Genomic DNA, 72,089 nt, shown 5'->3' on the forward strand with positions numbered 1-72,089 from the left:
GTACAGTTGGTTAGGTAGTGGAGGTTGTAGTTAAGTACAGGTGGTTAGGTAGTGGAGGTTGTAGTGTTATTGTTGATTTGCGTGATAGATAATTGATTTATTTGAGATTTTCTGTAAATAGCAGAATATTTATTTCAGGTTAGCTGTGATGGCGACCAAAGACAAGGAAGACAGTTTGGATCTTCATGCAATGATGGAGGATATAAACTGTATCATGTCAACTAGATACACACTAGTTGAGATATTGTATGCAGTTGTTGTCATGTCCCTGTTAGTTGATGATGATGATGAAGCCGATGCAACTATGGTTGTGGGGTGTATAGGTGAAGGAACTGACGGCTTCATGTATACTGAAGCATGTAGTGCTCTCGACATTATTATATCTTGTTCGAGAGATTTTGTAGCGTATGAGCATCATATGCCGAACATTTCCGCAAAAGTTTGGTTGTGTCAGATGCAATCGTGCACAACAGATTCTGGGTATGTTCACCTCCTAGTAAAACATCATGGAAAGGCATTCTTTCCATCTTGCCTAGGTGATGATATCTCAATACTGGATTATGATGAAACATCAGAGTGTTATTATTTCACTAATGCAGTGAATGCAAAAATGCTACGCAATTTCGGTTCATATGGTTTGTCCTCTGGTGTCGACATTTTGGGACCGTGCCTGGCCCTCTCAGAAGTGAATGAAGATATGAACTTGAACATGGTTGTAGGAATGAAGTGTTCCGAATGGCCGTCAGTGGCTGCCGAATGGATATCGCGAGAAAGATCGAACGGATGGCCACCAAGAGGGTTTATAGATCAACAAATTATGCGTGGTTGTCACGTAGTTCCTGTTGGTTGCAAGGGATGCGAACAAACACATCGAGACTGGAGAATTTCGTTTGCACATGTGGAACAAGAAATAGTCCACAACATGACCGCAAACCAAATGAAATGCTTCATATTGCTGAGACAGTTGAAGAAATTCTTTTTCAAAGTCAAAATACCAGACGTTATAACTTCCTACATCATCAAGACAACACTGTTCTGGACTATAGAGCAATCATCTCCAGAACTTTGGCAACCGCACAAACTCTCTACAGCAGTTAAAGTTTGCCTGAACAAGTTAATCTTGTTCGTACAGAATGACTTCTGTCCACATTACTTCATCAGAACATGTAACCTGCTTTTTGGAAGATATTCTCTAGAGAATAAGAGTAATGTCTTGCAAACTTGTTTGGAAGCCAGACGTAATCAAATGAAAATTTTGTGCGAAACTCCCCCGTTCGCAAAAGCCTTATCTCTCCGACACCGGGGCGAGCAGCTTTCCAAACAAAGGGCTGGTCAGTTGAAATCAGACGCAGATGAATGGTCTGAGGCAAAATTTCATTCCACTGATGTAAAACGCATCTTAGAAGACCTACTGCAAGACGAGTTGCGACAGATATTATCAACAAAAGACACCACACTTAAGTTAGAGGAATATTGTATACGTGTTAGACAGCAAATTGACGACTCCTGTTTTAAAAGCAGACAAAGATGTAAACAAGAAATGAGGAAATGCCGAAAGCTCATACATGACGTCACAGAACGGTTACTCCACATATGTTGGCTGGGACCGGCAAACCGGGAGGAATTACTTGACGTCTCTGCATTTCTTAACGATGAAGAGGACGTGAACAACATCTCCAACACCTGTCACGTGCTCATGTTGACTGAAGACTATTCCAGGTGTCATGATATACTTGGGAAGTTCATCACAGCTCAAAAACGAAAAGATTATAGAAGACTGCTGAAATTAGAATACTATCCAAAAGAACTCCAAGTGAAAAGAGAAGACATCAACCGGCATATCATTGGCGCCGGCGAAGAACTACTTAACATCTCAGATTTAATATTTCTACAAATAGAAGAGAACACTCTTCCTACTCCACTTCAAACTGAATTCTGTCAGATTGTGATAGGCCATCCGGAAGTTGATGCAGTGCCCGAAGATAGACCAACCGTCGTTGTAGATCCACTCGTTTACATCTGTTTCTTGAGGTTCTGGTGCAGCATGAAGATGGACCAAAATATTGAGAAGCTGAAGGCCCGGGATGATATGGCGTGGTGCTGTGGTGTTTGTACCATATCACAGAAATCAGTGGCCCTGAATCTACTGGCGTTTTGTCATTGTCAGCTCGAAGAGTACGAAGGGGCCTTTGAAGCGCTTTGTCGAGCATTCAGAGAGAAACCTGCAAAGTGTTCCACACTTGTGCATATCGCATGTTTGATAAATAATAGACTATTATAGCCATTTGACAAATATAACGACGATAATGCGTAAATGAAGATATTGACATTTGCACGGCAGGTTCACAATATGACGTAGGAAGAAACATCATGATGACGATTGCTGGTGATGATGATGGTGACAGTGAAGTTTACTTTTTATAACCTATGTTTCTCTGGTAACAGAGATTTTTATATCTTGTGAACAGCGTTCATATGGTACCGTGGATTTTATGTTGTATACTTTCTATTCACAGTGTTTTATGTTTAGTCCACCAAGTTCATTGTAACAGTCAGTTTATGCTGACACATAAAGTAACTCTTTGTCACGGGAATACATTACTGACATCAAAAATGCTTGAATCCGGGAATTTGAAAATTTATGTTTTTGTTATGTATGTTATAGTGAAAAGTGAATTCAATAACATTTTTTTTTATGTTAAACAGATTTTTCCAATAAAAAAGTAATCTTTTTGTACTTTTTTGCTGTTTTTTTTTCTTTTGTGAATATTCAATTAGACTCAAATTAACTTACTTTACTGCTTGGACTCTGTGAGGAACGGAAGAAACTATAGAGTTATATGGTAAAATGTACACTGAGACACGATAGATGTTGCTACGCCCTATAATGAAGGTAGGGTTAACTTTATAATATCAGCTATATATAGGATCTTAAGTGAGTTTTCATTGGAATCGAGATTTCATGAAACCAGCTTTGGAAGTATTTCATTAAAAATTTTGCAAGCCTTGGTGAGCATACCTTAAAACTTTGAAACAAGTTACATAATATATCATATTAAATGAAAACAATTTAATCTATGTTTTACTACATAAGTCCGACAGATCACTATCTGACAGGTTTAAAAGTAAAAATGTGGACAACATGAAACGGAAGCTGTCATTTGTTGTGTCATGTTGAATTAGTGATGTAAGGTGATTATCAATATTATGACAACATAATAGATTTCTGATTTGCATAGCCATTAAAAAAACGCACAATGGTATATAACACAAGTGACAAAGGCAGGAAAATATTACACGGGGAAATTCACCGGATAGCAGGCCAATTATGTGACCAAATGAAAATTATTTATCGAAATTGGGAACATGGACACAGCTGTGAAAAAGTTATGATCGTTGTGCTGATAGATTGTAGGTTGGTATAAACCTGATGATAGAGTTTTAATGGATTCGGTAGATAGTGATTTATGATGAAATATTTCTTATTTTGTTTTAAATTAAGTTGATATATATTTGATAAAGTCCTTATATCAATGCAATAATTACGAGTAATACGTAAGATAAACAGGTGTTCCATACATATAATGATAACATGGGGTTCCCAAACATTTAACAAATAAAAATCCAGGAAACAATGGACATATAATTATGGGATACTTCTCCCCAGTATAGTGAGTCAGTGATACCTCTCCCCGGTATAGTGTGTCAGTGATACCTCTCCCCAGTATAGTGAGTCAGTGATACTTCTCCCCAGTATAGTGAGTCAGTGATACCTCTCCCCGGTATAGTGAGTCAGTGATACTTCTCCCCAGTATAGTGAGTCACTGATACTTCTCCCCAGTATAGTGAGTCAGTGATGCCTCTCCCCGGTATAGTGAGTCATTGATGCCTCTCCCCGGTATAGTGAGTCAGTGATGCCTCTCCCCGGTATAGTGAGTCAGTGATGCCTCTCCCCGGTATAGTGAGTCAGTGATACTTCTCCCCAGTATAGTGAGTCAGTGATACTTCTCCCCGGTATAGTGAGTCAGTGATACTTCTCCCCGGTATAGTGAGTCAGTGATACTTCTCCCCGGTATAGTGAGTCAGTGATACTTCTCCCCGGTATAGTGAGTCAGTGATACTTTTCCCCTAGTGTATGAGTCAGTGATACTTCTCCCCTAGTGTAGTGAGTCAGTGATACTTCTCCCCTAGTGTATGAGTCAGTGATACTTCTCCCAAGTGTAGTGAGTCAGTGATACTTTTCCCCTAGTGTATGAGTCAGTGATACTTTTCCCCTAGTGTATGAGTCAATGATACTTTTCCCCTAGTGTATGAGTCAGTGATACTTCTCCCCAGTGTAGTGAGTCAGTGATACTTCTCCCCAGTATAGTGAGTCAGTGATACTTCTCCCCGGTATAGTGAGTCAGTGATACTTTTCCCCTAGTGTATGAGTCAGTGATACTTCTCCCCAGTATAGTGAGTCAGTGATACTTTTCCCCTAGTGTATGAGACAGTGATACTTCTCCCCAGTGTAGTGAGTCAGTGATACTTCTCCCCAGTGTAGTGAGTCAGTGATACTTTTCCCCTAGTGTATGAGTCAGTGATACTTCTCCCCAGTGTAGTGAGTCAGTGATACTTCTCCCCAGTGTAGTGAGTCAGTGATACTTTTCCCAATTGTAGTGAGTCAGTGATACTTTTCCCAAGTATAGTGAGTCAGTGATACTTTCACCCAGTGTAGTGAGTAAGTGATACTTATCACCCAGTGTAGTGAGTCAGTGATACTTTCCCCTAGTGTATGAGTCAGTGATACTTCTCCCCTAGTGTAGTGAGTCAGTGATACTTTTCGCCAGTGTATTGAGTCAGTGATACTTTTCGCCAGTGTAATGAGTCAGTGATACTTTTCGCCAGTGTATTGAGTCAGTGATACTTTTCGCCAGTGTAGTGAGTCAGTGATACTTCTCCCCAGTGTAGTGAGTCAGTGATACTTCTCCCCAGTGTAGTGAGTCAGTGATACTTTTCCCAAGTGTAGTGAGTCAGTGATACTTTTCCCAAGTATAGTGAGTCAGTGATACTTTCACCCAGTGTAGTGAGTAAGTGATAATATCACCCAGTGTAGTGAGTCAGTGATACTTTCCCCTAGTGTATGAGTCAGTGATACTTCTCCCCTAGTGTAGTGAGTCAGTGATACTTTTCGCCAGTGTATTGAGTCAGTGATACTTTTCGCCAGTGTAATGAGTCAGTGATACTTTTCACCAGTGTATTGAGTCAGTGATACTTTTCGCCAGTGTAGTGAGTCAGTGATACTTTTCCCAAGTGTAGTGAGTCAGTGATACTTTCACCCAGAGTAAAGAGTTAGTGAATTTTTCCCTGACGTGACTCAGTGGTTTATGTCCCCTGCAATGAGTCCGTGTTTAATTTTCCCTGTAATGAGTCAGTGGTTTATTTCTCCTCTAATGAGTCAGTGATTTATTTCCCCTGAATGAGTCAGTGTTTTTTTCCTCTTAAAGGAGTCAGTGATTTACTCTGTAATGACTCATTGGTTTATGTCCCCTGAAATGTGTCAGTGATTTCCCCCTTTATAGAGTGAGTGGTTTATGTCTCCTATAATGAGTCAATCATTTATTTCTCTGTGATGAGTCAGTGGTTTATTTCTCATGGAATGAGTCAGTGGTTAATTTCCCTTGTAATGACTCAGTGATTAATTTCTAATGTAATGACTCAGTGGTTAATTTCTCCTGGAATGAGTCAGTTATTTTATTTCCCTTGTAATGAGTCAGTGTTTTATCTCCCCTGTAATGAGTCAGTGGTTTATCTCCCCTGTAATGAGTCAGTGGTTTATCTCCCTTGTAATGAGTCAATGGTTTATCTCCCCTGTAATGAGTCAGTGGCTTATCTCCCCTGTAATGAGTCAGTGGTTTATTTCCCCTGTAATGAGTCAGTGTTTTATCTCCCCTGTAATGAGTCAGTGTTTTATCTCCCCTGTAATGAGTCAGTGTTTTATCTCCCCTGTAATGAGTCAGTGGTTTATCTCCACTGTAATGAGTCAGTGTTTTATCTCCCCTGTAATGTGTTAGTGTTTTATCTCCCCTGTAATGAGTCAGTGGTTTATCTCCCCTGTAATGAGTCAGTGTTTTATCTCCCTTGTAATGAGTTAGTGGTTTATCTCCCCTGTAATGAGTCAGTGGTTTATCTCCCCTGTAATGAGTTAGTGGTTTATCTCCCCTGTAATGAGATAAGGCACATGCTGCCATTGTTAGTACAGATTTTAAATTGAGAGATAAAATATTTCAAAATGCATCCAAAACAGTTATTTTTATAATATTAAGAATACAAAGCCCCTGAATGCAGCAATACTTATAAAATACAAAATCTGAAGCACACAATGTGTATGAGCTATTCTTAATGAAATATGTTTGATATACAACATTGATGTACAGTTTAAACAGTCGTTATATTTTGGGATAGAATGGCGGTTTACACTTTGCATAAAGCAAAATTATCAAGGCAGTTTCAAACTAACAGATTAAAGAAAGGATAAAAACCAGGGGAAAATTAACTTATTTGCCAACATTAAATAGGTTTTGAATTAATTATATATACAATTTCACAAGATTGGGCATGGGATAGAAGTTATTTCCAGATCAGCGACTTAGTCTGTCGTTGTTACTGCATTACCGTCCAGAACCGAACCGTAACAGAGTATGTCCCTCATGCTGTGTCTGTAGGCCCTGAACAACATAGAGTTGATTGTAGTCTATTGCATGTAAAACGTATTGCTTTAAAATTTCTTTCTCGTTTACATTTCCTTAGAACACTAAATTAGAAAATATATTAGAAATAAGATGAAAACAAAAATCCGGTGAATTATTCAAACGTATGCTAGTGTTCTTTTTATCATGTATATATACAAATACATCATTAACGTTAAAATAAGTACCTTGTTGAGAATGTGGCAGCATTTCAAGGACCCAATGCCTCAGTTAATATTGAAAAAAATGAATAAAACAAGAGGCCAAATGGGCCCCTTTCGGTCACCTGGTATTTAATGTTCATCAAGCATACGATCAATGTTCATAACAAATACATTATCACGTGCACCATTGGCATTTAAAGTGGTCACATTCAATCAGTATTAGCAAATCATTTTTAGCCGATTTAGAATCAGTATTAGCCAATTTAGATCAGTATTAACCAATTTAGAATCAGTATTAGCCAATTTAGATCAGTATTAACCAATTTAGAATCAGTATTAGTCAACTTAGATCAGTATTAGCCGATTTAGAATCAGTATTAGCCAACTTAGATCAGTATTAGCCGATTTAGATCAGTATTAGCCAATTTAGATCAGTATTAGCCAATTTAGATCAGTATTAACCACTTTAGATCAGTATTAACCAATTTAGAATCAGTATTAGTCAACTTAGATCAGTATTAGCCGATTTAGAATCAGTATTAGCCAACTTAGATCAGTATTAGCCGATTAAGATCAGTATTAGCCAATTTAGATCAGTATTAGCCAATTTAGATCAGTATTAGCCGATTTAAATAAGTATTAGCCAATTTAGATCAGTATTAGCCAATTAAGAATCAGTATTAGCCAATTTAGAATCAGTATTAGCCAATTAAGAATCAGTATTAGCCAATTTAGATCAGTATTAGCCAATTAAGAATCAGTATTAGCCAATTAAGAATCAGTATTAGCCAATTTAGATCAGTATTAGCCAACTTAGATCAGTATTAACCAATTTAGAATCAGTATTAGCCAACTTAGATCAGTATTAGCCAATTTAGATCAGTATTAACCAACTTAGATCAGTATCAGCCAATTTAGATCAGTATTAACCAATTTAGAATTAGTATTAGCCAACTTAGATCAGTATTAACCAATTTAGAATCAGTATTAGCCAACTTAGATCAGTATTAACCAATTTAGATCAGTATTAACCAATTTAGAATCAGTATTAGCCAACTTAGATCAGTATTAGCCAATTTAGATCAGTATTAACCAACTTAGATCAGTATTAGCCAATTTAGAATCAGTATTAGCCAATTTAGATCAGTATTAGCCAATTTAGATCAGTATTAGCCAATTTAGATCAGTATTAGCCAATTTAGATCAGTATTAGCCAATTTAGATCAGTATTAGCCAATTTAGATCAGTATTAGCCAATTTAGATCAGTATTAGCCAATTTAGAATCAGTATTAGCCAATTAAGAATCAGTATTAGCCAATTTAGAATCAGTATTTGCTAATTTAGATCAGTATTAGCCAATTTAGAATCAGTATTAGCCAATTTAGAATCAGTATTAGCCAATTAAGAATCAGTATTAGCCAACTTAGATCAGTATTAACCAATTTAGAATCAGTATTAGCCAACTTAGATCAGTATTAGCCAATTTAGATCAGTATTAACCAACTTAGATCAGTATCAGCCAATTTAGATCAGTATTAACCAATTTAGAATTAGTATTAGCCAACTTAGATCAGTATTAACCAATTTAGAATCAGTATTAGCCAACTTAGATCAGTATTAACCAATTTAGATCAGTATTAACCAATTTAGAATCAGTATTAGCCAACTTAGATCAGTATTAGCCAATTTAGATCAGTATTAACCAACTTAGATCAGTATTAGCCAATTTAGAATCAGTATTAGCCAATTTAGATCAGTATTAGCCAATTTAGATCAGTATTAGCCAATTTAGATCAGTATTAGCCAATTTAGATAAGTATTAGCCAATTTAGATCAGTATTAGCCAATTTAGATCAGTATTAGCCAATTTAGATCAGTATTAGCCGATTTAGATCAGTATTAGCCAATTTAGATCAGTATTAGCCAATTTAGATCAGTATTAACCAACTTAGATCAGTATCAGCCAATTTAGATCAGTATTAACCAATTTAGAATTAGTATTAGCCAACTTAGATCAGTATTAACCAATTTAGAATCAGTATTAGCCAACTTATATCAGTATTAACCAATTTAGATCAGTATTAACCAATTTAGAATCAGTATTAGCCAACTTAGATCAGTATTAGCCAATTTAGATCAGTATTAACCAACTTAGATCAGTATTAGCCAATTTAGAATCAGTATTAGCCAATTTAGATCAGTATTAGCCAATTTAGATCAGTATTAGCCAATTTAGATCAGTATTAGCCAATTTAGATCAGTATTAGCCAATTTAGATCAGTATTAACCAATTTAGATCAGTATTAGCCAATTTAGATCAGTATTAGCCAATTTAGATCAGTATTAGCCAATTTAGATCAGTATTAGCCAATTTAGATCAGTATTAACCAACTTAGATCAGTATTAGCCAATTTAGAATCAGTATTAGCCAATTTAGATCAGTATTAGCCAATTTAGATCAGTATTAGCCAATTTAGATCAGTATTAGCCAATTTAGATCAGTATTAGCCAATTTAGATCAGTATTAGCCGATTTAGATCAGTATTAGCCAATTTAGATCAGTATTAGCCGATTTAGATCAGTATTAGCCAATTTAGATCAGTATTAGCCAATTTAGATCAGTATTAGCCAATTTAGATCAGTATTAGCCAATTAAGAATCAGTATTTGCTAATTTAGATCAGTATTAGCCAATTTAGATCAGTATTAGCCAATTTAGATCAGTATTAGCCAATTTAGATCAGTATTAGCCAATTTAGATCAGTATTAGCCAATTAAGAATCAGTATTTGCTAATTTAGATCAGTATTAGCCAATTTAGCATATTTTGTCAGGCTTCATCTTAGGAACTCATCAGTCAAACACAATGCTTCTTCACTTTTCGTTAATTAGAAGAAATCGTTTTGACATTTCAACAAATTTGACCCCTGTGACTTTTTCCAAAAATATCTGGCTTTTATTACAGCAAACTAACAGCCAAATACAGTGACGTTTCGTTAGTGGTAATGAAAAGAAGTCGTTCAAAAAGAAAAGTTGATGGTGGACAGACGGACGGGCAGACGGACGGACGACAGACAAACGATGGACGCCGAACCATGACAAAAGCTCATTAGGCCTTCGGGCCAGGTGAGCTTAAATGATAAAGAAACAGGCACAAATACGAAATTTCAACATTGTTGTTGTTCAGGATAAGTTACGTTCTGCATTCCATTCATCAATAAAACCCTTCTAAAACGACGCTGTGTATGGATACTGCAGATAATGTTTGTCATAGATAGATCAAAGGTGAATTCAATTAACTACTAGAATCAGAGAATTAAGGGTATAACTCGTTTGTGATGGAGAGCACTTTTGGACCCTAACAAACGCTTCAACACCACTCAGTGTCTAAAGAATCGGTAAGAAGGATTAAACAGGTTTAGAAAAGGTACACATGTTCTGAAAAAAACTATTATTTTGGAGGAGTTGCATTTTAGATAATAATATACTCTAAAGACGATGATAATTTTGGAAAGTTTGTATTGTTTTATGATTATATACTCTGATGATAATCATTTTGGAGAGACTGTATTTTCTAGAAATGATACACTTGTGCTATGAAGGTAATTATTTTAGAGAGACTGTATTTTCTAGAAGTGATACACCTGTGCTATGAAGGTAATTATTTTGGAGAGACTGTATTTTCTAGAAATGATACACTTGTGCTATGAAGGTAATTATTTTGGAGAGACTGTATTTTCTAGAAATGATACACTTGTGCTATGAAGGTAATTATTTTGGAGAGACTGTATTTTCTAGAAGTGATACACTTGTGCTATGAAGGTAATTATTTTAGAGAGACTGTATTTTCTAGAAGTGATACACCTGTGCTATGAAGGTAATTATTTTGGAGAGACTGTATTTTCTAGAAATGATACACTTGTGCTATGAAGGTAATTATTTTTGAGAGACTGTATTTTCTAGAAATGATACACTTGTGCTATGAAGGTAATTATTTTGGAGAGACTGTATTTTCTAGAAATGATACACCTGTGCTATGAAGGTAATTATTATGGAGAGACTTATTTTCTAGAAATGATACACTTGTGCTATGAAGGTAATTATTATGGAGAGACTGTATTTTCTAGAAATGATACACCTGTGCTATGAAGGTAATTATTTTGGAGAGACTGTATTTTCTAGAAATGATACACCTGTGCTATGAAGGTAATTATTTTGGAGAGACTGTATTTTCTAGAAATGATACACCTGTGCTATGAAGGTAATTATTTTGGAGAGACTGTATTTTCTAGATATGATACACCTGTGCTATGAAGGTAATTATTTTGGAAAGACTGTATTTTCTAGAAGTGATACACCTGTGCTATGAAGGTTATTATTTTGGAGAGACTGTATTTTCTAGAAATGATACACTTGTGCTATGAAGGTAATTATTTTGGAGAGACTGTATTTTCTAGATATGATACACCTGTGCTATGAAGGTAATTATTTTGGAGAGACTGTATTTTCTAGAAATGATACACTTGCGCTATGAAGGTAATTATTTTGGAGAGACTGTATTTTCTAGAAATGATACACCTGTGCTATGAAGGTAATTATTTTGGAGAGACTGTATTTTCTAGAAATGATACACTTGTGCTATGAAGGTAATTATTTTCAAGTTGGTGTATTTGTTAAGATATTTATATGTTTGTAGGTTTAGCGAAAATTTTCGAGACTGGGATGGAGAAGAAACATGATAAATTAAATCTTGGAATTAACATAGATAGAAAATCACACTTGTTGATGACTTTGAAGAAAAGTTCGCCGAATTTAATTAAGATGTCAGTTAAAACTAAAACAATAAATAAAAACTATGAGAGACCTTTCAATCATTCTTACCTGCCTCCTCACATTCCTGCCCTGTGTATCCTGCTGCACAAATGCAGCTGGAGCCAAAGCGTTCTGTTTGACATGTTCCTCCGTTCTTACAAGGCGAAGTGTTACTGGAAGCTGATAATCAGTAGACAAAATGTGAGGAAAGCCAGCCCCAAAATAGCATAAAGCATCTACATGCCAACTGTAATATTAAACCCAACTGAAACATAGGTCTCAAATCATATCACAGTTTTATTTTCGTGAGTGAATTAAATGTCTTAGGAAGCTACAAAGAAGTTGATATGGGTTCAAAGTAGTTTGATACAATTTTTGATGAAATGGTTGAAAAGGCGTGTCGTAAGTGGAAAAGTAGATCTCTTCAATAGTAGGGAATAAGTATAAGATATTTAACAGAGTTATCCCCCTTTGCATAGGTGTTACCAGATTTTTACCAGACAATCGGAAGCAGTTCTCCAGTGGAGAAATGGAATTACGGCCCTGAACTAAACAGATACTACTTGATATCCTAATGAATGAATTATAGTTTTTTTTCCAATTGCATTTAATTGTAGTGTAGATTCAATAAATTTCAAATCAAGAGGTAGGATTGTGTGCCTTGCCTTATTCGGAGGAGGGTGCGCAAACAGTGTTTCAAGATGTGGGATTTTTCACTAGTCGGGACTGTGGTCTGGAATGTACATCAATGATTTTCAAAATCCTGTTTTACATTTATAATATTGACAGCGGAACTTGAATAATATTAAACATTCTAAAAGTGTAGTTTAGTTTCATCTATACAGTAAATATTGAAATATTGGTTTAACCTGAAAAGAATGATTTGAAACGGAGTGGATATTTACACATGACCTCATTATAGCACAAACAATCGTATTAATATTAAAACAAAATAAAAGTAGTTTAAACACACAAGACTGCGTGCGCAACTTAATTTATCATATATGTGTATGTATAAGACATATGTTGAACTTCCGTGAGTGAGAATCATCGGATTTTATTTTCAGCTTAGTTAAGTGTTTGTGTTAATTAAACCTCATAATAAAAGCGCGTGCAGCGATTCTGTAAACAGGTTTCCAAAACAGATGACTGCATAGAAACCCATTTTAAAGATACTAAAGCTGTTTAAACGACGACATCTTAACATTTCAACTCCGGACCGCGCCCGATGATAGGAATTTTGTATATATTGTTCTCATCTGTAAATGTGACCTTACTCTCTTGAACTGAACAAGCTTTACATGGCGGGTGTCGTTCATGAAGCAGAAGACGCTTAGTCTTTCGGAACTTCCAGTCTAATTCTCCTTGTATTTTTTACAGGAGTTTCCTTGTATATCTTTCGTTCATTATTATTTTCCCCTTGTTTTATTGAATATGAGTTTAGATATTCGATATAAGGGACATAACTCTAACAAAAATACACCATTCTTACTTCTTATGTGATCTTTGTTCAACAAGCACCAATATTTTATCATAACTGGTGATACGGGTTTACAAATTTAAGATTTCCAGTAGAGTTATTTGGAACTTCAAAGTCCATCACATATACAGTTCTGAATAAATATCATATTAATCGTTCTGACGGTTAAAACAGAGAATAACTTGTATAATGACGGATACAACAGGGTATAATCTGTATGGTGACGGGAACAACAGGTTATAATCTGTATGGTGACGGGTACAACAGGGTATAATCTGTGTGATGACGGGTACAACAGGGGGTAATCTGTATGGTGACGGATACAACAGGGAGTAATATGTATGGTGACGGGTACAACAGGGTATAATCTGTATGTTGACGGGTACAACAGGGTATAATCTGTATGGGACGGGTACAACAGGATATAATCTGTATGGTGACGGATACAACAGGGAGTAATATGTATGGTGACGGGTACAACAGGGTATAATCTGTATGTTGACGGGTACAACAGGGTATAATCTGTATGGGACGGGTACAACAGGGTATAATCTGTATGGTGACGGATACAACAGGGGGTAATCTGTATGGTGACGGATACAACAGGGAGTAATCTGTATGGTGACGGGTACAACAGAGTATAATCTGTATGTTGACGGGTACAACAGGGTATAATCTGTATGGCGACGGGTACAACAGAGTATAATCTGTATGGTGATGGATACAACAGGGGGTAATCTGTATGGTGACGGATACAACAGGGGGTAATCTGTATGTTGACGGGTACAACAGGATATAATCTGTATGTTGACGGGTACAACAGGGTATAATCTGTATGGTGATGGATACAACAGGGTATAATCTGTATGGTGACGGGTACAACTGAGTATAATCTGTATGGTGACGGATACAACAGGGGGTAATCTGTATGGTGACGGGTGCAACAGGGTATAATCTGTATGGTGACGGGTGCAACAGGGTATAATCTGTATGGTGACGGGTACAACAGGGTATAATCTGTATGGTGACGGGTACAACAGGGTATAATCTGTATGGTGACGGGTACAACAGGGTATAATCTGTATGGTGACGGATACAACAGGGTGTAATCTGTATGGTGACGGGTACACCAGATTTTGTTTACACCAGATAACATTCTCCTAACTTTACATGTCAGCTGGGTGTTTGTTTACATCAGATAACATTCTCCTAACTTTACATGTCAGCTGGGTGTTTGGTTACACCAGATAACATTCTCCTAACTTTACATGTCAGCTGGGTGTTTGTTTACACCAGATAACATTCTCCTAACTTTACATGTCAGCTGGGTGTTTGTTTACACCACATAACATTCTCCTAACTTTACATGTCAGCTGGGTGTTTGTTTACACCAGATAACATTCTCCTAACTTTACATGTCAGCTGGGTGTTTGTTTACACCACATAACATTCTCCTAACTTTACATGTCAGCTGGGTGTTTGTTTACACCAGATAACATTCTCCTAACTTTACATGTCAGCTGGGTGTTTGTTTTACATCAGATAACATTCTCCTACCTTTACATGTCAGCTGGGTGTTTGTTTACACCAGATAACATTCTCCTAACTTTACATGTCAGCTGGGTGTTTGTTTACACCAGATAACATTCTCCTAACTTTACATGTCAGCTGGGTGTTTGTTTACACCAGATAACATTCTCCTAACTTTACATGTCAGCTGGGTGTTTGCTTACACCAGATAACATTCTCCTAACTTTACATTTCGTATTCCATACTGATTTACACATAGAGTCGCAGGAGTGCCAATGTCATGTGTCACGACACACCAGTATGACACTTGCCTGTGTAATTCATTTCTAAAAATTAGTCGTTATGTTGTAATATGCAGAGATCAGTAAGTACGGATACATATACGATAAGGCATAATGGTGATTGCACAAAATGTACAAGGGAAAAACACCTTTCAACAGAAATTTAGAAAATGATAGAGCCAGATAAAAAAATTAAACTACAACGTACAGCTGTTTCGTCCTTATAGGACTCGTCAGTGATACTACATCATACAGCTGTTTCGTCCTTATAGGACTCGTCAGTGATACTACATCATACAGCTGTTTCGTCCTTATAGGACTCGTCAGTGATACTACATCATACAGCTGTTTCGTCTTTATAGGACTCGTCAGTGATGTTATATGATACAGCTGTTTCGTCTTTATAGGACTCGTCAGTGATGTTATATGATACAGCTGTTTCGTCCTTATAGGATGTTGACGAGTTGTTAGCTGGGAGTAAACACAGACGAACATGCTGCTGCCATGCTGTTTATTAGAATGAAAAACGAGGCTACCTCGGTTACATAATCTTGCAGATTGAATACAGATTATTTAGGCGAAACGTAATAGTGTATCAACATAGGACTCGTCAATGATGTTATATGATACAGCTGTTTCGTCCTTATAGGACTCCTCAGTGATGCTACATCATACAGTTGTTCCGTTGTGACGCTAAAAGCCTATATTTCAAAACTTAGGAGGTGACTGAAGAAATTTAGTTAATTTTTGATAATTTCAAAAGAACGTCAAGTATGTTTGTAAGTCTGAATAGTGCACTATTCGAACGACAAACATTATTGTTAGAGACAGACATTGTACATAATTGACACATAACGTAATATTATTCACTACCTGAAGCTTCATGGTTATTACAGATACCTAATCCATATTTTGTTTCCACTATATAAGTAATACGATATGTTATGTTCACCGTAGATGAAGCGGAAGACGCTTTCCCTTCCAGACATCCTGTCTTTTCTCCATGCATGGTATGATTGGTCTTTACATCTTTCTGCTGGAAACAATTCTTCTACTTATTTTATTTACATGCCGGTATTTTGTTTCATCGATCGACGGGGCTCTGACCGCCTTTATCGTTTGAATTCATTTCTTTTAGAAATACCATCAAAACAGCCAGACAGTATATGTCTTTCTATATATCACAAAAGAAAATTAATAGACACACGATATTTAAGAGTCTATCGACTAAATTTGTTTTTATTTTGTATGACAAACATTAATCTAGTTACTAAATTAAGAGGTATATACAGTATGGAAAAAGAATTGTACTAAAACAAAATGAAAATAAATATTGTAACCAACTACAAAATTAATAAGGAAACATATCTTCTTTAAAGTGTTTGCTAAACACAAGATCCCCATCACACTTAAAAAAAAATCCACAAAAAAACAAAAGAACGTGTCATCCAACACTGTATCAGTGTGTTGTTTGGCCTTAATATCTATGTATATGGTTTCATACTCAGAAAAGAAAAATGTACGAACTTGATATAAGAATGATTTTTAAAAAACCCGCTAATTTACGAATAACGTCAAATGTTGCCGATCTCGAAATTAGCTTTTTCTGTCTTGCTGCAGAGCGTTTTTAGAACTTGTCCATGTTGTCGGATCCACTTGTTGGCGACTGTCGAGAAGAAGGGAAAACACACATTAATGTTATCAAAGAATCACACAATGTACAACATTTCACTGTGGCATGTAGGAAATACTTTAAACATAGAGTTTCATTAAATCCAACAGTTTACCAAAGCCAAACGAGCAGCCTATTTACTGTTTGAAAAACAACATAAAATTAACTTTCCTGTTAATTTATTAGGGAGGTATCAATTTTCGAGAATTTATTACATTTTCTAAAATGAAAGCTAGAACCCCCTCCAAAATACCTCAAATCATCGTATTGTTCAAAATGATTTATGTATATCAGGGCCAGTAAATGTTTTCCCACATGTCTGTATTATGATAAATCCATGTAGTTCATTTATGACTGTGATAGTATCGTCACATGAAGTCTGTCTTACTTGTTATACCAACTATTCATTCCACCCCGTAAAACTTGCAACAATAGTTAGAATACATGAATGTTTTTGTACCAACACAAAGCTATAATAATTTCACTTGTCAATTTCAACAATCTGTCTTCCTTTTAAGTATATAGAAACATTATTATACTGAACAATACTGTAGAGTTGTCCTTTTCCTTTGATGATGATTATTCTTTAACAGAAAAAAAAAAATTTAAAAAAAAGTTACTTACTCTATCGATCCTATTTTTTCCCGATTTTATTCAGTCCCCGAAAAAATTCGAAAAGCAGGACCAAGGGCAAAAATATTTACAGTATGTTTTGTTTATTGTAAATACAAATCTACAATTATTCAGAAAAATATTTCAGAAATAAAAGTAAATTTGAGGTAAATACATCAAAAATTTATAACACAAACAAGCTCATCAACACAAAACTAGATAGGTAATCCCTTGTTCAACCATTTCAATAATTTATGATAAGATAAATCGAGGTCATTGTCTTTTAACATGCCATAATACTGAGGTGATTATAAATAGCACAAAAACAGCAGTTCAAAGGTTATGCAAAAAATAAGCGTTCTTTACCACACCAATCACGAAGAGGATTTCAAACCGTCAAAACAAATAATTTTCTGTAATGACTTAAGAACATGTGTAATTGTTGACTATGCAAACAGTAATTTGATAGTACAATGTCTATTAGGAAACCTACAGGTCATTTACAGGTAAATACCTTACCCCATTTGGATCCTAAAAGTACCGGGCAGCCTGCATGCATCATTTTCCTATTTGCAGATCCGTTTGGCAGAGTGTTATACCAAAATACGGCAGATCCCTAGTGACATATTATATATACAACATATCAATAAAATACAGTCATGATAAGATATGTATTTAAGTTACCTTAAACGAAATGTCAAGTCAAATATTGCAATCGCCTTTTGTCCATCAAAACAATTGAAATTGAAACCCCAAAGCCAACATTGATTTTCGGAAATCTTCCACGAGAGAAGTTCAACGAAAATTACAAATGAAGCTGTGTCAAGAAGGACACCAAGAGTGAAAGATCAAGGGAGGTAAGAAGGGGAACCACAGTAAAGAAAGGTATATATAAATAGGTGTTGTGTTGGGAACAGACGATATATTGTGGCCTCTAGGTAAATTTAGTAGAAGTAAGATGTTAGACAGCAAAAAACCATACCAACTCGCCTCACATAAACCCGAAAGGCCGTCCTTAAATCACCCTAGCTGTTGATAGGTAAACAATACAAAACCAGGCCAAATCACCTCGCATATACCGGGAGGCCGTCCTTATATACCCCTAACTGTTGATTGGACTATAAACAATACAAAATAGACCAAATCACCTCACACAAGGAGGCCGTCCTTATATACCCCTAACTGTTGATTGGACTATAAACAATACAAAAACAGACCAAATCACCTCACACAAGGAGGCCGTCCTTATATACCCCTAACTGTTGATAGGTAAACAATACAAAACCAGGCCAAATCACCTCACACAAGGAGGCCGTCCTTATATACCCCTAACTGTTGATTGGACTATAAACAATACAAAAACAGACCAAATCACCTCACACAAGGAGGCCGTCCTTATATACCCCTAACTGTTGATTGGACTATAAACAATACAAAAACAGACCAAATCACCTCACACAAGGAGGCCGTCCTTATATACCCCTAACTATTGATAGGTAAACAATACAAAACCAGGTCCAATCACCTCACACACACAAGGAGGCCGTCCTTATATACCCCTAACTGTTGATAGGTAAACAATACAAAACCAGGCCCAATCACCTCACACACACAAGGAGGCCGTCCTTATATACCCCTAACTGTTGATGGGTAAACAATACAAAACCAGGCCCAATCACCTCACACAAACAAGGAGGCCTCCTTATATACCCCTAACTGTTGATGGGTAAACAATACAAACCAGATCAAATCACCTCACGCACACAAGGAGGCCGTCCTTATATACCCCTAACTGTTGATAGGTAAACAATACAAAACCAGGCCCAATCACCTCACACACACAAGGAGGCCGTCCTTATATACCCCTAACTGTTGATGGGTAAACAATACAAAACCAGGCCCAATCACCTCACACACACAAGGAGGCCGTCCTTATATACCCCTAGCTGTTGATAGGTAAACAATACAAAACCAGGCCCAATCACCTCACACACACAAGGAGGCCGTCCTTATATACCCCTAACTGTTGATAGGTAAACAATACAAAACCAGGCCCAATCACCTCACACACTCAAGGAGGCCGTCCTTATATACCTCTAACTGTTGATGGGTAAACAATACAAAACCAGGCCCAATCACCTCACACAAACAAGGAGGCCGTCCTTATATACCTCTAACTGTTGATGGGTAAACAATACAAACCAGATCAAATCACCTCACGCACACAAGGCCGCCGTCCTTATATACCCCTAACTGTTGATAGGTAAACAATACAAAACCAGGCCCAATCACCTCACACACACAAGGAGGCCGCCGTCCTTATATACCCCTAACTGTTGATGGGTAAACAATACAAAACCAGACCCAATCACCTCACACAAACAAGGAGGCCTCCTTATATACCCCTAACTGTTGATGGGTAAACAATGCAAACCAGATCAAATCACCTCACACACACAAGGAGGCCGTCCTTATATACCCCTAACTGTTGATAGGTAAACAATACAAAACCAGGCCCAATCACCTCACATACACAAGGAGGCCGTCCTTATATACCCCTAACTGTTGATTGGTAAACAATACAAACCAGATCAAATCACCTCACACACACAAGGAGGCCGTCATTATATACCCCTAACTGTTGATAGGTAAACAATACAAAACCAGGCCCAATCACCTCACACACACAAGGAGGCCGTCCTTATATACCCCTAACTGTTGATGGGTAAACAATACAAACCAGATCAAATCACCTCACACACACAAGGAGGCCGTCATTATATACCCCTAACTGTTGATAGGTAAACAATACAAAACCAGGCCCAATCACCTCACACACACAAGGAGGCCGCCGTCCTTATATACCCCTAACTGTTGATGGGTAAACAATACAAAACCAGACCCAATCACCTCACACAAACAAGGAGGCCTCCTTATATACCCCTAACTGTTATGGGTAAACAATGCAAACCAGATCAAATCACCTCACACACACAAGGAGGCCGTCCTTATATACCCCTAACTGTTGATAGGTAAACAATACAAAACCAAGCCCAATCACCTCACACACACAAGGAGGCCGTCCTTATATACCCCTAGCTGTTGATAGGTAAACAATACAAAACCAGGCCCAATCACCTCACACAAACATGGAGGCCTCCTTATATACCCCTAACTGTTGATTGGTAAACAATACAAACCAGATCAAATCACCTCACACACACACAAGGAGGCCGTCCTTATATACCCCTAACTGTTGATAGGTAAACGAAACAAACCAGGCCCAATCACCTCACATACACCGGGAGGCCGTCCTCATATGGCATTACTGTTGATATGATTTAAACAATATATAACCAGGCAAAATAAATAAATTATTCCTCGGAATGGCAATGATCATCTTTAGTAATATGATTTGTGTTATATAGAATCTTCATGTGAATATCTTTGTGCAAACTTATGATAAATTTTGTCTCCCATTAACAGTACCCTGATAAAAGCAAAGCCATTTCAGGTAAAGCTATTGTATGAAGTGCTGTTATACATAGATTTTTTGGACGTAGAAGTGTCCTTTGGAGATAAATCGATCTATAAATGAGACATGGAAAATATCAAACATTACCTCAGTTACTGGGACACGTGCCTTTAACAGCGGAAACACGGTGGCGCCACCTGCTGTCACAGAACTTAACTGCAGAGAAATTGACATCATAAAGCAACGACTTTTCAAAGAACGCCCCGCAATCTTATTTCGTTTTATCATTTTCACTCCTTTTCTACTGACGTAAGGCAAAATATCGTTTTTCAAAGTATTAATTCGCATTTCATTAAACTATATCTGTACTAAATATTGTAGATAAAAACAATATTTTGTGTGATTAATATTAAACAATTCATGTAGATAGAAGCTCCCTCATTCAAAGCAATAACAGCTGGTTTATCAAAGTATTTAGATTAATGTTTTAATCTTGATCTTCAACTCTGGAATATTTAACTTAATCCTAACATTTTCAGGCCAGAGATAAGCTGGTTCGGTGTAGAAGAATTCAAAGCCTGATATAAAGAATGAAATGTTTTAATTTTATCTTGTAATATCTTTATATGGTAAAACAGATCTCTGAATATATTCTGAGCGTAATGATGATTCAATATGAAAATTAAACTGTTTCTTGAATGATTGGTGTGGTGACCTAGTGTGAATGATTGGTGTGGTGACCTAGTGTGAATGATTGATGTGGTGACCTAGTGTGAATGATTGGTGTGGTGACCCAGTGTGAGTGATTGGTGTAGTGACCCAGTGTGAATGATTGGTGTAGTGACCCAGTGTGAATGATTGGTGTAGTGACCCAGTGTGAATGATTGGTGTAGTGACCCAGTGTGAATGATTGGTGTAGTGACACAGTGTGAATAATTGGTGTGGTGACCCAGTGTGAATGATTGGTGTAGTGACCCAGTGTGAATGATTGGTGTAGTGACCCAGTGTGAATGATTGGTGTAGTGACCCAGTGTGAATGATTGGTGTAGTGACCCAGTGTGAATGATTGGTGTAGTGACCCAGTGTGAATGATTGGTGTAGTGACCCAGTGTGAATGATTGGTGTAGTGACCCAGTGTGAATGATTGGTGTAGTGACCCAGTGTGAGTGATTGGTGTGGTGACCCAGTGTGAATGATTGGTGTAGTGACCCAGTGTGAGTGATTGGTGTAGTGACCCAGTGTGAGTGATTGGTGTAGTGACCCAGTGTGAATGATTGGTGTAGTGACCCAGTGTGAATGATTGGTGTAGTGACCCAGTGTGAATGATTGGTGTAGTGACCCAGTGTGAATGATTGGTGTAGTGACCCAGTGTGAATGATTGGTGTTGTGACCCAGTGTTAGTGATTGGTGTGGTGACCCAGTGTGAATGATTGGTGTAGTGACCCAGTGTGAATGATTGGTGTAGTGACCCAGTGTGAATGATTGGTGTAGTGATACAGTGTGAATGATTGGTGTAGTGACCTAGTGTGAATGATTGGTGTAGTGACCCAGTGTGAGTGATTGGTGTAGTGACCCAGTGTGAATGATTGGTGTAGTGACCCAGTGTGAATGATTGGTGTAGTGACCCAGTGTGAATGATTGGTGTTGTGACCCAGTGTGAATGATTGGTGTAGTGACCCAGTGTGAGTGATTGGTGTAGTGACCCAGTGTGAATGATTGAGTGTGGTGACCCAGTGTGAATGATTGGTGGAGTGACCCAGTGTGAATGATCGGTGTTGTGACCCAGTGTGATTGATTGGTGTGACCCATTGGTGTGTGAATGATTGGTGTGGTGACCCAGTGTGAATGATTGGTGTAGTGACCCAGTGTGAATGATTGGTGTAGTGACCCAGTGTGAATGATTGGTGTAGTGACCCAGTGTGAATGATTGGTGTAGTGACCCAGTGTGAGTGATTGGTGTAGTGACCCAGTGTGAATGATTGGTGTAGTGACCCAGTGTGAATGATTGGTGTAGTGACCCAGTGTGAATGATTGGTGTAGTGACCCAGTGTGAATGATTGGTGTAGTGACCCAGTGTGAATGATTGGTGTAGTGACCCAGTGTGAATGATTGGTGTAGTGACCCAGTGTGAATGATTGGTGTAGTGACCCAGTGTGAATGATTGGTGTAGTGACCCAGTGTGACCCATGATTGGTGTAGTGACCCAGTGTGAATGATTGGTGTAGTGACCCAGTGTGAATGATTAGTGTAGTGACCCAGTGTGAATGATTGGTGTACTGACCCAGTGTGAATGATTGGTGTAGTGACCCAGTGTGAATGATTGGTGTAGTGACCCAGTGTGAATGATTGGTGTAGTGACCCAGTGTGAATGATTGGTGTAGTGACCCAGTGTGAATGATTGGTGTAGTGACCCAGTGTGAATGATTGGTGTAGTGACCCAGTGTGAATGATTGGTGTAGTGACCCAGTGTGAATGATTGGTGTAGTGACCCAGTGTGAATGATTGGTGTAGTGACCCAGTGTGAATGATTGGTGTAGTGACCCAGTGTGAATGATTGGTGTAGTGATACAGTGTGAATGATTGGTGTAGTGACCCAGTGTGAATGATTGGTGTAGTGACCCAGTGTGAATGATTGGTGTAGTGACCCAGTGTGAATGATTGGTGTAGTGACCCAGTGTGAATGATTGGTGTAGTGACCCAGTGTGAGTGATTGGTATAGTGACCCAGTGTGAATGATTGGTGTAGTGACCCAGTGTGAATGATTGGTGTAGTGACCCAGTGTGAATGATTGGTGTAGTGACCCAGTGTGAATGATTGGTGTAGTGACCCAGTGTGAATGATTGGTGTAGTGACCCAGTGTGAATGATTGGTGTAGTGATCCAGTGTGAATGATTGGTGTAGTGACCCAGTGTGAATGATTGGTGTAGTGACCCAGTGTGAATGATTGGTGTAGTGACCCAGTGTGAATGATTGGTGTTGTGACCCAGTGTTAGTGATTGGTGTGGTGACCCAGTGTGAGTGATTGGTGTAGTGACCCAGTGTGAATGATTGATGTAGTGATACAGTGTGAATGATTGGTGTAGTGACCCAGTGTGAATGATTGGTGTAGTGACCCAGTGTGAATGATTGGTGTAGTGACCCAGTGTGATGACTAAATAGGCAAACATCTAGTAAAGTCACTTTTTTTGGCGGCTTAAATCTTCGTGGTTTTACCGAACGTATGCAGAAAGACGGACATGTTTTTCACTGAAATTTTAAATGGATGGGAAATTTAATTACACTGTTCCATTATTTTCTCGAAAACAACCACTGAACAGTTTAGGAAATGACATCTACCACAAATTTTCCATTTGATATAGTTTATCTTAAAGTAATATGCATGATATATATACTCACATAAAACATCCACGTGGCTATTCTGTCACCAGAATCGGTGACTTCCGCTACCTCAGGAATTCCATTGCTAACCCACAAAGGTTTACCCTATAAAGATGTCGTGATAATTCTGATTTAAGAATGCTATTTTTTCATTTTTTAAAATTTATATAAAAGTAGAAACCAACGAAGTAAGTATAATCAGGTAACATGCTATGCAGCTAGAAGTATTTCAGGAAACGTTTTAATAAACCGACGGCCGTTCTCAACGTAAACAAATGTTATTCTGGTAGAAAACCTTGACTATGTACATTAGATCTAGCATCTCTGTATTATGTAAACTTCTTCACAGAAGTGATGAGAAGAGGAGAGGAACAGTCACAAATATAATGGAATGGTACACATCTTATGTTCATTGAAACATCTGAGTATGAAGGACATTTATCATAAAAACATCTGAGTATGAAAGAGATTTATCATAAAACATCTGAGTATGAAGGAGATTTATCATAAAACATTTGAGTATGAAGGAGATTTATCATAAAACATCTGAGTATGAAGGAGATTTATCATAAAACATCTGAGTATGAAGGACATTTATCATAAAACATCTGAGTATGAAGGAGATTTATCATAAAACATCCGAGTATGAAGGAGATTTATCATAAAACATCTGAGTATGAAGGAGATTTATCATAAAACATCTGAGTATGAAGGAGATTTATCATAAAACATCTGAGTATGAAAGAGATTTACATCCGAGTATGAAGGAGATTTATCATAAAACATCTGAGTATGAAGGAGATTTATCATAAAACATCCGAGTATGAATGAGATTTATCATAAAACATCTGAGTATGAAGGAGATTTATCATAAAACATCTGAGTATGAAGGATATCCTTTCAGTGACATGTATACATTAACTACATTAACAGATGGTTTAAAATGAAACATTTTTGCAATTTTTATTTAATACAATGCGTTTATCTACAGATGAATATTTGAAATGTATTGATGAAACAGATCATGATGCTGAATTAATTAAATAATTGATTAACTAGTTTGTTATGTTATACTGAGGGGATTTATGTGTATATTTTAATGATACAAGGGTGAAACAGATAAACTTTCGAGAAAGAAAAAGTGAAATAGGATAATATTCGAAACACTTACTAAGTGATCGTTATGAGGACCGTATTCCCCGCTCACTCCATAATTAATCACCTAAAAGGGCAAATTACATTGTAAAAGTTTCACTATAAAAATAAACAGTCCTAATTAGACTGGGTGCGCTATCTTGGGTGATGTGAGATCATTATTGCCAAAAATTGTTAATTAATGTCACATGTATTAAATTATTCAAGCATATTGATGAAGCCGACCGATTTTCTAATTACTATCAGTTTTCAGATATTGGATGCAGCACAGATGTAAATAAATTAAAAACAACAACGAGATACCGACATGTCAACAAAATCTTGATTCAAATTCCAAACCGATGGGGCGATGACAAACTATGACAAAAAATACATGGAGACCCCATGGAAAAGTCAAAAGAAAATCAGACCAGGTGTTCCGAAAGGGCAAGTAGTTTATAGCAATCCGTAGCATTTTGTTACTAACTTGGTATCGTTCCACGCTGCTAAGATAATCGCGGAAGGTTGTGTCAAGCCCTGTGACGATGGCTATACGCCTGTTAAGACGAAGCAACGTTGGGTGGTCAGTATCTTTCAGCCAAGCTCTGAAGAAGCACAGGTTAAGTAAGTATTATTTCAATCGCCTCATATCAGATGTAAGATAAATAGAAGGTTGTGATTGTAGGATTTAAAAAAATAGAATAAAACTGCTACAAATACCTTCAAAATGATTTCTAAATAGGGACCAAAGTAAGTTTGATGATTTCCGCGGGAAAAAAATCCTTTATATTTGTCCAAACGTTTTGTTGAGTTACCGAGTAATACAGAATACTCTGAACATTTGATAAAGGAATGGCAACAATATTATAAGTTACAAATACAAAGATTGTACAAAAGACACAAGTTAATACTAATAAAGATTGTACAAAAGACACACAAGTTAATACTAATAAAGATTAATACAAAAGACACAAGTTAATACTAATAAAGATTGTACAAAAGACACACAAGTTAATACTAATAAAGATTGTACAAAAGACACAAGTTATACTAATAAAGATTGTACAAAAGACACAAGTTAATACTAATAAAGATTACAAAAGACACACAAGTTAATACTAAAAAGACACAAGTTAATACACAAGTTAATACTAAAGATTGTACAAAAGACACAAGTTAATACTAATAAAGATTGTACAAAAGACACAAGTTAATACTAATAAAGATTGTACAAAAACACAAGTTAAGACATAAAGTTAATACTAATAAAGATTGTACAAAAGACACAAGTTAATACTAATAAAGACAAAAGACACACAAGTTAATACTAATAAAGATTGTAGTTAATACTAATAAAGACAAAAGACACAAGTTAATACAAAAGACACAATAAAAGATACAAAAGACACACAAGTTAATACTAATAAAGATTGTACAAAAAACACAAGTTAATACTAATAAAGATTGTACAAAAGACACAAGTTAATACTAATAAAGATTGTACAAAAGACACACAAGTTAATACTAATAAAGATTGTACAAAAGACACACAAGTTAATACTAATAAAGATTGTACAAAAGACACACAAGTTAATACTAATAAAGATTTTACAAAAGACACAAGTTAATACTAATAAAGATTGTACAAAAGACACAAGTTAATACTAATAAAGATTGTACAAAAGACACACAAGTTAATACTAATAAAGATTGTACAAAAGACACAAGTTAATACTAATAAAGATTGTACAAAAGACACAAGATAATACTAATAAAGATTGTACAAAAGACACAAGTTAATACTAATAAAGATTGTACAAAAGACACAAGTTAATACTAATAAAGATTAATACAAAAGACACACAAGTTAATACTAATAAAGATTGTACAAAAGACACACAAGTTAATACTAATAAAGATTGTACAAAAGACACAAGTTAATACTAATAAAGATTGTACAAAAGACACAAGTTAATACTAATAAAGATTGTACAAAAGACACACAAGTTAATACTAATAAAGATTGTACAAAAGACACACAAGTTAATTAATAAAGATTGTACAAAAGACACAAGTTAATACTAATAAAGATTGTACAAAAGACACACAAGTTAATACTAATAAAGATTGTACAAAAGACACAAGTTAATACTAATAAAGATTGTACAAAAGACACACAAGTTAATACTAATAAAGATTGTACAAAAGACACAAGTTAATACTAATAAAGATTGTACAAAAGACACACAAGTTAATACTAATAAAGATTGTACAAAAGACACACAAGTTAATACTAATAAAGATTGTACAAAAGACACAAGTTAATACTAATAAAGATGTACAAAAGACACACAAGTTAATACAAAAGTACACACAAGTTAATACTAATAAAGATTGTACAAAAGACACAAGTTAATACTAATAAAGATTGTACAAAAGACACACAATTAATACTAATAAAGATTGTACAAAAGACACAAGTTAATACTAATAAAGATTGTACAAAAGACACAAGTTAATACTAATAAAGATTGTACAAAAGACACAAGTTAATACTAATAATACAAAAGATTGTACAAAAGACACAAGTTAATACTAATAAAGATTGTACAAAAGACACAAGTTAATACTAATAAAGATTGTACAAAAGACAAAAGACACAAGTTAATACTAATAAAGATTGTACAAAAGACACAAGTTAATACTAATAAAGATTGTACAAAAGACACACAAGTTAATACTAATAAAGATTGTACAAAAGACACAAGTTAATACTAATAAAGATACAAAAGACACAAGTACTAATAAAGAGTACAAAAGACACAAGTTAATACTAATAAAGATTGTACAAAAGACACACAAGTTAATACTAATAAAGATTGTACAAAAGACACACAAGTTAATACTAATAAAGATTGTACAAAAGACACACAAGTTAATACTAATAAAGATTGTACAAAAGACACAAGTTAATACTAATAAAGATTTTACAAAAGTCACACAAGTTAATACTAATAAAGATTGTACAAAAGACACACAAGTTAATACTAATAAAGATTGTACAAAAGACACACAAGTTAATACTAATAAAGATTGTACAAAAGACACACAAGTTAATACTAATAAAGATTGTACAAAAGACACACAAGTTAATACTAATAAAGATTGTACAAAAGACACAAGTTAATACTAATAAAGATTGTACAAAAGACACACAAGTTAATACTAATAAAGATTGTACAAAAGACACACAAGTTAATACTAATAAAGATTGTACAAAAGACACACAAGTTAATACTAATAAAGATTGTACAAAAGACACAAGTTAATACTAATAAAGATTGTACAAAAGACACACAAGTTAATACTAATAAAGATTGTACAAAAGACACACAAGTTAATACTAATAAAGATTGTACAAAAGACACAAGTTAATACTAATAAAGATTGTACAAAAGACACAAGTTAATACCTTTAATACAAAGATTGTACAAAAGACACACAAGTTAATACTAATAAAGATTGTACAAAAGACACACAAGTTACAAAAGACACAAGTTAATACTAATAAAGATTGTACAAAGTTAAATACTAAAAGATAAAGATTGTACAAAAGACACAAGTTAATACTAATACAAGATGTACAAAAGACACAAGTTAATACTAATAAAGATTGTACAAAAGACACACAAGTTAATACTAATAAAGATTGTACAAAAGACACAAGTTAATACTAATAAAGATTGTACAAAAGACACACAAGTTAATACTAATAAAGATTGTACAAAAGACACAAGTTAATACTAATAAAGATTGTACAAAAGACACAAGTTAATACTAATAAAGAGTACAAAAGACACAAGTTAATACTAATAAAGATTGTACAAAAGACACAAGTTAATACTAATAAAGATTGTACAAAAGACACAAGTTAATACTAATAAAGATTGTACAAAAGACACAAGTTAATACTAATAAAGATTGTACAAAAGACACAATTTAATACTAATAAAGATTGTACAAAAGACACAAGTTAATACTAATAAAGATTGTACAAAAGACACACAAGTTAATACTAATAAAGATTGTACAAAAGACTAATAAAGATTGTACAAAAGACACAAGTTAATACTAATAAAGATTGTACAAAAGACACAAGTTAATACTAATAAAGAGTACAAAAGACACAAGTTAATACTAATAAAGATTGTACAAAAGACACAAGTTAATACTAATAAAGATTGTACAAAAGACACACAAGTTAATACTAATAAAGATTGTACAAAAGACACAAGTTAATACTAATAAAGATTGTACAAAAGACACAAGTTAATACTAATAAAGATTGTACAAAAGACACACAAGTTAATACTAATAAAGATAGTACAAAAGACACACAAGTTAATACTAATAAAGATAGTACAAAAGACACACAAGTTAATACTAATAAAGATTGTACAAAAGACACACAAGTTAATACTAATAAAGATTGTACAAAAGACACAAGTTAATACTAATAAAGATTGTACAAAAGACACAAGTTAATACTAATAAAGATTGTACAAAAGACACACAAGTTAATACTAATAAAGATTGTACAAAAGACACAAGTTAATACTAATAAAGATTGTACAAAAGACACAAGTTAATACTAATAAAGATTGTACAAAAGACACACAAGTTAATACTAATAAAGATTGTACAAAAGACACAAGTTAATAGTAATAAAGATTGTACAAAAGACACACAAGTTAATACTAATAAAGATTGTACTAAAGACACAAGTTAATACTAATAAAGATTGTACAAAAGACACACACAAGTTAATACTAATAAAGATTGTACAAAAGACACAAGTTAATACTAATAAAGAGACAAAAGACACAAGTTAATACTAATACAAGTTAATATGTAATAAAGATTGTACAAAAGACACACAAGTTAATACACAAGTTAATACTAATAAAGATTGTACAAAAGACACACAAGTTAATACTAATAAAGATTGTACAAAAGACACACAAGTTAATACTAATAAAGATTGTACAAAAGACACACAAGTTAATACTAATAAAGATTGTACAAAAGACACACAAGTTAATACTAATAAAGATTGTACAAAAGACACACAAGTTAATACTAATAAAGATTGTACAAAAGTCACACAAGTTAATACTAATAAAGATTGTACAAAAGACACACAAGTTAATACTAATAAAGATTGTACAAAAGACACACAAGTTAATACTAATAAAGATTGTACAAAAGACACAAGTTAATACTAATAAAGATAAAGACACACAAGTTAATACTAATAAAGATTGTACAAAAGACACAAGTTAATACTAATAAAGATTGTACAAAAGACACAAGTTAATACTAATAAAGATAGTACAAAAGACACACAAGTTAATACTAATAGATACAAAAGACACAAGATAATGTACAAAAGACACACAAGTTAATACTAATAAAGATTGTACAAAAGACACAAGTTAATACTAATAAAGATTGTACAAAAGACACAAGTTAATACTAATAAAGATTGTACAAAAGACACAAGTTAATACTAATAAAGATTGTACAAAAGACACAAGTTAATACTAATAAAGATTGTACAAAAGACACAAGTTAATACTAATAAAGATTACAAAAGACACACAAGTTAATACTAATAAAGAGACACACAAGTTAATACTAATAAAGATTGTACAAAAGACACACAAGTTAATACTAATAAAGATTGTACAAAAGACACAAGTTAATACTAATAAAGATTGTACAAAAGACACACAAGTTAATACTAATAAAGATTGTACAAAAGACACAACAAGTACACAAGTTAATACTAATAAAGATTGTACAAAAGACACACAAGTTAATAAGATTGTACAAAAGACACACAAGTTAATACTAAAAAGACACACAAGTTAATACTAATAAAGATTGTACAAAAGACACAAGTTAATACTAATAAAGATTGTACAAAAGACACAAATTAATAGTAATAAAGATTGTACAAAAGACACACAAGTTAATACTAATAAAGATTGTACAAAAGAGTTAATACTAATAAAGAGACAAAAGACACAAGTTAATACTAATAAAGATTGTACAAAAGACACAAGTTAATACTAATAAAGATTGTACAAAAGACACAAGTTAATACTAATAAAGATACAAAAGACACAAGTTAATACTGATAAAGATTGTACAAAAGACACACAAGTTAATACTAATAAAGATTGTACAAAAGACACAAGTTAATATTAATAAAGATTGTACAAAAGACACACAAGTTAATACTAATAAAGATAGTACAAAAGACACACAAGTTAATACTAATAAAGATTGTACAAAAGACACACAAGTTAATACTAATAAAGATAGTACAAAAGACACAAGTTAATACTGATAAAGATAGTACAAAAGACACAAGTTAATACTAATAAAGATTGTACAAAAGACACACAAGTTAATACTAATAAAGATTGTACAAAAGACACAAGTTAATACTAATAAAGATTGTACAAAAGACACAAGTTAATAGTACCTTTAATAAAGATTGTACAAAAGACACACAAGTTAATAGCACCTTTTGATACAAAGATTGTACAAAAGACACACAAGTTAATAGCACCTTTTGATAATTAGATAAATTTCGCAATTTTCATACATCCGATGATTATAGAATAGCGTCAAGTACTTGATGTATTTTCTGAACCGTGTCACTATTCGAGTGAATTGGAACGTGGCAAGTAGGTCACGGCAAACCTCGGGGACTTAAAGTCCACCAGCAGTGTCTACCACTTATAAAAAGCATTATAATGCACCAGCATACTTACGTCTGACTGACTCGTGTGTTGGCCATGACGTGCAGTCCACGTCCAGAATAAATTTTTGAAAATGTGAACTGAAAACAAATTAACTACGTTTAAACCGATAATCATCAATACGATGTTTGTTTTAAAATTATAAATGACTAAAATGAATGATTTTATTTATTATTTTGAAAATGACTGATAAGTAATTCACTGATTTCAGGAAGATAATTGTAATCGGTTAAAAAGAAACAAATGAAATAGAATATAAAACTTACGGACTTTTCTCCGGCTGTACGTAAAAATTCAATCTCACTTTTAGAAATGATATTGTGGTAGATGACAATGATAGGTTTTAAGTGAACAATTTCTGCTTGAATCATGTCAAATAAAATCCGTGTTTTCTTCAAGAAACACTTTAATTTGGCTTGCATTTTCGTGGACTGAAATAAATGAACATAACAAATTAAACACCATATGTCTTCAATACTATTTCAGCAATATTTCCCCATATAAATTATGCATATCTATGCTCTGCTGCAGAAGTAGATTTAAGCATTGAGTGATCTGTAGATTGTATCTATTGTCCATACAGATGTTGAAGATTCCAACACTAACATAAGGGGGATATCATGAACGCTTACAATATTATCAACAATTTTTCATGATAGCAAAGTCACCACTGGGATATTTGACACTCATATAGGACCTAGAACGAGAGGCAACTCACAAAACCCACTGAAAAAAAAATACTGCAGGTTGGATATCCGCAAATACTCGATTGCATCCGGCATTGTCGGTGTGTGGAACAACTTAATGGACTCGGTTGTATATATATATATATATATATATATATATTATAATGTATGTATATATAATATTATAATAAACCATTATGATAATTATGATATAGATAACTACACTTCCGGTATTAATTTTAAATAATTTCATTTGCCCGTCACCATCCATGATCACAACACTAGACAGTCATTACAATAACGAAACTAAAATTAGAACTGGTTCCGTTGTATTGTGACGTCATAATACTTTTGCCGGTCATTCCATATTTTAACTGTTCATATATTGGTTTTACTCCAACACATAAGATGAAACTCTCGTTCCATATATATTTTTTACAAATATTGTTTTCTGAATATATGACGTTATGTTGGTTAACAATTGGAGATATAAATATACCTTCAATGGTCCACGACACAGCGCCTCATATGTAGTCTGGTATTTGTCGGTAGGCTTTGGAGGACGTAAGTCATCACGGGGTGTTCCTGAGGGCAGTGCAGCTGTGCGGGTTTTATAAAATTTGTAATTGCTTCCTCTTTCAGTTGGATCTACACAAAGTGAAATAAAACTACAGTGATCTCCGGCAGCCGTGGTGATAACACAACAAACAATTTTAACAAAAGTGGAGACAACTGGAAGATTTTTATCATAAATAAAGCAGGACAATTTTTTTTATAAGGAGTGAGTATTTATAAAGATTAATTAGTTAAATAGTTCAACATCACTTTCAGCAAATTTGCTCTTAAAATAATGCGATACTTCAATATAATTTAGAGATACACTTGTGAAACACCAGGTTCAATGACATATTGTTCCTCGGTGTCAGTCTTCTTTTAAGAGAGAGAGAGAGAGAGAGAGAGAGAGAGAGAGAGAGAGAGAGCAACAAAACTTTAGCTTGAACTTGAATATGGATGTCCTTATTTGATTTTGTTTCCATTATGGAATATAGACTCGACACATATATAATGTAGACAAAGTTAGAATATACACAATTATACAATAAAGACACAGACAGAATATAGATGCAGATAGAATATAGACACAGATAGAATATAGACACAGTTAGAATATAGACACAGACAGAATATAGACACAGAAAGAATATAGACACAGTTAGAATATAGACACATATAGAATATAGACACAGTTAGTATATAGACACAGATAGAATATAGACACAGACAGAATATAGACACAGATAGAATATAGACACAGACAGAATATAGACACATATAGAATATAGACACATATAGAATATAGACACAGACAGAATATAGACACAGAAAGAATATAGACACAGTTAGAATATAGACACAGACAGAATATAGACACAGATAGAAAATAGACACAGACAGAATATAGACACAGTTAGAATATAGACACAGATAGAATATAGACACAGTTAGTATATAGACACAGATAGAATATAGACACAGATAGAATATAGACACAGTTAGAATATAGACACAGACAGAATATAGACACAGATAGAATATAGACACAGATAGAATATAGACACAGATAGAATATAGACACAGACAGAATATAGACACAGACAGAATATAGACACAGATATAGACACAATATAGACACAGAATATAGACACAGATAGAATATAGACACAGATAGAATATAGACACAGATATGATATAGACACAGACAGAATATAGACACAGACAGAATATAGACACAGATAGAATATAGACACCTAATATAGACACAGACAGAATATAGACACTGATAGAATATAGACAAAGACAGAATATAGACACAGACAGAATATAGACACAGTTAGTATATAGACACAGACAGAATATAGACACAGTTAGTATATAGACACAGATAGAATATAGACACAGACAGAATATAGACACAGACAGAATATAGACACAGATAGACAATAGACACAGATATGATATAGACACAGACAGAATATAGACACTGATAGAATATAGACACAGATAGAATATAGACACAGATAGAATATAGATAGATAGAATATAGACACAGATAGAATATAGACACAGATAGAATATAGACACAGTTAGAGTATAGACACAGATAGAATATAGACACTGATAGAATATAGACACAGATAGAATATAGACACAGATAGAATATAGAAACAGACAGAATATAGACACAGACAGAATATAGAAACAGACAGAATACAGACACATATATGATATAGACACAGACAGAATATAGACACAGATAGAAAATAGACACAGTTAGTATATAGACACAGACAGAATATAGAAACAGATAGAATATATAGAATATAGACACAAAGACACAGATAGAATATAGATGCAGATAGAATATTGACACAGACAGAATATAGACACAGATAGAACATAGACACAGGCAGAATATAGACACAGTTAGAATATAGACACAGATAGAATAGAATATAGACACATATAGAATATAGACACAGTTAGAATATAGACACAGATAGAATATAGACACAGAAGAATATAGACACAGATAGAATATAGACACACAGAATATAGAATATATAGATATAGACACAGAATATAGACACAGTTAGAATATAGACACAGATAGAATATAGACACAATTAGAATATAGACACATATAGAATATAGACACAGTTAGAATATAGACACAGACAGAATATAAACACAGATAGAATATAGACACAGTTAGAATATAGACACAGATAGAATATAGACACATATAGGGTATAGACACAGTTAGTATATAGATACAGTTAGAATATAGGCCTGATAGAATATAGATACTGACAGAATATAGACACAGTTAGAATATAGACACATATAGAATATAGAATATAGACACAGATAGAATATAGACACATATAGACACAGATAGAATATAGACACAGATAGAATATAGACACAGATAGAATATAGACACAGATAGAATATAGACACAGATAGAATATAGACACAGACAGAATATAGACACAGACAGAATATAGACACAGATAGAATATAGACACAGATAGAATATAGACACAGTTAGAATATAGACACATATAGAATATAGACACAGATAGACAATAGACACAGATATTCACAGACAGAATATAGACACAGTTAGAATATAGACACAGTTAGAATATAGACACAGATAGAATATAGACACAGTTAGAATATAGACACAGATATGATATAGACACAGACAGAATATAGACACAGATATGATGTAGACACAGACAGAATATAGACACAGATAGAATATAGACACAGATAGAATAAAGACACAGACAGAATATAGACACAGACAGAATATAGACACAGATAGAATATAGACACAGATAGAATATAGACACAGTTAGAATATAGACACAGACAGAATATAGACACAGATAGAATATAGACACAGATAGAATATAGACACAGATAGACAATAGACACAGACAGAATATAGACACAGACAGAATATAGACACTGATGAATATAGACACAGACAGAATATAGACACAGACAGAATATAGACACAGATAGAATATAGACACAGATAGAATATAGACACAGTTAGTACATAGACACAGTTAGAATATAGACACATAATATAGACACAGATAGAATATAGAATATAGACACAGATAGAATATAGACACAGATAGAATATAGACACAGTTAGAATATATATACACACAGACACAGTTAAAATATAGAATATAGACACACAGAATATAGACACAGATAGAATATAGACACAGATAGAATATAGACACAGATAGAATATAGACACATATAGACACATAGAATATAGACACAGATAGAATATAGAATATATACACAGACAGAATACAGATATATAAACACAGATAGAATATAGACACAGAGAGAATATAGACACAGATAGAATATAGACACAGATAGAATATAGACACAGTTAGAATATAGACACAGATAGAATATAGACACAGATAGAATATAGACACAGATAGAATATAGACACAGACAGAATATAGAATGTAGACACATAGAATATAGACACAGTTAGAATATAGACACATATAGAATATAGACACAGACAGAATATAGACACAGAGAGAATATAGAAACAGACAGAATATAGACACAGATATGATATAGACACAGACAGAATATAGACACAGATAGAATATAGACACAGACAGAATATAGACAAATATAGTATATAGACACAGACAGAATATAGACACAGATAGAATATAGACACAGACAGAATATAGACACAGATAGAATATACACACAGACAGAATATAGACACAGATAGAATATAGACACAGTACACAGATAGAATATAGAATATAGACACAGAATATAGAATATAGATACAGACATAATATAGACAAAGATAGAATATAGACACAGATAGAATAAAGACACAGACAGAATATAGACACAGATAGAATATAGACACCGAATATAGACACAGACAGAATATAGACACTGATAAAATATAGACACAGACAGAATATAGACACTGATAGAATATAGTTCCTCTGTCAATGACATATTTTGTATGTTTGACCTTATTTACGTCCGTGATGCTGACATAGACCTTTCTTAAGGGTTTAACATTAGATCATAATTACATGGAATACTAGGTATGATATTTGCAGAAAATGAATGTTTATGTCTACGTCTATATTTAAAGACGAAATGCAAGTCATATGCTCTTTTCGTTCAATCTCGTACAGTGATAAAGAAAACAACATCGCTAGGTTTAGAAATCAGATGTCTTATCTCAGAACTAAATGTAAATGAATACGACCTAGATCTTAGAATCATAACAAACCATACCTAATTTTTCTAGAACTTCAACTGCTTTCCATGGCATTCCAGCCTGAAAACGAAAAAAACACACAAACAAGCAAGCAAAAAAACAAATTAACAAAACCAAACAAATAAATAAAAAGGGACAAAACCGTTAATGTAATTCGGTTAAAAGATGGGATCATTTTTAAAAAATACAATTTTATACTTGAAAATTTAGATGCTTGGCACTACTGACGAATCCTGTGTGGACGAAACAGCTTTATGATGTAGCATCACTGACAAATCCTGTAAAGGCGAAACAGCTGCATGATGCAGTTAAATTAATTATCTAGCTCTGCTGTGGCTAATTCTTAACCCGTATTAAAAGGTCGCCTCCACGTGTCTTTAGTAAATATTCTCATCAAACTGGAATTTGATTTTTGTTGCTTAGTAATATTAACTTTACATGGCATGTATCCCATCAAACATCTGCAGTACCTCTTAAAATATTAGTAAATCATTCCTTTTGTGTAACTGATATTCTTGCGGGATTAATACTTTTTATGTCACTAGTAACACTGATAACACTTTTCTCGTCCCTGATCGAACAGTTTCATTAATGATTGCTGAAAAAGACCATTTCTCTCCGATTAATGGTCAACAATTTATTTCAACACAGTAAAATCAGTCTAAACATACCTATTTTATTTACAATAAAACTAAATAAATAAGAAATGCAATATTACATCATCAACAGTGTACCAACCTGGTAATATGCAGATGCCAGTGTTTTGCGTAAGATTTTCTCCTCAAACTTTGTCTCTAGAGTTAACTCCCCTTTACCATTAGCCTCCAATAATGACGTCATCCAGGTTATAGCGTCAAAATACATGCCCATAGTTATTGATTCTTTAGCAACTACTAACATTTCCCGCCAAGACAGAGGGTCTGTTTTCTCATTAAGTATTGTGCCGTTGAAAAGTTGTGGCAGATCTAGTTGGTAGACTCGCCAGATTCGGAGTAGTCCTCGAACTGCCCCAAGGATGTCACGTTTTGTTGGCCAACTGTTAACAACGTTCCCAGCAATCTTCTTCGATATCCGTAAATCTTGAACATAATACAACAGTTTAATTTCTCCCCGGTTTCAATGTATGAAAAGAAACATGGCTGACACACTGTAGTCATTTCATTGGATCTTTAGTTATGATTACTATTTAATTACGACAATATTCACTTGACAATATTCAATATTGAAAAATTATCATTGATTGATGTGAATTAACAAAGGCATCGAAAGCATCATGGATTTGCAGTAGAGGTACAGCCGAACCTCGTTATCCCGAACTCTTACAACTCGAAAACTCGTTAAATTTGAAGTTTTTCGTCGGTTCCTGCCGAACTTTTTCATGAACGTTCTGAAATCCTTAAGTCAGAATGTTTTAGAATATATGATACATTAAACCTACAGTCAAACATCGCGATTTGAAAGTCGATATGACTTCGAGTTATCCGAGTATTTTATTTGAATAAAATCGAATGTTTGAAGATTAGTTTGGCAGGGACAGGTGAAATAACTCGAATTAAATTGGGCCTTCGAGTCATACGAGTTCGGGATAACGAGATTCGACTATACCTGGTATGAGACGTGGAAATTCAATAATAGCTACTCGGACATGTATCTTAGGCGACAAAATTTGAGCGCTGTAATGCCAACATTTATAAATACATCGGTGCCCTTAAAACTACGGGTCCGTATATATACTGTGTTTGGTAAGTACATCAACGACGGCTAGAGGCTTACATCGGTTCTAAGACATGCAACTAGACAACACTCTTTACAAAAATATTGCAAAGACGCTTAACTATTTATAAACGATCCGGATCTTTCGAGTGCTTAACATTTAGGTAATACCAAATGCCTTTGTCTCTTGACTGATAACGTCAGCGATCAACAAATGATATATACTTACATTAAGTACAGATTTAGTCAGAGTTTATTGTGAAGGATTTCATTTATGTTTAAAGAGAAGAAATAGTTAGATTTCTTTTTTCCCCCATTTTTTTAATTTCGGTTATTTTTTGTAATACTTAAAATTAGACTAATCACAAAATTTGAACACTTTTTGCGATAATGATTATCAGCTTCAAACTAATACTGGTCAACACTGTCCTTGATCGGAGGTAGCCGTGTTTATTACGTGACCTTTCGGAACCTCGTTTTAACTCGCTGCTTTGTTGTGATTTCTAAATTTGCACGTGCAAAGACATTGTTAACACTCTGCGAACCACAGTAATTATACATTTTTTTAAAATTTAATAATTAACAGATTAGTGCAGAACTTTTTAACAGATGTTTAAATGGCATTATGTTTTTTGCATCAATTTTGAAATGGAGATCTAACCAATTAGTGAAGCGAAAAAACATGCCTAACTAGACATGCGTACGTCCGGAAAAACATGCCTAACTAGACATGCGTACGTCCGGAAAAACATGCCTAACTAGACATGCGTACGTCCGGAAAAACATGCCTAACTAGACATGCGTACGTCCGGAAAAACATGCCTAACTAGACATGCGTACGTCCGGAAAAACATGCCTAACTAGACATGCGTACGTCCGGAAAAACATGCCTAACTAGACATGTGTACGTCCGGAAAAACATGCCTAACTAGACATGTGTACGTCCGGAAAAACATGCCTAACTAGACATGTGTACGTCCGGAAAAACATGCCTAACTAGACATGTGTACGTCCGGAAAAACATGCCTAACTAGACATGCGTACGCCCGGAAAAACATGCCTAACTAGACATGTGTACGTCCGGAAAAACATGCCTAACTAGACATGCGTACGTCCGGAAAAACATGCCTAACTAGACATGCGTACGTCCGGAAAAACATGCCTAACTAGACATGCGTACGTCCGGAAAAACATGCCTAACTAGACATGCGTACGCCCGGAAAAACATGCCTAACTAGACATGCGTACGCCCGGAAAATCATGCCTAACTAGACATGCGTACGCCCGGAAAAACATGCCTAACTAGACATGCGTACGCCCGGAAAATCATGCCTAACTAGACATGCGTACGCCCGGAAAATCATGCCTAACTAGACATGCGTACGCCCGGAAAATCATGCCTAACTAGACATGCGTACGCCCGGAAAAACATGCCTAACTAGACATGCGTACGCCCGGAAAAACATGCCTAACTAGACATGCGTACGCCCGGAAAAACATGCCTAACTAGACATGCGTACGCCCGGAAAAACATGCCTAACTAGACATGCGTACGCCCGGAAAAACATGCCTAACTAGACATGCGTACGCCCGGAAAAACATGCCTAACTAGACATGCGTACGCCCGGAAAAACATGCCTAACTAGACATGCGTACGCCCGGAAAAACATGCCTAACTAGACATGTGTACGCCCGGAAAAACATGCCTAACTAGACATGCGTACGCCCGGAAAAACATGCCTAACTAGACATGCGTACGCCCGGAAAAACATGCCTAACTAGACATGCGTACGCCCGGAAAAACATGCCTAACTAGACATGTGTACGCCCGGAAAAACATGCCTAACTAGACATGCGTACGCCCGGAAAAACATGCCTAACTAGACATGCGTACGCCCGGAAAAACATGCCTAACTAGACATGCGTACGCCCGGAAAAACATGCCTAACTAGACATGCGTACGCCCGGAAAAACATGCCTAACTAGACATGCGTACGCCCGGAAAAACATGCCTAACTAGACATGCGTACGCCCGGAAAAACATGCCTAACTAGACATGCGTACGCCCGGAAAAACATGCCTAACTAGACATGCGTACGCCCGGAAAAACATGCCTAACTAGACATGCGTACGCCCGGAAAAACATGCCTAACTAGACATGCGTACGCCCGGAAAAACATGCCTAACTAGACATGCGTACGCCCGGAAAAACATGCCTAACTAGACATGCGTACGCCCGGAAAAACATGCCTAACTAGACATGCGTACGCCCGGAAAAACATGCCTAACTAGACATGCGTACGCCCGGAAAAACATGCCTAACTAGACATGCGTACGCCCGGAAAAACATGCCTAACTAGACATGCGTACGCCCGGAAAAACATGCCTAACTAGACATGCGTACGCCCGGAAAAACATGCCTAACTAGACATGCGTACGCCCGGAAAAACATGCCTAACTAGACATGCGTACGCCCGGAAAAACATGCCTAACTAGACATGCGTACGCCCGGAAAAACATGCCTAACTAGACATGCGTACGCCCGGAAAAACATGCCTAACTAGACATGCGTACGCCCGGAAAAACATGCCTAACTAGACATGCGTACGCCCGGAAAAACATGCCTAACTAGACATGCGTACGCCCGGAAAAACATGCCTAACTAGACATGCGTACGCCCGGAAAAACATGCCTAACTAGACATGCGTACGCCCGGAAAAACATGCCTAACTAGACATGCGTACGCCCGGAAAATCACGAACGAAGCAGCGTCTATGTCAACAAATGAGAGTATCTAGGAATAAAATCGAACATAACTTAATGTAAGAGCTATTACCAGTTACAGCATAAGTTTCCAGACAGTCGTCGCAGAATACTTCATCAAACACATGCTCCCAGTCGTCAGTCACCCTGAGTAACAGTCGGAGAACATTGACTGGGTGACCAACCCATCGTCCAGCATCAGTAACCGTTGAACGTTGTTTGTGAACATATTCAATAAACCTAAATGTTATCAAGAAAAACAAGGATGTATTGATTGCGTTAAGCACGTTTATTAGAGACGGCGACAGGGAGGAACTAATAACACATAGAGTTCTCTTCTTAAAATGTTTATAATGGATTGGGAAAAAATTGAATATTTCCACAGGAGTGTCTTTTCATATCATATTTTTGTTTATTTAAATCCAGGCGGTTACATTTTAGAGGGGAGATGTATATGGTCAACACTTATAATTGTGATGACAAATCAGAATTTTCTGAAGAAGTCACACCCCTTTAAGGTTTTATTGTAGGACCTACTCTAATGACAATAGGGACAAAGTGTCGATCGAGTTATCCGATAGCAGACAGAAAAGAAAGAACAATACAGAGAGTACTTTTTATACCGAACTATCATTTATTTCATTTTTTAAAATTCAATTTTATACCAAAACTAGAGATATTACTTATTTACTAAACTTAACCATATTGCAAAATTTAATTCGATATTTTCTGATATTGCTCAATATTATAGGATGTTTTGTGTTATTGTTCAATAATATAGGATATTTTGTGGTATTGTTCAATGTTATAGGATGTTTTGTGTTATTGTTCAATATTATAGGATATTTTGTGGTATTGTTCAATGTTATAGGATGTTTTGTGTTATTGTTCAATATTATAGGATGTTTTGTGTTATTGTCAATATTATAGGATATTATTATAGGATGTTTTGTGTTATTGTTCAATATTATAGTTCAATGATATTTTGTGTTATTGTTCAATGTTATAGGATATTTGTGTGGTATTGTTCAATGTTATATGTTTTGTGGATGTTTTGTGTTATTGTTCAATAATATAGGATATTTTGTGGTATTGTTCAATGTTATAGGATGTTTTGTGTTATTGTTCAATATTATAGGATGTTTTGTGTTATTGTTCAATATTTAGGATATTTTGGATGTTCAATTTTGTGTGTTATTGTTCAATATTATAGGATGTTTTGTGTTATTGTTCAATATTATAGGATGTTTTGTGTTATTGTTCAATATTATAGGATATTTTGTGTTATTGTTCAATATTATAGGATGTTTTGTGTTATTGTTCAATATTATAGGATATTTTGTGTTATTGTTCAATATTATAGGATGTTTTGTGTTATTGTTCAATGTTATAGGATATTTTGTGTTATTGTTCAATATTATAGGATGTTTTGTGTTATTGTTCAATATTATAGGATGTTTTGTGTTATTGTTCAATTTATAGGATGTTTTGTGTTATTGTTCAATAATATAGGACATTTTGTGTTATTGTTCAATATTATAGGATGTTTTGTGTTATTACCCTTAATATTGTACAATAATTTGTCATACTGATCAGAGTTTTACAGACATGGTGACACTGTGCAGCGTTACATAAATACATAGTAATATTTGTTTACTTTTATACCTGTAGATTTGAGTATATAAGTGATACTATCCTACATCAGGCCCACTGCGTACAGCAAACAACGTGTCATTGTGTTCATACATAATCGATCGGGAACATTCTATAAATTATTAAGAACAGATGCGGTCTGCCGGATATCAGCATGCTGTATTGAGAGAGTATCTGGTGTTAAAGGGATCCACCGTGTCTTTATACTGAATGAAAGGCTGACATTGTCTGAAATTTGTGTTGCTATCATACAAAACAAAAATAGACTGTAACGATTTAGAATTGTATGGCAGTATTACTAAGCAAATCAGCTTTACCGTTATGCAGAACGGTTTGAAAACTTTTTTATCCCGTACTCAATAGATAGATATTAAATATAACAAGCAAAAATTTAAGTACGAGTGTATATATATATAATGCTCACTTTGTGATGTTGTCACCCACGTGTGTTCCATTCTTCTCACTAATTTCTGCGTACCTCTTCAGAGCGCGTGCGAGGCGCCCCTCTTCTTCATATAACGTCTCGACTCGCTGTATAGACGAGAACACTTCACCTTGGATCATTCTGATACATGTCCAAAATATTGCTAACAAACAAAACTTCATTTCCATTGTCTGTGTACTACACGGTTTCAGCTGAAATTCTAGTCTCGTTTGACATGAATTTCTCATGCAGTGTCCTTGCCTATGTTGTCTATTTCTGTGTCATGAATGAAATATGAAATAATGAAGGATACTGTGTATTTTACACATCCGATCAATTCCTGTACACGTGTTCATCAGAACAGTAATGACGACACGTAGGCAATCAATGATAAATGTGTGACAACTACAGCCTGTTGTGCACAGATAGAGAGAGATTTGTGATAAAAACAATCTGTTGTGTACGGGTAGAGAAAGATTTGTGATAATTGCAGTCTGTTGTTTACGGGTAGAGAGAGATTTGTGACAATAACAGCCTGTTGTACACGGGTAGAGAAAGATTTGTGACAATAACAGTCTGTTGTACACGGGTAGAGAAAGATTTGTGACAATAACAGTCTGTTGTACACGGGTAGAGAAAGATTTGTGACAATAACAGTCTGTTGTACACGGGTAGAGAAAGATTTGTGACATTTACAGTCTGTTGTGTACGGGTAGAGACAGATCTGTGCACAGACAGAGAAAGATTTGTGAAAATAACACTCTGTTGTGTACGGGTAGAGAGAGATTTGTGATAAAAACAATCTGTTGTACACGGGTAGAGACAGATCTGTGACAATTACAATTTGTTGTACACGGGTAGAGAAAGATTTGTGACAATAACAGTCTGTTGTACACGGGTAGAGAAAGATTTGTGACAATAACAGTCTGTTGTACACGGGTAGAGAAAGATTTGTGACAATAACAGTCTGTTGCGTACGGGTAGAGAAAGATTTGTGACAATAACAGTCTGTTGCGTACGTGTAGAATAAGATTTGTGACAATAACAGTCTGTTGTGTACGGGTAGAGAGAGATTTGTGACAATAACAGTCTGTTGCGTACGGGTAGAGAAAGATTTGTGACAATAACAGTCTGTTGCGTACGGGCAGAGAAAGATTTGTGACAATAACAGTTTGTTGTACACGGGTAGAGAAAGACATTTATATATGACATTCGTGTTTGATAGGGAAGATGGCTGTCGGGATTATAGGTTCAATTATAATTCAGCTTGGTGTAGTTTACAGGAATATATAGGGATTATAGGTGTTAAATAACGACAAACGATTTACACTTGATAAAATTCAAGCTGTACATATTTTCGAGATACCATTGAGCAATCTGGCCCCGGAGTTAACCAGTGGTTACTGAAACATTCTTACTTTTGCCTTTGAACAGACAAAATTGTCCAATGTAAAATTAACACTCGAAATATATCAGCCTTCTCTGTCTTAACAAACCTACTGGTGTGAAATAAACAGGAATGTTTAATCTAGTTTTATACATTTTTTGAAAATGTTCACTTACTACTGTAAGACTAGCCAGTCTTTGAACAACTGAAGCCAGATCACGAAGCCTGTTGCTTCTTTCTTCACCACAGTGATGTAATAGATATAGATAGATATGGCAATGTGAACGTTGCATGAAATCGTTAATAATTAAAATTTCAGTGAGAAAAATAACATACATTCATACTGAGTTTCATTTTTTTGTGGTTTATAGAAAGTCATGTCTAGAAATATTTTTTTTGCTTGTTAGTATATTTATTATCAATGGATAAAATGTGTTTAAGATGCTTAAAAATAATTTTTGAAATCAATTTTGTAGCACTTAAATAATTTTGCGATACTTAAATACACTTTCTTAATTGATAAACATTTTTCTAAACCATTTAAAGAATATTAGAAATCATTATAAAAAGACAAGACAGAAAGAATAAATCGACTACAAATCCATCATGTATCTTAACTTTTTCTCGACTTGAGATTTTAAGATCAGTGATTCCCGAAGAATTATCACGTGACTTTAATAGAAACTTGTTAAGTAACTTCTTCTAATATATTTTATCTGGAGGCACAACATGATCACTATAACGAACATAAACAAGTGTTTATGTGGGAAACGCTGTTTCACATTAAGATCAGCACAGATTTTGTAAAAATGGAACATATCCGACAGGGTACTAGTTCACTGTACGTTGGTTGGATGTGCAGATAACTGGTTAAGGCAATATTTCTGAATGGTTGTATACTTTTGTGTACGAAATGATGTCCAAGTCTTGGCCGCACGGATATAACAGACATATATATAGTGACATATAATGACATATTATCATTCTTTTGTACATTAATGACAACGGTTCAATGCTAAACATTTCTTACCGTCATAATTTCATTTCAAAGTATATATACACATGTAACTTGTTTTGTCCTTTGTGTGAAATCTATTAGGAGGAAAAGAGAGAAAGCATATCTAAAGATTACTTTGTGGTATCATCATTGTCTTTGTCTATTGGACATTTTGTAAATCCATATCAAAGACAATATCTTAAAATATATCAAAATCTTCACATCTGAAATATGCTGTAGTACGTGATATCCCTATTATCTAAAAACTGCATCCTGCAGGATATCAAACCTTACTATCTAGAAATAACATCTGGTAATACGATAAAATGTCCGTGTCGAAAATCCTCCTTAAAACATGGCGTAATCTACAATTTTGTTTACAAAGAATGTCAATGACACAGATACAGTGTGGTATGTCTGCACGTCGGTCGTTAAGTTGAGTCATTCTTTCGTACAAGACAGTTAAGTTGGTGGAACATCAGACTTTATTACTTTAGGTGAAGGTCTTATTGTGATTTTTCACGATTTCTATTCAGTGTCAGATGTTGCTTTTTTCAAAATGCGACATGCGGCGGACTTCCATATGATGTTCAGTGAGGTCATTCGACAAATAGAAAAGCCATGATAACAAGTAGTAATTTAGGAAGTAAAGGCGACAACAAAAGCGATTAAAACGCTTGTTCTTTCATGAAAAACGTTTCGTTTCACCCTTTCGCCCAAAAGTTCTTGTCCGCTTTGTTGAAGGACAACAAAATTACAAGTATAAAAAGATATTGCAAATCCACCTTTGGCAATGACAAAAACATTGCCCTAGACGGACGAAAGAACGGAAATGGCACAAATAAGTCACAACATTTGACTTTAAGGTATCTCTATGACGGTATGAAACACGAAGAGAGTATTGTATAATTTGACTTTAAGGTATCTCTATGACGGTATGAAACACGAAGAGAGTATTGTATAATTTGACTTTAAGGTATCTCTATGACGGTATGAAACACGAAGAGAGTATTGTATAATTTGACTTTAAGGTATCTCTATGACGGTATGAAACACGAAGAGAGTATTGTATAATTTGACTTTAAGGTATCTCTATGTTTGGTATGAAACACGAAGAGAGTATTGTATAATTTGACTTTAAGGTATCTCTATGTTAGGTATGAAACACGAAGAGAGTATTGTATAATTTGACTTTAAGGTATCTCTATGTTTGGTATGAAACACTAAGAGAGTATGAAACACGAACAGAGTATTGTATAATTTGACTTTAAGGTATCTCTATGACGGTATGAAACACAAAGAGAGTATTGTATAATTTGACTTTAAGGTATCTCTATGACGGTATGAAACACGAAGAGAGTATTGTATAATTTGACTTTAAGGTATCTCTATGACGGTATGAAACACGAAGAGAGTATTGTATAATTTGAATGACGGTATGAAACACGAAGAGAGTATTGTATAATTTGACTTTAAGGTATCTTTATGTTTGGTATGAAACACGAAGAGAGTATTGTATAATTTGACTTTAAGGTATCTCTATGACGGTATGAAACACGAAGAGAGTATTGTATAATTTGACTTTAAGGTATCTCTATGACGGTATGAAACACGAAGAGAGTATTGTATAATTTGACTTTAAGGTATCTCTATGACGGTATGAAACACGAAGAGAGTATTGTATAATTTGACTTTAAGGTATCTCTATGACGGTATGAAACACGAAGAGAGTATTGTATAATTTGACTTTAAGGTATCTCTATGACGGTATGAAACACGAAGAGAGTATTGTATAATTTGACTTTAAGGTATCTCTATGACGGTATGAAACACGAAGAGAGTATTGTATAATTTGACTTTAAGGTATCTCGAAGAGAGTATTGTATAATTTATGTACGGTATGAAACACGAAGAGAGTATTGTATAATTTGACTTTAAGGTATCTCTATGACGGTATGAAACACGAAGAGAGTATTGTATAATTTGACTTTAAGGTATCTCTATGACGAAGAGAGTATTGTATAATTTGGTATGAAACACGAAGAGAAGAGAGTATTGTATAATTTGACTTTAAGGTATATATATACAAGGTATGAAACACGAAGAGAGTATTGTATAAACGGTATGATAAGAGAGTATTGTATAATTTGACTTTAACACAAACCGGCCAATTTGTTTATAACTATCAATAGCTCCTTCAAATGTTCATTCCATCTTTCCTTGTTCACCTCTTTACGCTGTTGTTCTTCTGCTTTGTCATATATATTTTGATAAAAAGTCAACCTTGGTAACAGATTACAAGTCAGTTTTCAATTAATTAGTTGAAGATATTAATTAACAAAACTGAGCCTCAAACATAAATGTCAGATTAATATTTTCAGATATTTACGAAATGGACATTTTCGTATCGAATATACCGAAAGGACTCGAATGCAGGACAACTAGTTCACTTATAAAGAGACAACTAGGTACAGGTAAGTCATCGGTATAGCATTCAATGTTACCAGGTGAATGAGAACACTAGTGGTTTACAGGAAGGACATTTATTCACCACAAAGTAAATTTTCACGTGAGTATTTTCTGTTGTGACCTTTTGAATACTTCTGTAAAATAAATAATATAAAGTTGTGAGTTCAAATGATGAAATGGCATGCTTTTTCTTCACTCCCGACACTTTTCACACCTTGCCCATTGTGTAAAATCGTGAATTCTGCACGTGTCCTTGATACATTTGTCCGTCCCAAAAACATTCATTCAGTGAAATTAATGCGAATAATGCTTATGAAACACAATGCCACGATTAACACAGTTGGAGAGAAGAATGACTCTTGAAAGTTTGCAGGTGGGTACCGCCGTCATTATTGTAGCCAGGCGCTATCACAAGGCTTGTTGGACGTTTCAAACATACGGGTTCTGTTTCTGATCATTCCCTATTCTCACTCAGCGCCATTGTTGTGTCCTGCAGGCTAACATATGGGATGGCGGCAGCGTCATGTTATGGGGAGCCTCCAGTCACTACCATCGGAAACCTCTCCACGTCTTCCGTCAACGTGTAACAGGAGTGGTGTACAGGGAGGATGTTCTCAGGCTTTACGTCGTTCGCTAGTTTGCTGCACAATCGCAAACTCAGTTTTACCAGCAGGACAACCCCGTCCCCACACTGCTCGAGTACCTATGGGTTTCCTTGCATAGAATAATGTGAATGTCTTCTCTTGGCCGTCTCTTTCACCGGGCATGGCACCGATAGAACATGTGTGGGATGAAATCGGGAGAAGAATCGCTGCTTGTGGAGCTCCGTTGACTTTTACACAGCTGGAACAAAGACTCCTCCAGGAATGGAACAATTTGTCCGAGGCATTCTTCCAGACACTTAGCAATTCCATGAGACTGCGTTGCACAGACTGTATCAATGCCCAAGGCGGACACACGCATCATTGACTAATTTGTGATTTTCCTTTCATGCGGTACCTTCATTAAATAAATAATAGATACTGTAAATCTTATGAAATGAAACCTAGCCGCATTTTGTTCAATTGCAATTTTAACAAAATATAGAATAAATCAGTTAAAACTTTTTTTTTCTGTTTTTTTGTTTTTTGTTTTTTGTTTCTTACAACAACATCTCACTTTTCCTCTGGGGCTCTGTATTATTAGAACGTACGCGTGTACTTCATAAGATACAAGATACCATCACGTGCAGAACATACGACAAAAGTTTCACAGAAAATCACACGTAGAACATGCGACAAAAGTTTCACAGACAATCACGTGTAGAACATACGACAAAAGTTTCACAGACAATCACGTGTAGAACATACGACAAAAGTTTCACAATCACACGTAGAACATACGACAAAAGTTTCACAGACAATCACATGTAGAACATACGACAAAAATTTCACAGAAAATCACATGTATCAATTAAACACGAGATTTTCAAAAAAACGACATCACATATATATTATATACGATACAAGAGTTTCACAGAACGGCACGTGTGTTATATACGATACAAGAGTTTCACAGAACGGCACGTGTATTATATACGATACAAGAGTTTCACAGAACGGCACGTGTATTATATACGACAAAAGTTTCACAGAAAATCACATGTATCAATCGGATACGAGATTTTCACAGAACGGCACGTGTATTACATAGAATTTTTGATCGCGGAACAGGTACCTGTATCAGAGGAGATGCGCGTGCATTACAACATAGTCACGTTTGATATTGAGAAAGGATTTGTATTGAATGATTTCCATGTAGCTTTAAGCTTACAGGCTGGTTGAGAAATATGGCTCGAACATAACACTTTGTCGTCCCATTTCTCGATAACGATGTCATGTTGTTCATTATCTATAGCCAATCATTTTCAAAAGACACAGGTTGATGAAAATCCTGGGGGACATACACGGTCGTCATAGTGATGACATATAAAATATTCCATTCCTTTGTGTGATATGAAGCTGGACAGGTTTGATGCTCGTTAGTTTGCCTGCTGGTTCCATTGTTGTATACTTTATTCTCATTTGAGAACTGACACTCCTAACTTGGTTGACAAGGATTTAAATGGCAGTTGTGTTGTCGATGAAGCAGAAAACGCTTACTCTTCCGAAACTCCTCCTTGTACTTTATTAGGAGTCTCCGTGTAAATCTTGTTCATACAGCCCTAGTTTTATTATTTGAGTTTGGATTTTAATTATGTTGAAAATTTGGTATTTTCTTCATTTTTCTAGTACATGATATCATGTTTAAACACCCAATGTTTCCGTTTTGCAGTGGCCCAGGTGAAAACCATTTGGCTACATCATACAAAAGTAAGTATCGTAGTATTTCCATAGTGGTATAACCGTTGTGCATGAATTCAAAATAATGGTACTCCAGAAAGTATCATTCAGTTGGTAGTAATTACGGCACTCCTGCTTTTATACAACTACGATTCTATTAAATCTGTTTCAAACTATGATATGGTAACAAAGCAGTATTTTCCTCCAGCATATACTTGTAAACAACACAGGAAGTGATATAAACGATTTGACTCTCATTTACTAGATGTTAAGTTTTGGAGCTAATCCGACTAAAATTCTACATTTGTTTTCGATCACATTACAATTCCCCATATCGCCTACCAGGTTACAAAATTTAAGCCCATAGCATCATTGACGAACCCAAGGAGGTCGAAGCAGCTGTATGATGTAGTATCACTGACGAGTCCTAGGAGGACGAAACAGCTATATGATGTAGCATCACTGACGAGTCCTATGAGGACGAAACAGCTGTATGATGTAATATCACTGACGTGTCCTAGGAGGACGACACAGCTGTATGATGTACCATCACTGACATGTCCTAGGAGGACGAAACAGCTGTATGATGTAGTATCACTGACGAGCCCTATGAGGACGAAACAGCTGTATGATGTAATATCGCTGACGTGTCCTAGGAGGACGAAACAGCTGTATGATGTAGTGTCACTGACGTGTCCTAGGAGGACGAATCAGCTGTATGATGTAGCATCACTGACATGTCCTAGGAAGACGAAACAGCTGTATGATGTAGTATCACTGACGAGCCCTAGGACGACGAAACAGCTGTATGATGTAGCATCACTGATGAGTCCTATGAGGACGAAACAGCTGTATAATGTAATATCACTGACGTGTCCTAGGCGGACGAAACAGCTGTATGATGTAGTATCACTGACGAGTCCTAGGAGGACGAATCAGCTGTATAATGTAGCATCATTGACATGTCCTAGGAGGACGAAACAGCTGTATGATGTAGTATCACTGACGAGTCCTAGGAGGACGAAACAGCTGTATAATGTAGCATCATTGACATGTCCTAGGAGGACGAAACAGCTGTATGATGTAGCATCACTGACGAGTCCTAGAAGGACGAATCAGCTGTATGATGTAGCATCACTGACGAGTCCTAGAAGGACGAATCAGCTGTATGATGTAGCATCACAGACGAGTCCTAGAAGGACGAAACAACTGTATGATGTAAAATCACTGACGTGTCCTAAAAGGACGAATCAGCTGTATGATGTAGCATCACTGACGAGTCCTAGAAGGAGGAATCAGCTGTATGATGTAGCATCACTGACGAGTCCTAGAAGGACGAATCAGCTGTATAACACAGTTTGGTTTATTGTTGGGCTATACTGTATCTGATTCCAAATTAAAGTGAAACAACAGTTAAGTATTTCTTTGATAAGTGACTGAGTATACCTTTTCTTTGTGATATCATTGTAGGGGTTTGGGTTCGTAACCTTGTTGGATAAATCTTCGACAGATTTGGTGCTGACATTGAATGGGGTAAGTACGGTGGCTCAAATAACATGATAAATTTCAGGTCAAATGAATGAAAAAAGGGAGCGGGAGAAAGGGTATAAAGGGAAGAGAGTTGGAAGTGAAAGAGAGGAAGAGAAAAGAGAGAGAGAGAGAGAGAGAGAGAGAGAGAGAGAGAGAGAGAGAGAGAGAGAGAGAGAGAGAGAGAGAGAGAGAGAGAGAGAGAGAGAGAGAGAGAGAGAGAGAGAGAGAGAGAGAGAGAGAGAGAGAGAGAGAGAGAGAGAGAGAGAGAGAGAGAGAGAGAGAGAGAGACAGAGAGAGGGAGACAGAGAGAGAGACAGAGAGAGACAGAGAGGGAGAGAAAAGAGAGAGGGAGAGAAAAGACAGAGAGAGAGAGAGAGAGGGAGAGAGAGAGGGAGAGAGGGAGAGAGAGAGGGAGAGTGAGGGAGGAAGAGAGGCGGTAACCGGAGAAAGAGGAGAACGAAGGAATGAGAAGGGAGTAGATGCAGGAGAGAGTGGGAGGAGGAGAGGCGGTAACGGGAGAAAGAGAGGGAGAAAGAAGGAGTGAAAGGGGGGTTAGACGAGGGAAAGAGAGAGGAAGGAAGAGAGGCGGTAACGGGAGAAAGAGAGGGAGAAAGTAGAAATGAGAAGAGGTAAATAGATGAGAGAGGGAGGAGAGGCGATAACGGGAGAAAGAGAGGGGAAATGAGAGAGTACAGGAGAAAGAATAGAAATTAATCATTTTTTTTTTTTGCAGAAGATCGTTCTAAACGGCAGCATCTTAAGACTTAATAGATACCACCAGACAAGGAGAGTCCGAAAGTATCCTGGCAGGACTACAGCGACTATCATAACTTCAATACAAAGGAATACCAATAGAAGTAACAACGTCACTGTCTATGATATTCATGGTGATAACCGTGGTGACCATGGTGATAGCCGTGGTGATCATGGTGATAGCTGTGGTGATCATGGTGATGACTGTGGTGATCATGGTGATAGCCGTGGTGATCATGGTGATAGCTGTGGTGATCATGGTGATAGCTGTGGTGACCATGGTGATAACCGTGGTGATAGCTGTGGTGATCATGGTGATGACTGTGGTGATCATGGTGATAGCCGTGGTGATCATGGTGATAACTGTGGTGATCATGGTGATAACCGTGGTGACCATGGTGATAGCCGTGGTGATCATGGTGATAACCGTGGTGATCATGGTGATAACCGTGGTGATCATGGTGATAGCCGTGGTGATCATGGTGATAACCGTGGTGATAGCTGTGGTGATCACGATGGAAATACATTTAACACTTACCAAAGTGATATCTGCAATATTGGTGAAGTTCATAGCTATCACACCTACAGCTCATACCTCAGTGACGTACCACAGATTGACGACTTGTACAAATATGCAAAGCCCGTTCTACCCAGAAAACGGATTCAGAAACCTTGGAAAAGACTACTTTCTCACTCTGCGGTATTCAGGCCACAGTCAAGACAACCTGACAAAGTCGAACCGTCTGGGAGACATAAAGACAGAGGCAACGCACCATCTGCGGTAGGAATTTTGATATCTGAAAATTGCACTTTATTTCTCTAAAGAATGCAATAACACATGCGTTAAATTAATATATTATCATACTTCAATAAAACCATATTCTTATTAGAGAACGTGATATAACTTGCTTGGATTGACCAACGTTTATAAAGGGGTGTCGTCGATGAAGTAGAAGACGCTTAATCTTCCGGAATACCTGTTTTTTTCTCCTTGTAATTTTTTACAGGAGATTCCGTGTAAATCTTCCTTTTGTTCATATTTTATGCTAGTTTTAAGGAATTTAAGTTTGGGTTATGATTTTGTTGACTTGATGGTATTTTTTTTACTTTTTTTTTTTTTTTGTTGTTGTTTTTTTTTTTTTTTTTTTTTTATTTTTTGTTGCTTTTTAGTTGTTTTATTTTTTTCCCAAGTTGTTTTGAACTATTAGAAAAATATCATAATCTATCTCGTTCTTAGATACACGTCAATACGATAACTTTCCAAAGGCGTTTATAGAAATAATTGACTTGTATTTCTCACATGTCCTGTAACAACTACAATTTACTGGTAATTTATTATGATTTCAGCTACGACTATAAAAACATTGGTATTATCTCCCTCTCTCCAATATCTATCATTATCAGACATGTTATTTTGTCTCCAAACCTTTACAAATGACTGATATATTGTTTTGAAAACACATAACAGAGCCAAATACCAAGGACAATTTCGGCTTCTACAAAGACAGAGAGAAGAACCACCAGAAGATTGTCATTAAAACAAAACCAACGCAAAATCATTTCAGACCTCAGGTTTAATGAAGTAAGCATCCAAGAAAAAGCAAGTCGCCAAAGATGTCATATTTACAATCATGCCAAGTATCTCTGTGGTATAACTTTGGACAATACCAATAACAGTGAGCGTATTATTACTGAAAAAGCATGCGGAAATCGAATCCCACTGTCGGCTCCTACAAAATCGGGAAAAAGAAACAAAAGAGGATTGATACGCACACGAAACCTACACAAACTGACTTCAACATTAGAATTTGATAACTCTGGTGTGACTTCTCCAGCGAGTTTCCCCAGACATGTAGTCTCTCAGATTCATGTTTATGATCACGCCAAGTATCTATACGACATGGTTGTTGACAATGCCATTAACAGTGAAAGTATCATTTCCGAAATAGCACGTAAAAGTGGAATTCCAAAGTCATCACTTCTTCTGTTCCACAAAGGTAAAGTAGTTTGCCCTTCATATCCGTTAGCTGTTGGAGATGGTGACAACGTACATATCACTGTAAAAGGGAAGGGTGGAATGATGGAAGAGGATAAAGGAGACGAATCACAGGAGATTTCCGGGATTTCTGCAGGTAAGCACATGTTAAAGGTGGAACTGGTACCATATCGTTAATATCAGTGATAATATCTAAAAACTTAAAATGTATTGAAATCAATGATATTTGGAGCTTTGATATTCAGCGTTTACTTAAATCAAATTCTTATACAGAATTTTTTGTACAGATGACAGGCATAAAATTCAACCCGAAAATTTAACAAAGGGACAATGTTTGTCTTCCTTCTAAAACGGCAGTCAAAGTGAAGGTATTATAAACAGCCTTAACATAAAATGTAGAAAACTATTTACTTGTAGAAAAATGTTTTATTTATAATAATTTACCAAATCAAATTTAGGACACGACTACCATTTTATATATTACATCTGATTTTTTAACCTCAGAAAACATTAATATAATTGATCATCATTGATTATTGTGTGCCTCAGATACTAGCTACACGATATAAGTGTATATTCTATATGCTAATGAAGGATCGAATATTGCATTTTCTGCAGTAACCCTATCTTTATTTAACATCTATAGTTCGACGAACACCCCTTCATACCCAGCATGTGGTATTTACGTGGTGTAGCTTATTCGATATTCAAGGGCCTGTTCCCAATATCGTGCAAGATAGGCAAAATCATAACACAGAGTTTCAAGAGATGCAGATTCATGAAAACTTTAACGGTCATCATAGTGATCTAATATTCTATTTCTTCGTCCGATAAAAAGTTGGGCTTGTTTGCTGCTTGTTCATTTCCGGATAGTTCCGATATTGTTCTTATTTGAAAATGTGACACTACTTGGATGGTCAAAATTTTACTAGGCGTGTGTCATCTATGGAGAAGAAGATACTTACTCTTCCGGAACACCTGGTCTTAATCTCCTTGTACTTTTCAAGAGGTTCCATGTAATTTTTTAAAATGTTGTCCTAGTTCTGTAAAAATTGAGATTGGATTATGATTATGTTCAGCTGTTGGTATTTTCTTGTTATCTTCATAACTGACAATCGGTTTTATAATTATTAGAATACAACATCTAAATTGGCAATATTCTCCATATCTTTTTTATTATTGTATTTGCTCAAGCTCGACATAATATTATTGAAAAATAAAAGTTAGCACTATTTCTTATCTATAAAGTTGAGAACAACATAAGTGGTAAAGGACGTCTTGCACGGAGCAGGATATCTTTCAAACTCTTCTTCCAGCCACGAGAACATGACTCTAGTAGGAGGGCCATGTGCGTAATTGATAGAATCTCAAATTGCATGGTTTAAAATGGTAACATCTGAAATGTGTTGTAGATGTTCTAATTTTGTTTTATCTTCCAGATTTAAAGAGTCTAAATGATGAGAAAGACAATCTCGTGGAAGCTAGTTTGACAATGAGTGCAGTATTGGATGAAGCAAGAAACCTGACGCCAGATATTAGAATATTATATAAATACCTTTTAGTTCTTTTTGAAATAATCGGCATGAAAGATAATTTGATCGGGTTTGAAGTGGTAGGAAGTGTAGGAGAATGCTGTCCTATTTTGTCGAAAGACACAGCATCTGATTTCGATGTGATGGCAATTGCTCTCACATGTCAGGCCTTTGAACAAAATAATATTTGTGTCCCCAGAAATTATTGGCAATTTCTGATGGAACCATGTATTTCAAATCCGTGTTATGTCAAACTTAGAGTTAGGCAGAAGGGACACAACTTTCCTCTGTTCAAAAATCAACCAAGTCTCTTTGAATACGACCCATCATTTAAACAAATGTATCTATCTAATGCAATCCCAGCGACTTTACACAATTTGATTCCATTCTTTGAGATATATCCAAGAATAACACCTTGGTTTTTAAAGTTTGCTTTACATCCTTTTACTGGTTTGGCACATGGTCCGTCTTTTTCAGCTCTCTTCAACCAAACATATGCTAAACCATACAATAAGCTTGACACTGTTCTTTCTATTGGTTGTCCAGTTTGGCCCAATGCTGCAGAGGAATGGATAAAACGCAAGCGATTCCATGGCTGGCCTTCCAATGAGTTCATATCAGAACATACAAAGCGTGGGTGCTACGTCGTCCCAGTAGGGTGTAAAGAATGTGACCGAACATATCTAGACTGGAGACTGTCGTTTGTGCTTGTTGAACAGGCATTGGTCAGGAATTTCTGTTTGGTCCAATATAACTGTTTAATACTACTAAAACAACTTAAAACATATGTGTTTCAGGACAAAATAGGAGACATAATTTCGTCCTATATCCTGAAAACTACTGTTTTCTGGGTAATAGAGGAATCTTCTCCAGACATCTGGGTCCCAACTGGACTGCTCGCGACAGTACAGGTGTGTCTAGATAGACTTCTCACATTTGTACAAAATGATTTCTGTCCGAACTATTTCGTTCGCACAAGTAATCTCCTGGTGAAGAGATACACTGAATCTGAAAAACAAAACGTACTTGATCTGTGTCGCTGTGCGAGGGCAGATACGTTACAGTTACTATGCCATACACCAACGTTCAGTACAGAAATCCGTATGTCCAGTGTGAAAGTGCCAGCCGCGCGATCTGATTTAGAAACAAATACATTATCACATGACTTTTTGTCATGTTTCATTGATAATGTTGCAAGTATTTTTATTTCACAAAAATTTTCTTCGCTGCAAACAACACTATCATCAGCAATCACGTATTGTGAAGGTTTATGTAGCTCACTTCGTAAAATTAGTTGCAAAAGTGATACCCAACTCCTCCAATCCAATCCCAAACCTTTAGCACAAGTTGAACTGTTGGTTAAGCGGTATTCATGGACAGAACGTTACCTTAGAGCTGAAACAAAGGAGTTAAAATATCCTTGTAAAAATGAAACCCCTCTGTTAGAACTTTCTCCAACAGTTGATTTGTATGAGTCAGTAACAATTTGTCATCTGAACACAGTTGCCGGAAATTATTCAATTTGTAGTGAAATTCTTCGGGTGCTTATTCTTAGACATAAATATAAACCTTATATGCGGATTACTTTACCCATAGACGTGGACAGTGTCCAACAGGGAGAGAGTCCTTCATATCTTGATTATGGCTTTGAAGCTATAATTCCAACGACTGATATTTTCTTTTCAAAATTTGAATTAGAACTTCTTTCACCTCCTATACAAATGGAAATGTTTCAGGTCCTGAGGGGCCCTGTGTGTTTTAATTCTACATCAAATGGGAATTTCAATGTTGTTCTTTTCGACCCACTCGTGTACGCGTGTTTCCTTCGGTTCTGGTGTTGTGTGAAGTTAGACCAGAACATAGAACAGCTGAAGGCACGTGACGATATGGTGTGGTGCTGTAATCTTCCTGGCATCACCAATAAGGCTGTGGCATTCAATCTGCTCGGGTACTGTCACCAACGCTTGGAGGAATATGAGGACGCTTTCAGGGCTTTTTATACGGCATTGAAACAACAGCCTCAGAGTGAGGTGACACTGTTGTACATTGCGTTCCTAGCAAACAATACACTGTTGAGAAAAATAAAGGCGACTTGACAGGATTAGTAACAAGTGGTAGATACAGATAAAGAACTAGACGAGAATCATTGCCCCTCACCTTCCCTTTCAGCAATATATAAAACAACATTAGGTGTAAGACTCTGACTATAACTAAAAATTATTGGTAAACAAACACGGTAAGATATCAGAAAAAATAACACCAACAAATACCAACATCTCAACATAATCCAAACTCAAATTCAATAAAACTAGGGCATAATATGAACAAAAGAAAGAGAGACTCTAGGACAAGTATAAAGTGAATAAGCCCAGGTATTCCGAAGGGGTAAGCGCCTCCTACTTCATCGAAGATACAAGCGATGTAAACCTTAGTCAATCCAAGTAAGAAATGTCACATTCCCAAATGAGATTAAGGTATAAAACAATGGGGCCAACAGGCAAATTAATTCCCTTTTCCATATTGGAAAAAAACAAAACAAAAACAAAACAAAAAAACATAATATGGTCCGTGTTTGTGGAGCAAGAAAGACAACATACCGTCAGAATCACATTCTGGGTACAACATCATTTGGTGGTAGTGGTGTTATTGCTCGTGTTTGATTTCCTCTAAACTAAGTTTCTGTCACATGTCTGTAATAGAACTTCAAAGGAGTCACAGTATCCTAGTTTATTCCAGACGCTCCCGTGACCTGGAATCTCACCAAGCATGAATTCGCTTAAGCATTCGACTTGCTCTAACAAAAAGTCAACGCACGGAATCCAAAATGCCAAACAACTGGATAATTAAAGTTGCATTGATTCAGGAGTGCCAGATTTTCTTCTGGCGTCTGGTCAATGATAAGAGGTGGGGCTTTGTTGATTTACCCAATAAACCTAATACAACCCTAATGCTACCCAATACAACTGGTGTAAACAAAATAACTACACAATTATCAACTAAATGAAAATACTTGTAATCGATAAAAAAATATGTAACTGCGATATCTAGTCCTCACAAAGACGTCTTTGTTACTTCCTAGACTATACGGCTCCGGTTTTCCTTGTTCTTTCAAAAATAAAAAAAACGGATATTCAGGCTTGATACTTTATCTATGAAAAATCGGTAAAATTTCGTGATACATACATAATAACTTCTTTACTGTAAATCAGTTATTTTTCTCGAGGGGTTACATTTCGACTTTATCCACGAACAGCTTCATTCGCGAATTCAACTTCCTCGCGCATTTCCTTTGGCTTATGTTGTCCATAAAGAATTACTTTTGAAGTGTTTTACCCGCGAAATAATCTTTTCGCAAATGAGACAGTCACTTACCGTTTCCGAAATTGAATACTCGTTAAAATTTGCAATACTGGTTCAACATGATACAAGTAAATCATAGAAAAAATCTGTCGTGAGATTAAACATTTTATCTTTTTTTTTAATCATTTGTTTTATATTCAAATGATTTTTAGTAACAAATAGCGTCTTTAAGTAAGTGTGTAAAACCGTAGGTATCCCCATTTATGCATTTTCTATTTTGAGACTGACTGGAAAGGGAAATTTGATATTGTTTGCCATAAACAGAAAGAATATTGATATTATACTGTACGTGTCATGGAGGGTAGATAGGATAATTCATATACCCTATTACATCATTATTGTGTCATATCAAATCATATCACATAATATCATATTATATCTAATATAATTTTCATTTCACAACAAATATAATATATAAATCATAATATTACACTATTTTATATAAATAATGGATATTGATTAGAATATTTGAATAATGTTATATATAATACTGTACCATGTCATGATTCATTTATATCAAATCAAAATACAACATTCATATCAAAATATATCATCAAATCATACAATTTTCATGTCATATACCATCATATAATATAAAATATTTTCCTTCCACGTCATCAAATCATATATATATTACACAATTATATAGTGTGCACGAGCATATTTTACTGGTAATCTTAGTTTAGCCGTTTCGCTAGCTAGATTATGACTTTGCTAATTACAGTTTTTGGAAGTTATTCTAATAGCAATAATTATGAATGCGCTATTTCAAAAAGTGATGATGTATTCACATTAGATAAGTAATTTTTACATTAAATTGTCAAGTAATACTGAAATACCAAGGATTTTACGATTTTACGCTGGTAAAAATATTTGAATGCTCATGATTAAGAACGTCACCCTAATTTCAAGATTAAGGATAAAAAATATGATAGTTGAAGCTCGCTTTATAGCGAATCTTATTCAGTAGCCAACATGAATGTTTATATTAAAAATATCATTTTTGAAATGTGTGTTCATGGGTTCGTTTTCTGCATGACCAATCAGTATTAATTATTACAATCATATGTCATAAGTTACCGTGATAAATACTAGCCGAAATACACCGCTCGGCTAGACAGAACCTCTCTTGAGTACGATCGGTTGAGCATCAGATTAGTAAGAACAGAGATACCTTATTCGAATCTTTTGTATTGGATGAAATTGGGTAGTATTGACATGTATTGTGTAAATCGACGTTTGTATTGTGTAGTATTGACATGTATTGTGTAAATCGACGTTTGTATTGGGTAGTATTGACATGTATTGTGTAAATCGACGTTTGTATTGGGTAGTATTGACTTGTATTGTGTAAATCGACGTTTGTATTGGGTAGTATTGACATGTATTGTGTAAATCGACGTTTGTATTGGGTAGTATTGACATGTATTGTGTAAATCGACGTTGTTATTGGGTAGTATTGACATGTATTGTGTAAATCGACGTTGTAATTGGGTAGTATTGACATGTATTGTATAAATCGACGTTATTATTGGGTAGTATTGACATGTATTGTGTAAATCGACGTTGTAATTGGGTAGTATTGACATGTATTGTATAAATCGACGTTTGTATTGGGTAGTATTGACATGTATTGTGTAAATCGACGTTTGTATTGGGTAGTATTGACATGTATTGTGTAAATCGACGTTGTAATTGGGTAGTATTGACATGTATTGTATAAATCGACGTTATTATTGGGTAGTATTGACATGTATTGTATAAATCGACGTTGTTATTGGGTAGTATTGACATGTATTGTATAAATCGACGTTTGTATTGGGTAGTATTGACATGTATTGTATAAATCGACGTTTGTATTGGGTAGTATTGACATGTATTGTGTAAATCGACGTTTGTATTGGGTAGTATTGACATGTATTGTATAAATCGACGTTGTTATTGGGTAGTATTGACATGTATTGTGTAAATCGACGTTGTTATTGGGTAGTATTGACATGTATTGTATAAATCGACGTTGTTATTGGGTAGTATTGACATGTATTGTATAAATCGACGTTTGTATTGGGTAGTATTGACATGTATTGTGTAAATCGACGTTGTTATTGGGTAGTATTGACATGTATTGTATAAATCGACGTTGTTATTGGGTAGTGTTGGCATGTATTGTGTAAATCGACGTTTGTATTGGGTAGTATTGACATGTATTGTATAAATCGACGTTGTTATTGGGTAGTATTGACATGTATTGTATAAATCGACGTTTGTATTGGGTAGTATTGACATGTATTGTGTAAATCGACGTTGTTATTGGGTAGTATTGACATGTATTGTATAAATCGACGTTTGTATTGGGTAGTATTGACATGTATTGTGTAAATCGACGTTGTTATTGGGTAGTATTGACATGTATTGTATAAATCGACGTTGTTATTGGGTAGTATTGACATGTATTGTATAAATCGACGTTGTTATTGGGTAGTATTGACATGTATAAATCGACGTTTGTATTGGGTAGTATTGACATGTATAAATCGACGTTTGTATTGTGTAGTATTGACTTGTATAAATCGACGTTATTATTGGGTAGTATTGACATGTATTGTATAAATCGACGTTTGTATTGGGTAGTATTGACATGTATTGTGTAAATCGACGTTGTTATTAGGTAGTATTGATATGTGTAAATCGACGTTGTTATTGGGTAGTATTGACTTGTATTGTATAAATCGACGTTTGTATTGGGTAGTATTGACATGTATTGTATAAATCAACGTTTGTATTGGGTAGTATTGACATGTATAAATCGACGTTGTTATTGGGTAGTATTGACATGTATAAATCGACGTTTGTATTGGGTAGTATTGACATGTATTGTATAAATCGACGTTGTAATTGGGTAGTATTGAATTGTATTGTATAAATCGACGTTTGTATTGGGTAGTATTGACATGTATAAATCGACGTTTGTATTGGGTAGTATTGACATGTATTGTGTAAATCGACGTGTGTATTGGGTAGTATTGACATGTATAAATCGACGTTTGTATTGGGTAGTATTGACATGTATAAATCGACGTTTGTATTGGGTAGTATTGACATGTATTGTGTAAATCGACGTGTGTATTGGGTAGTATTGACATGTATTGTATAAATCGACGTTTGTATTGGGTAGTATTGACATGTATTGTGTAAATCGACGTTTGTATTGGGTAGTATTGACATGTATTGTGTAAATCGACGTTTGTATTGGGTAGTATTGACATGTATTGTATAAATCGACGTTTGTATTTGGTAGTATTGACATGTATTGTATAAATCGACGTTTGTATTGGGTAGTATTGACTTGTATAAGTCGACGTTGTAATTGGGTAGTATTGACTTGTATAAATCGACGTTTGTATTGGGTAGTATTGACATGTATTGTATAACTCGACGTTGTTATTGGGTAGTATTGACATATATTGTGTAAATCGACGTTGTTATTGGGTAGTATTGACATGTATTGTGTAAATCGACGTTGTTATTGGGTAGTATTGACATGTATTGTATAAATCGACGTTTGTATTGGGTAGTATTGACATGTATTGTGTAAATCGACGTTTGTATTGGGTAGTATTGACATGTATTGTGTAAATCGACGTTTGTATTGGGTAGTATTGACATGTATTGTGTAAATCGACGTTTGTATTTGGTAGTATTGACATGTATTGTGTAAATCGACGTTTGTATTGGGTAGTATTGACATGTATTGTGTAAATCGACGTTTGTATTGGGTAGTATTGACATGTATTGTGTAAATCGACGTTTGTATTTGGTAGTATTGACATGTATTGTGTAAATCGACGTTTGTATTGGGTAGTATTGACTTGTATTGTATAAATCGACGTTTGTATTGGGTAGTATTGACATGTATTGTATAAATCGACGTTTGTATTGGGTAGTATTGACTTGTATAAATCGACGTTTGTATTGGGTAGTATTGACTTGTATTGTGTAAATCGACGTTTGTATTGGGTAGTATTGACTTGTATAAATCGACGTTTGTATTGGGTAGTATTGACTTGTATAAATCGACGTTTGTATTGGGTAGTATTGACATGTATTGTGTAAATCAACGTTTGTATTGGGTAGTATTGACATGTATTGTGTAAATCGACGTTTGTATTGGGTAGTATTGACTTGTATAAATCGACGTTTGTATTGGGTAGTATTGACTTGTATTGTGTAAATCGACGTTTGTATTGGGTAGTATTGACTTGTATAAATCGACGTTTGTATTGGGTAGTATTGACTTGTATAAATCGACGTTTGTATTGGGTAGTATTGACATGTATTGTGTAAATCGACGTTGTTATTGGGTAGTATTGACATGTATTGTGTAAATCGACGTTGTTATTGGCTAGTATTGACTTGTATTGTGTAAATCGACGTTTGTATTGGGTAGTATTGACATGTATAAATCGACGTTTGTATTGGGTAGTATTGACATGTATTGTATAAATCGACGTTGTAATTGGGTAGTATTGAATTGTATTGTATAAATCGACGTTTGTATTGGGTAGTATTGACATGTATTGTGTAAATAACAACGTCGATTTACACAATACATGTCAATACTACCCAATAACAACGTCGATTTACACAATATATGTCAATACTACCCAATAACAACGTCGAGTTATACAATACATGTCAATACTACCAAATACAAACGTCGATTTACACAATACATGTCAACACTACCCAATAACAAACGTCGATTTATACAATACATGTCAATACTACCCAATAACAAACGTCGATTTATACAATACAAATTCAATACTACCCAATACAAACGTCGATTTACACAATACATGTCAATACAACCCAATACAAACGTCGATTTACACAATACATGTCAATACTACCCAATACAAACGTCGATTTATACAAGTCAATACTACCCAATACAAACGTCGATTTATACAAGTCAATACTACCCAATACAAACGTCGATTTATACAATACAAGTCAATACTACCTAATACAAACGTCGATTTACACAATACATGTCAATACTACCCAATACAAACGTCGATTGATACAAGTCAATACTACCCAATACAAACGTCGATTTATACAAGTCAATACTACCCAATACAAACGTCGATTTATACAAGTCAATACTACCCAATACAAACGTCGATTTACACAATACATGTCAATACTACCCAATACAACCGTCGATTTATACAATACATGTCAATACTACCCAATACAAACGTCGATTTACACAATACATGTCAATACTACCAAATACAAACGTCGATTTACACAATACAAGTCAATACTACCCAATACAAACGTCGATTTATACAATACATGTCAATACTACCCAATACAAACGTCGATTTATACAAGTCAATACTACCCAATACAAACGTCGATTTACACAATACATGTCAATACTACCCAATACAAACGTCGATTTATACAATACATGTCAATACTACCCAATACAAACGTCGATTTATACAAGTCAATACTACCCAATACAAACGTCGATTTATACAAGTCAATACTACCCAATACAAACGTCGATTTACGATTTTACAATACATGTCCAATACTACCCAATACAAACGTCGATTTACACAATACATGCCAACACTACCCAATAACAACGTCGATTTATACAATACATGTCAATACTACCCAATAACAACGTCGATTTATACAATACAAGTCAATACTACCCAATACAAACGTCGATTTACACAATACATGCCAACACTACCCAATAACAACGTCGATTTATACAATACATGTCAATACTACCCAATAACAACGTCGATTTATACAATACATTTCAATACTACCCAATACAAACGTCGATTTATACAAGTCAATACTACCCAATACAAACGTCGATTTATACAAGTCAATACTACCCAATACAAACGTCGATTTATACAATACATGTCAATACTACCCAATACAAACGTCGATTTATACATGTCAATACTACCCAATACAAACGTCGATTTACACAATACATGTCAATACTACCCAATACAAACGTCGATTTACACAATACATGTCAATACTACCCAATAACAACGTCGATTTACACAATACATGTCAATACTACCCAATAGCAACGTCGATTTACATAATACATGTCAATACTACCCAATAACAACGTCGATTTACACAATACATGTCAATACTACCCAATACAAACGTCGATTTATACAATACAATTCAATACTACCCAATACAAACGTCGATTTATACAATACATGTCAATACTACCCAATACAAACGTCGATTTATACAATACATGTCAATACTACCCAATACAAACATCGATTTATACAATACATGTCAATACTACCCAATACAAACGTCGATTTATACAATACATGTCAATACTACCCAATACAAACGTCGATTTATACAATACATGTCAATACTACCCAATACAAACGTCGATTTATACAATACATGTCAATACTACCCAATACAAACGTTGATTTATACAATACAAGTCAATACTAGCCAATAACAACGTCGATTTACACAATACATGTCAATACTACCCAATAACAACGTCGATTTACACAATACATGTCAATACTACCCAATACAAACGTCGATTTATACAATACATGTCAATACTACCCAATACAAACGTCGATTTATACAATACATGTCAATACTACCCAATACAAACGTCGATTTACACAATACATGTCAATACTACCCAATACAAACGTCGATTTACACAATACATGTCAATACTACCCAATACAAACGTCGATTTACACAATACATGTCAATACTACCCAATACAAACGTCGATTTACACAATACATGTCAATACTACCCAATAACAACGTCGATTTACACAATACATGTCAATACTACCCAATAACAACGTCGATTTATACAATACATGTCAATACTACCCAATACAAACGTCGATTTATACAAGTCAATACTACCCAATACAAACGTCGATTTATACAATACATGTCAATACTACCCAATACAAACGTCGATTTATACAATACATGTCAATACTACCCAATAACAACGTCGATTTACACAATACATGTCAATACTACACAACGTCGATACATGCCAACACTACCCAATAACAACGTCGATTTATACAATACATGTCAATACTACCCAATAACAACGTCGATTTATACAATACAAGTCAATACTACCCAATACAAACGTCGATTTATACAATACATGTCAATACTACCCAATAACAACGTCGATTTAATACATGTCAATACTACCCAATACAAACGTCGATTTATACAATACATGTCAATACTACCCAATACAAACGTCGATTTATACAATACATGTCAATACTACCCAATACAAACGTCGATTTATACAATACATGTCAATACTACCAAATACAAACGTCGATTTACACAATACATGTCAATACTACCCTTCACAACCGTCGATTTATACAATACATGTCAATACTACCCAATACAAACGTCGATTTATACAATACATGTCAATACTACCCAATACAAACGTCGATTTATACAATACATGTCAATACTACCCAATACAAACGTCGATTTATACAATACATGTCAATACTACCCAATACAAACGTCGATTTATACAATACATGTCAATACTACCCAATACAAACGTCGATTTATACAAGTCAATACTACCCAATACAAACGTTGATTTACACAATACATGTCAATACTACCCAATACAAACGTCGATTTATGCAATACATGTCAATACTACCCAATAACAACGTCGATTACTACCTAATAACAACGTCGATTTACACAATACATGTCAATACTACCCAATACAAACGTCGATTTATACAATACATGTCAATACTACCCAATAATAACGTCGATTTATACAAGTCAATACTACACAATACAAACGTCGATTCATACATGTCAATACTACCCAATACAAACGTCGATTTATACATGTCAATACTACCCAATAACAACGTCGATTTATACAATACATGTCAATACTACCCAATAACAACGTCGATTTATACAATACATGTCAATACTACCCAATAACAACGTCGATTTACACAATACATGTCAATACTACCCAATAACAACGTCGATTTATACAATACATGTCAATACTACCCAATAACAACGTCGATTTACACAATACATGTCAATACTACCCAATAACAACGTCGATTTACACAATACATGTCAATACTACCCAATTACAACGTCGATTTATACAATACATGTCAATACTACCCAATACAAACGTCGATTTACACAATACATGTCAATACTACCCAATACAAACGTCGATTTACACAATACATGTCAATACTACCCAATACAAACGTCGATTTATACAATACATGTCAATACTACCCAATAACAACGTCGAATTACACAATACATGTCAATACTACCGAATACAAATGTCGATTTACACAATACATGTCAATACTATTTTTCACGGTAATACAAAAGATTCGAATAAGGTACTGTAATAATTATAATCTGATGCTCAATACGTACTCAAGAGAGGTTCAATGTCTACCCAATACACGCGGTGTATTTCGGCTAGTATTTATCACGGTAACTTATGACATATGACTGTAATAATTATTACTGATTGGTATGCAACGAACATGAACACACAATCAAAAATGATATTTTTTATAAACATTCATGTTGGCTACTGAATAAGATTGCTATAATAGCGAGCTTCAACTATCATATTTTTTACATGTAATCTATAAATCGACGTTTGTATCATGGGTCAAGTATTTTTACATGACTTGTATAAATCGACGTTTGTATTGGGTAGTATTGACATGTATTGTGTAAATCGACGTTTGTATTGGGTAGTATTGACATGTATTGTATAAATCGACGTTTGTATTGGGTAGTATTGACATGTATTGTGTAAATCGACGTTTGTATTGGGTAGTATTGACATGTATTGTATAAATCGACGTTTATATTGGGTAGTATTGACATGTATTGTATAAATCGACGTTTGTATTGGGTAGTATTGACATTGTATTGTTTAAATCGACGTTTGTATTGGGTAGTATTGACATGTATTGTATAAATCGACGTTTGTATTGGGTAGTATTGACATGTATTGTGTAAATCGACGTTTGTATTGGGTAGTATTGACATGTATTGTATAAATCGACGTTTGTATTGGGTAGTATTGACATGTATTGTGTAAATCGACGTTTGTATTGGGTAGTATTGACATGTATTGTGTAAATCGACGTTTGTATTGGGTAGTATTGACATGTATTGTAATTGACGTTTGTATTGTGTAGTTTTGTCATGTTTTGTGTAAATCGACGTTTGTATTGGGTAGTATTGACATGTATTGTGTAAATCGACGTTTGTATTGGGTAGTATTGACATGTATTGTATAAATCGACGTTTGTATTGGGTAGTATTGACATGTATTGTATAAATCGACGTTTGTATTGGGTAGTATTGACATGTATTGTATAAATCGACGTTTGTATTGGGTAGTATTGACATGTATTGTGTAAATCGACGTTTGTATTGGGTAGTATTGACATGTATTGTATAAATCGACGTTTGTATTGGGTAGTATTGACATGTAATGTATAAATCGACGTTTGTATTGGGTAGTATTGACATGTATTGTATAAATCGACGTTTGTATTGGGTAGTATTGACATGTATTGTATAAATCGACGTTTGTATTGGGTAGTATTGACATGTATTGTATAAATCGACGTTTGTATTGGGTAGTATTGACATGTATTGTGTAAATCGACGTTTGTATTGGGTAGTATTGACATGTATTGTGTAAATCGACGTTTGTATTGGGTAGTATTGACATGTATTGTATAAATCGACGTTTGTATTGGGTAGTATTGACATGTATTGTATAAATCGACGTTTGTATTGGGTAGTATTGACATGTATAAATGTGTAAGTATTGACGTTTGTATTGGGTAGTATTGACATGTATTTGTATAAATCGACGTTTGTATTGGGTAGTATTGACATGTATTGTATAAATCGACGTTTGTATTGGGTAGTATTGACATGTATTGTTTAAATCGACGTTTGTATTGGGTAGTATTGACATGTATTGTGTAAATCGACGTTTGTATTGGGTAGTATTGACATGTATTGTGTAAATCGACGTTTGTATTGGGTAGTATTGACATGTATTGTGTAAATCGACGTTTGTATTGGGTAGTATTGACATGTATTGTATAAATCGACGTTTGTATTGGGTAGTATTGACATGTATTGTATAAATCGACGTTTGTATTGGGTAGTATTGACATGTATTGTGTAAATCGACGTTTGTATTGGGTAGTATTGACATGTATTGTATAAATCGACGTTTGTATTGGGTAGTATTGACATGTATTGTGTAAATCGACGTTTGTATTGGGTAGTATTGACTTGTATTGTGTAAATCGACGTTTGTATTGGGTAGTATTGACATGTATTGTATAAATCGACGTTTGTATTGGGTAGTATTGACATGTATTGTATAAATCGACGTTGTTATTGGGTAGTATTGACATGTATTGTATAAATCGACGTTTGTATTGGGTAGTATTGACTTGTATTGTATAAATCGACGTTTGTATTTGGTAGTATTGACATGTAATGTATAAATCGACGTTTGTATTGGGTAGTATTGACATGTATTGTATAAATCGACGACGTTTGTATTGGGTAGTATTGACATGTAATGTATAAATCGACGTTTGTATTGGGTAGTATTGACATGTAATGTATAAATCGACGTTGTTATTGGGTAGTATTGACTTGTATAAATCGACGTTTGTATTGGGTAGTATTGACATGTATTGTATAAATCGACGTTTGTATTGGGTAGTATTGACATGTATTGTATAAATCGACGTTTGTATTGGGTAGTATTGACATGTATTGTATAAATCGACGTTTGTATTGGGTAGTATTGACATGTATTGTGTAAATCGACGTTTGTATTGGGTAGTATTGACATGTATTGTGTAAATCGACGTTGTTATTGGGTAGTATTGACATGTATTGTATAAATCGACGTTTGTATTGGGTAGTATTAACATGTAATGTATAAATCGACGTTTGTATTGGGTAGTATTGACATGTATTGTGTAAATCGACGTTTGTATTGGGTAGTATTGACATGTATTGTGTAAATCGACGTTTGTATTGGGTAGTATTGACGTTTGTATTGGGTAGTATTTGTATAAATCGACGTTTGTATTGGGTAGTATTGACATGTATTGTATAAATCGACGTTTGTATTGGGTAGTATTGACATGTATTGTATAAATCGACGTTTGTATTGGGTAGTATTGACTTGTATTGTGTAAATCGACATTTGTATTGGGTAGTATTGACATGTATTGTGTAAATCGACGTTTGTATTGGGTAGTATTGATTGTATTGTGTAAATCGACGTTTGTATTGGGTAGTATTGACATGTATTGTGTAAATCGACGTTTGTATTTGGTAGTATTG

At 35.0% G+C, this 72,089-nt stretch overlaps 2 protein-coding genes across 2 annotated transcripts; one reads left to right on the top strand and one right to left on the bottom strand.

Annotated features, from left to right (window-relative positions):
• The first annotated feature begins 399 nt into the window (after window positions 1-399).
• Window positions 400-2,402, top strand: LOC132564181 (uncharacterized). The gene has a single exon (XM_060228854.1). It carries the CDS (start codon window positions 419-421, stop codon window positions 2,279-2,281), a length of 1,863 nt encoding a protein of 620 aa, XP_060084837.1. The 5' UTR covers window positions 400-418; the 3' UTR covers window positions 2,282-2,402.
• Window positions 2,403-16,568: 14,166 nt separating this feature from the next.
• Window positions 16,569-44,395, bottom strand: LOC132564183 (prolyl 4-hydroxylase subunit alpha-3-like). The gene is made up of 13 exons (XM_060228856.1): window positions 44,208-44,395; window positions 42,204-42,370; window positions 38,393-38,733; window positions 37,672-37,714; window positions 33,284-33,432; window positions 32,365-32,529; window positions 32,111-32,178; window positions 25,753-25,870; window positions 25,303-25,353; window positions 24,150-24,236; window positions 20,901-20,969; window positions 17,798-17,894; window positions 16,569-16,660 (listed from the first exon to the last, which is right to left on the bottom strand). The coding sequence occupies exons 1-13, from the start codon at window positions 44,393-44,395 to the stop codon at window positions 16,569-16,571; spliced, it is 1,635 nt and encodes a 544-aa protein (XP_060084839.1).
• Between the last annotated feature and the right edge of the window lie 27,694 nt (window positions 44,396-72,089).

Source organism: Ylistrum balloti, unplaced genomic scaffold (genome assembly GCF_031769215.1).
Source record: "Ylistrum balloti isolate Yb309-2 unplaced genomic scaffold, AGI_CSIRO_Ybal_v1 Utg372036, whole genome shotgun sequence".
In the NCBI taxonomy this organism is placed as follows: domain Eukaryota; kingdom Metazoa; phylum Mollusca; class Bivalvia; order Pectinida; family Pectinidae; genus Ylistrum; species Ylistrum balloti.

Excerpts from the sequence above, each read along its gene's own strand:
- LOC132564183 (XM_060228856.1), bottom strand. The coding sequence starts at position 44,395 with ATGGAAATGAAGTTTTGTTTGTTAGCAATATTTTGGACATGTATCAGA. Across the intron at positions 42,371-44,207 it reads GTGGGTGACAACATCACAAA|GTTTATTGAATATGTTCACA; the intron begins GTGAGCATTATA and ends GATAACATTTAG. Across the intron at positions 38,734-42,203 it reads GGAAACTTATGCTGTAACTG|ATTTACGGATATCGAAGAAG; the intron begins GTAATAGCTCTT and ends ATTATGTTCAAG.
- LOC132564181 (XM_060228854.1), top strand. The coding sequence starts at position 419 with ATGCCGAACATTTCCGCAAAAGTTTGGTTGTGTCAGATGCAATCGTGC.